Here is a 72089-nt window from a genome sequence, read left to right as displayed (position 1 = left end):
AAACTACTTTGCTCAAAATGTTAGAGAGGATTCATTCTTTTTTAAGTATCCATCCGATGTGCTGATTCCTCCAAAATGTCTGACCTATGACCAGAAAAAAATGTTACAAAGACCGTGAAAAAGGTGAAGGGAGAACCAATGTGCAAAAATGTGAGAGAAGATGGTGACTGATTTCATTTCTTTGTTAAGAAATAGTAGTTGTTTAGCTTAAATACGGAAGTTTTAAATAGAACAAATCACTTAGAGTTGTAAGGTTGTGGGATATAGTATGCTTTTTCTTAGCTTTACTTACTTAGCGAGGAGGTAGATTTGCTGAAGCCTGAGGCTGCAAGCCATAAATTCCCCCTTAGGTATATTTTTCCTTTTAGTAGCTGGTACAGTGTGCTGTGTTTGGGGTTTTTTTAGTGAGAGAATAATGTAGATAACACACTGAAGCTGTGGTTATGGCCAAGTGTTATGGCTAAGCATTTATCCCAAGTCTGGAACACTTCATCCTAAGCCTGGGACTTTTGTAGTTTCTGTATTCTGCTGAAAAAACACGGACTACAAGATATGGAGGCTTCAAGACTACAACCATCAACAGCAGGCGTAACGCCTCACGATAAGAACAATTGATGACCTGCGCAGAGGCAGAGAAAGAACCCAATGGGGTGTTAGAAGGCCCCAAACCAAAAATCATAATTGGACCAAAATTTGCATGAACAGCCTGTGAGGGGCAGGTGACTAGTCTGAAAGGCTATAATTGCCCTGGAATTTCTTAACTCAGGGTCCCTCTCTTGGAAGCACCCAGCTTGAGCTGACCTCGCTGCTGTACTGTTGAATAATTTTTTTTTTTTAAACTTTGATGTCTGAGACTCTGCTACGGGAGCCCTAGAGATAGGACTACAGAGATAACACTGGACACCCGGACAGTGTGGTCTTCCTTAACAAGGAGAACGAGAAGTGATGCATCATCGGTGCGCCCACCACAGATGATCCTAATAAAAACTCTTGACAGAGTAGACACACACAGATCTACTTTATGCATATGCATACAGTCTATCATGCATATCTCTTCCAGACAAAACCATGACTTATACAGAATGCAGTTCAGCGTGCCGAGCAGACATTATAAATGTCTAGTGACATCACTGTCAAGAAGAAGCATTTGATCTCAAAGTATCACTGAATTTTAAATATGGACTACAATCACATTACATATTCTCATTTATCTCCAGCAGTGTTTATGTCTTACCAGCTATAAATCCACTTAATTGAAAGAGATATGAATTGATTTCTTCAATTGTATTATTCATAGACAAATGTGTTATATTAACCAAATGGAAGGCTGTCAAAATATGGAAGACAGTCTTTCTGATAGTTAAAGCTTTTGACTTTGATCATATGGATATGCTTTTCAGTAGTCACTCCTACAACTTACCACATAGCATTTGTATACTTAACTGGAATGTTCTTGAAATCTTCTGAAGATACTTCCTTTTGTAGTGTTGATTTTGATGTTTGCAATGTTAACATAATTCACCAAGCTAAGGTAATAATATAAACTGTCTGCTTCGGGATTCTGCTTGTGCCATTGAACTAGGAAGAGACATAAGACTTGCCAAGTGCAGATTTAACATTGCAAGAGGAAAAAAAAATATTTAAGTTTTATTCTGTACATTCTGTACAAAAATGTCTAACTCTTTAACAGCAACCAACTGTCTACTAAGAATTGTTAGGATTTCAGTAAAGATTGCTTTAACACACACACTCCACTTGCAATTGCAATGTTCTTGAAGCATGTACACTCATATTTAAGATGAGATAGAATAAGCAACTCAATCTCAAGCAATTACTTAAAGACACTCTAAACTACTGCAGCTGTGAGAAGAAGTGTTATCAAAAAGGCAAACTGCTGTAAAGAGCACAAAATTTTATTTTCTTACATTTATTCAACTTGTTATTCTGTGCAATCATTTTAAGCTATTTCAAAGTCTGCCTAAAAATTCTCGGTTTATGATACCAACATTTTCAGTATTACTTCCCTCTCAGCATCTCCCTCAATGTTTCCTTATTATAAATTTAACTTTTCAGGACAGACATTGCTTAATTTTATATAGCAGTGCACACCCTTCCGGGGCTTAAATATAGACAGTTTAAGGTTCTACAATTTCATATTTTTTTGAAAAAAATTTCAAAAGACAAATCTGATTTTGACAAAACATACTAAAAATATTCTATAGTCAGGTCATTTAAAGTGCCCCAAATGAATTTTTATGCACTTGCCACCTACAAAAAAATCTGCTTTTAGGGAAAGCGCTATGTATCTGTTAAGGATTAATGTATGAATTAATGAACATGCCTCTGACTAATACCAAGCAAAGAGAAAACATGATTTTTTTTTCAGAAGCTTACTCATCATATATTATTTTTAATGAAACATTCAATAAATGACAGTTTCCAGATTCTTTGCAGTTCAAAGCTCTGTTTACTCAAATGCCTTTCCTATTTCGGTAACTTTAAAATTGGACAGACAAAGGACTAACTGACAGTTTATACCCTTTCCATTTGACTGTTCAAATGGAAGAAACAGGCCATCAACCTTTCCCCGTTCTTTACCCCTAGGTACAAGTGAAAGATTGAATCCCTATGGTCTCAGCACAAAGCTAATAATTTTGATATAAAACCCAGAAAGAAGTCTCTTCCTAGCACAAGGGGAAAAAAAACTAAACAAATCTGTAAAACCTGTTAAAAAAAAAAAGAAAAAAACCCTGCAAAAATAATCTTAATTATAGGATACATTTCCATAGAAGGGGGGAAAAGAAAACCCAAACCAAACTCTTGTGAAGAGTTACTAATGTCTTCTTCATAATCAAACCTACAAAATACAAATATTATTTACATGCCAATAATAGATGCCCTTGAGGAGAGCAGATGAAGTGTGATGGGATTTTCTTTACTCACCTCAACATACAGAATGAATTCCATCTTCTCATTCAGCCCGTATTCAGCCTGGATTTGGTGCAGCCACTCTAGTTTAACAATGTAACACTATTAATTGTTATTTTCATTCCATTTATAGCAAAAATTCCTAGTCATAAAGCAGAATCCCACTGTGCTTGGCACTAGACAAACATAAAATTAGAGCTGAGGTTTCTCTAGATTAAAATTCCAGGCTCCTTTATAGCAACAAAGAAGTACCATAAAAAATTTATTAGAGTAAATCTTCCATGCTGTTATCACCAGGTAGTCTGGCACTTGTAATGATCTTTTTTGATGTATAAACTATTTAAGGAACACAAGATACAAATTGGTCAAGTATATAGCCGGAGATGAAGTATTCTTTAATTCTTTTCCCATGAAAAACCTACATTTATATTGACTCGGTCTTGTTCTCCTTGCTTCTTCTAACATTGATTTTCCAGGCTAGAAAGTATTTCTTCACTCTAGAAGCAACAGAAATAATTATTTGTGCATGTAAATTTTACAGACTGCCACGCCTGCTGTCGCAACACCTTCTTAACAGCACTTACGCTGTTGGGAGAGAGATGCAGATCTGTTTAGCCAATTTCCAATTTATAAATCTACTCCCAAACATTGCCTCCATACCTCTTCGTCTATCTTGACAGATGTATGAAATGTATAGCTAAAGCAGAGCCCTGTTGCACCCACAATAACCAATGTACATTAGGCAAACATTAATGTTAGCTTATTTTGAACCCAAACATAAGCATACTTAATGTATCCTAATTGCAAAAGCATTTTTGTGCCCACTAAAAATAATATTGCCACTGCCAATAATAAACCAGAAGCTTTAAGCTAACGCTGCTGTATGTTATCTGCACCAAGCCTCAGTCCTGGCAGGTTAGGCTTGTTACCAACCTTGTTCTGAGAACTTCCTGTGCAAACTGGACCTTGGTACCAGACGTTTCTTGTTGGGATGTAGGTTAAGCATGGCATAACAGCAAAAGCTTTGAAAATATGGCCACAGGTTGAAAGCGAAGGGTCCCAGAACCCATAACTCACTGATGGTCAATTACTGGCCAGTGATAAAACACAAACCCCAAAGCTGGGCAAACATCGCTGTTGCTAGGAGAAGAGAAGCATCATCTAACTAAGGAAAAGCAATGAAAAAGCAAAAAACCCAGCCAAGCTACAGGATAAGGCACCTAAACATTAGCATAAAGTGTGTAGTTAAAGAATGTCAGTCTAGTAAAATTCTGTTTAAAAGTTTAAAAATGATTTATCTGTCTTCTAAACATTCCCACGACTGCAACTTTAATTCTCTAATTGACACATATACACACATATTCAGTAACGACAAATGTTATCAGAAATTTGTGGAGCAAGGTAATGAAATCAAATCATAATTACTTTGGTTAATATTCATATATTGAATGTGGCACTGGCAAGCATTGAATGCAATTTCAAAAACCTGAAATTTGTGGTGCCATCATGGTGATGACCGGTGCACACAAAAATCCAACATGAGATACACATCAGGTACCAAAACTGAATAACTTCCAGCAATATTCCATAGATGAAAACCAAAAATAAACAAGAACCAAGCATTGTGCACTAAAAAGTAATAAAAATAAAATATTGAAACAAATGTTAGGAGATGGATGTTTCATATTTGTCTAAGCAAGAGGTTAAAATTCAGCTATCACGTTTCTACTGATGTTTCCAAAGCAGCCGGAAGAATGTGACAATTTCACCACTAAATATTTTCTGTTTTACACTACATAACTTTCTTGAATGCATTCTATATAAGGTGAACAGTACTAGCTATTTCATACAGTCTATATATAACTTGAAAGAGAACAAATTGGTTAGTTTCAAATTTTTTTAATTTCCTTACCTGAAATTGTAAAAGAATTTCAAATCGAGTAACTTAAAAAACAGCTGTCTTTCATGCAGCCATCGTGGCACTGGTGTTATATCCACTTCTCCTGATTTATTGCCTGCAGAAAACTAAGGAAAAAATTAAGAAAAAAAATACAAGTTATTTTCAAAAAGAATTTGACAAGCATTACCAAATCTTCATTATCAAAGACAAAAATCTTGAATACTTATGACCTCAGTGGTGGCAAAATTCACATTTTTTTTTTGTCTACCAATCTAGTCTTTGTTTAATTTTGAATAAGCTTACAGTTACTACTTGTTTTTTATTATGTTAAATACTAAGATGTTTCTGTCATTCAAAATATGTCATTAAGGCACATACACAATATTGGAAACTTCTGGCAGATGTTCAAGTCTGTCCATAGTTAGGAAAGCCCCTCAGCACATTTTAAAATCCATTTATTTAGGTCCACTGAATACCTTTCTTGTTTAAAAGAAGTGCTTTATCTCACACAAATATTTAAGAAGGAGAAATCTCAATGTACTTATTCCCTGTTAGCAAGTAAAATTATGGAATATCAATTCTTTCCCATGACTACATGATACAATACTGAATAAGAGAAAAAGAGAATTAGTCTTGTGTAAAGATTTCCAGTACCATGTGGGCAGATATACCCACCCAGAGGGTGGTGACCGTAACACCTGCTGGCAGCAAACACAAAAAAACCTTTCCTTGAACCTCTGCCAGGTCTTTCAGGCAGGCAAACCCCTTATAACCAAATGAACAACAGGGTAAGCAAATAGATTTTCATCCTCCAAAGAGAACGTTCACATCTGTGTGAAAGGATAAAAAAAATTACTAATTGCAAATTAGCATAGTTCCTTTTAAAATTATGGACTAGAGTCTGACTGGGAAGAACACGTTAAAGTGGCAATGGGCAGATGGGCTTATGTAGAAATCTTCATTATTTTTCATAGGAATGTAAGAGATAGAAGACTGGCTACTAAGCACTAATTAATTGTTTTGCATGAATCATTCTGTGGTTTAGCCGAAGCAAGTAGGAGCTCTCTTACTACACATGTTTTGGAACAAATCACTTTGTATTTAAATCAAGGCTATACTTCAGATTTCTGTACTACAGCAAGCGTTCTGAAGGCAAAGGAGCAAGGTCACAGGTTTTTTTTCCCAGTCAGGCTCCCAACATTTTTTCTTCTCTTCCAATTTGGTTTTATAAAAGCTTAGTACCTCTGCTGGTAGAAAATACATTTTCCCCATTTCAACAACAGTAATTGCACCGGTTTCTAAGCTATATCTGTAATTTTCTGACATTCAAATAATGTATCTCATACATTCAACAAAAAGTTTAACTTTAGCATCCAGCAACAATCCAATTATGTAAATTATGCAATTATCACTTCTTCCCTGCAAGATTAGTGTCATACTACTTTTAAACTTCATGGATGCTAAAGAGAAAAAGGGCTTCAAAGTTGAGTTGTCTTCAAAGACATTTAAGAACTGGTGAAACATCGTGCAATGTGGTGCTCATATTCTTAAAAGGCACTATTTTTAGCACTTCTTTTAGGAATATCAGTACTTTGTGCGCTTGGTCAGATGGGTTGGCTCTCTGATCTGACTGAAAATTAACCTGGTAAGCAGATAAACACATATATAAAGTATTTTAATTAATTTTCAGCTAAATTAGTGAGATGATCCAACATAGTGGCCATGAAATCACTTGTGTCAATGCAATGGAGAGAGTGGCTTAGAGTCAGTCTCTCGTCAGCCTTATAGGCATAAACCAGTCGTGGAATTTCATTCTGAGTTAGAGAATAAACTTTGCTCTTTCATTTTTTTAAAAAGGAAGTGCTGTAAAGACCAAAAAAAGACTAATCAATAAGTCACTGAGGGCTTACCTATTTACAATGCAAAGAGTAAAAGAAGGGAAAAAGCAAAGGTAAGGCATGAATATTACCAATTTCTATATACAGCTCCCAGCAGAGGGTATGCCCTTGTCTGAGACCAGAACATGCAGGATGTCAGTATATTCCCTGTGTGCATTATTATGCCCAGCAACGCAGATAGTTAGTGGATTACTGGGTGTTAAATTACCCATCTTCTGATACACATAGTGTGCTAAGGTTCAAGCTGGATACCATGGTTCCAGATCTTAACACATGCCTGAGCAAAGGGATGATCTACATTAAGCTCAAAGCCAACAGAGGACTTGTCTTTAGGAGGGACCAGTACGCTCTCAAGTGAAGACAGTAGCGTAACTGCAATGGGAATGTGACCTGATAATAAACAGAAAGATAACTGTTCTTTTTGTGGAAATCTCTGGGTTCATGTTCTCTGTGTTGCACAACATGCTACCTTAGACACAAATGAAGCTGTAACAGTCCAATATTCTTTGCTTTGCATAGCTGCATTTGTAGAGACAGCCTGTAAATCGTATGGGTTGTATGGAGCTATAAAGTTGTTCCTGTTTCGTTGAAGACAATATATATATTCCCCACTATCTTCTAGCAATAACGGTCTCTGTCAAAAGAGGAAATTATTTACATGTACATATATAATTTATTTTTCATTATTACAAGTTATATATATATTTTACTACAAAAAGTTAAAAAGTACCCAAATGCTCTTGAAAGTTATTCCATTATCATCACATTTTTCTATTACTTCCCCTCTAAATAATTTTTTTTCAGTTCCACCAACAGCTAGTTAAATATTACTATTTCTTGTTGAGAAAATTCTCATATAACCCTATTAATGTTGCAACTTTTTTATCCAAACCTGAGCAAACCTCTTAGTTGTTTCTCCATCTATAAAAACTGGTAAGCACTGTTAAGATAAAAAAAACACTGCAAAGCTCTTTAATAGCAAACACTTATACAGCTAAAGATTGTATACATCAGTGATACCTAGTTGTTCTGAAATTGTATCACTATAGGAGGAAGAAATTTTAGTTTTGTGGATAACTGCAATGCTTCTTAAAAATTTTGCAGCCATATCTGAAATTGAAAGTTCCAAGGGACAAAATATAACCTAGATTTTATTTTTATTGTGTATACAAAATACTTCACAACATTGTGCACATTGAAATATACCTGATTTTTTTTTTTCTGTATTGGCTATTTTTTTCGGTTCACAAAAAAGTGTGTATGCAAAATTATAATTGAACTAGATACGTGTCTGTCATTGAATGCACCAAGCTAGTTAGAGAGCCGAGGCAGCATCCCATTTGGCTACATCAAGAGCAGACTGCCCAGTACCACTCACAACAAATGCTGGTGGCCTCATCCTTGGCATGTCTGATCAGGACAGACGTGATCACAATTCTACTTAGTGCTAGAATAGCTCAGCTATGGGGAGCACTGGCTAAATGCTGAGTTAAAGTGATTGCTATGCACATAGAGATGGAATAAGTAATTTTCCATACGACTATTCTCCCAGAATAATTTTAGGTACCATCTCTTCCCAGAACTCTGCTATGGCTCTGATTAGTGCAAAGTGTAATTTGGCTTCCACTTCCTATTTTTAAGAAATAGAATTCAATCCTGCTAATTAGAATTATAATAGTTTGTTCTCTTTAAACATTTTGTTGATTTCAAGAACAGATACATCCCTTTTCAGTAAATACGTATTTTAGATTTATAACCAACATCATTTATAAAACATGTAATTGCACAGGATGTGGAAAAGGGAAAGTAAAATTCACCGTAAGTGCGAACTTCTGAAGTCTGGCCACATCAGCCTCTCTAGCTAACCGTTCACATGATGGTAACTCCGTTTTCCAGCCTAATGTGCCTCGAAGCCTCAAAATATGCAGTGTAACATCATCATCAATTGGTTCTGGTACCAATCAATTGGTTTTTCGAGAAAAGAAATAAAAAGGTTTATTTATTTTCCCTGAAGCATAAAATCTTTAGATTCATTACACAAGCCAGCCAGCCATTCATTCTTTAGGTTCGCTGCATAAGCCTTAACAAGTGTGGAGGATTGGCCTAATGTTATTCATAATGAGTTGGAAGACACTGAAAACATGTCTCAGAAAGTCTTAAAAAAAAAAAAAAAGCCATCAGACATTCCGAAAGTATTTTCCTGCCATTGAAGAACAGTGGTTTGATTGACTTTGAAGTAATTTCAATTTCCAGTAATTTTACACTGATCTTTGGTGCAATTTACACAGCAAGATTCAAAGTACTCAGTAGAAAAAACATAATTTACACACCAAAGACATTCTCAAATACGATAAAGACTGAAAGAATGAGAAAAGGCTTCTGAAGGCAGCGCCAAATCTCAGCTAAACAAAACAAATGTTGAAAACAAAAGAATATAATAATAATTTTCTTTCTAATATTTAAAATAAATTCCTTTTTACATGGAAACATACTACTCTGTTAGAAATCTGACCTATCTAGTCCTATATAGGATGGGAACACTCTAGTTGAACAAAAGATTCTATAACATTATGGAAAACTGTTGGAGAAGTCCTGGAAAGCATTAAAAATATTTTTCCCATGGTTTTTAATTCCCCATTAAAATGTGTATAGGAAAAAAAGCTTGCAAAAAAAGAGAAAAATATTAGAATCTAGTTGTGGTAGCACTCCCTCACACTTTTCAGACTTAGTGACAGATATTATTAATGGAGAAATAATGAATAAAGTATATTTTTCCTGACATTAATCTGGGAAGATAAGTAGGAAAACATGACCACGCTTTACAAATCTTCTAACTAAAAGAAAACTTACTGTAGCTAACTATAAAAAACTATAAAATATAAACAACACTAGAATAAGAATTCAAATGCTGTCTGAAAGTGAATTTTGCTCTGAGATCAGGTATAAAAAAAAATCAGAAGGTGATATGGATAGTAAAGTTGTTAGCCTCTGAAATAAGGGTTAAAATCATAGAATCACAGAATGGTTTGGGTTGGAAGGGACCTTAAAGATCATCTAGTACCAACCCCCTGCCATGGTTGATTGAACACCTCCCACTAGCCCAGGCTGCTCAAAGCCTCATCCAGCCTGGCCTTGAACCCCTCCAGGGATGGGGCATCCACAGCTTCTCTGGGCAACCTGGGCCACTGCCTCACCACCCTCACAGGAAAAATTTCTTCCCAATATCTCATCTAAATCTGCCCTCTTTCAGCCTAAAACCATTATCCCTCATCCTATCTCTACACTCCCTGATAAAGAGTACGTCCCGCCCCCAAGGCTACAACTGATGTACCTGTTCTATCATAAGAATGAACTCTTGATCTCCCAGGCTTTTCATAAGCTCGTTCAACTTTTGGTTGCTCACAAGTCTTTTTATGGCAACTTGGTTCCAGAACAGCTGTTTGCACTTCAGTTCTTCTAATATCATCTGCAACTTTCATATTAAAAAAGAAAATATTAGTCATTTAAAGCAGATCACTATGCACAATATTTTTCTAATTTAAGTTAACCTTCCTACAAGTTTGTATTTCTCCAACTTTTACTTCCCACAATGTGAAAAACACCCCATATTCAAGACCCATTACACAGCTTTCTCACTTAAAAAAACTTTGACTAGCTAAATCTGCACGGGAAAGAAGTATGGATACCTGTAACTTCTTAAAACCACAAAAAACACATACTCTCGCACACTTTGTGGTTGGTATACTGAATTACTGTCAGTGTTACACCTCCGCTATTCCATTTTTTTCTTTTCTTTTTTTTTTTTTAAAGATGAGAAGTTCTACAGGAGTCTTTTTATGTATTCACCACCCACAAATAAATTGTTGTTTGCATCAAGCACTTCCTTCTAAAGGCTTCAGAGAGCAGGACAGAGTGTATGTTCATGCTCCAGCTGCCCACTGCAATACTATATCACACAAAATATTAGAAGCCCAGTAAGACTGCTATTTTCAGCAGAAAACCAGAAAACGGACTATCAGATCACGCTTGAAGTAAAAACTGGAATGCGTGTGACTTACAGGACTCTTTGTTAGAAATGCACTGGAGGACACTGTATGTTTACAACTATTTGGAAAATAATTATTACAATGATGAAGAAAGAAAGTCATATCCTTTAGTGCTCCACTTTCTGTCATTTTAGGTTCTTTACCATACACAGAAGACAAAGGTGGTGTGCCAAAACCATGCTCAACTCCTTTGCAAGCAGAAGCTGTGGGAAGTATCTTTTTCAAATTCTCATTCTTTGACATTAAGGACAATGGTTTTGTTACGCTCATTTTTAACTTCATTGTCTCATGCTCTGACATGCTAGTAGGTTGACAAACAGATTCTTCTCTGCCCTCCTGACGTATTCTTGAGAGTCTAAAATTGAACATAGTATTTTACGAAAAAAACTGAAGATACCGTCACACAGCCAAAATAGAACAATCAACTAAAATACAACTTGCATAATGGTTTCCATTTTTTATTCAGATACAGCTGTCCTATGGCACAAAATTAGAGCTTTATTAATGATTAATAAAATATACAGTGAGGGTGGGGAAATCGATAAAAAGAGAATTACAGCCCTACCTCATGTGGTCTGACTCCACAGGCATCAGAAGCAATATCACATAAAACCTGTTCATTATTTTGATTTGCCTCAAAGGTAAGAGAGCTTCAAGATTCAACTAACTTTAAGCTCTGGGAAACACAACTAAGAAAATAATACTTTAAAAAATCAATGCTTTAATTTGTTCTCTTTCTTAGTAATTCCAACAGCATAGTATCTACTATGAAAGCATAAAGAAGATAATAAGTTGCATTTTGTAAATTAAATTCTTTCCTTGAGAAAGCATAAAAATAAGAATCCTGTAATACAGGATTTGCATTATATTGGGATTTTTTTTTCAAGTTCATTCTTAGATTTGTAAACCAATCTGAAAATCTCTTACATTTTCATGCACATTGACCTTATTTAATTCAAGGTTTAGCTAGAGAGCTCTGAAAAGAAGACTTCAGAAGTTTGATTTTTTTTGCATTTTTATCGTTCCCTGGGTCAAGATGATGCAGCTGTCCTCTGCTAACTGTTATGAAGAAACACTTTTTTTCTTTTTGTAAATTAATCTCTTCTCTAGCTAGGACATGGTGCTGCCCTGTGCTGGTCTGCTGTCATCTTACCCAGACCAGTAGATGAGTAGAATCTTCCTCAGTAATGGCCCTGAATTCACTATGAATCACGTTTGCCACGTGATAACATGCAATCAAATATGAAACTTTATTCCAAAAGATAGGAGGTGCAAACAAGTTCCCTGGCTGCAAAGAAGTGTTACGGCGGTTAGTAAATACCCGTACTTGAGTGAATGAACGGAGACTTCACCTTCCTTGATTCAAAAATATAGAGACATCCTTTATTTATAGGACTAGGAGGTAACTGCTATAGAATCTTTTCTTCACAGTCTCACAGTTAGAGCAGGCAAGATTTCTTAAAGAAATTTGTCAGAAAAATCTGAAAAAGGAGTGGAGAACTAGACTGCACTGAACTGGATGGTATGGCCAGGGCAGGCATTTCTGTGCTAAGAGGAGTTTTGTCTTCTGAAAAGAGAAGTGTGAGAGCAAAAAAGTGAAACCTCAGGTAGCAAATGGCAACCCTGAATAAGATTGTTGAGTGAAGAATGATAAAAGTGCTGGCAAAGTCAAATCCAGTGTGTGAAAGATAAGACAGAAATCTGTGTTAGCAGCCCCTGAGACACCAGTAGCAGCATTTATGTGCTTTTCTGAAGACAAATGTACAAAGCCAATAATTTTATCTGGGCAAAATACACAAATACAAAATAAGTTGTACAGTGAGCATGGAAACTAATGAAGACTGGCAGTTGCCTAATCTGTGCTTCAATACTCCCTGATCACTTCCCAGAAATAGTTCAATCTTCAATTTCCATGCTTGGATTCCTCCTCTCAGTTTTCTCCCACATCACCAACTAATTAAACTAGGCAACTAGCAGCATGGATTGTGGCTGGTGACACAAGCCAGAATACAGATCCTGACTGGTCAGATATCTGTGATGGAGACCATTCTGCCTGGCTCAGGACTGATGAAATTTGAGGTTCCATTACACAAAACCAATTTTTCACAAACTGAGAAGTTCACATCTTCCTGATGGCTACATCTCCCATGTAAGTTTAGATGCAAGAGATCAATTAGTTCAAAATCCACTGAGAAGAAACTGATGGACAAACTTCATTTTTTTAAGAAAGGAATTTAGGATAAAATACCCCAAGTGTGGTTTTAATCCAATCCGCAAAATTCAGGAATGAGGTTTGCCTTTAAGAAACCATTCTTGTCTTTTCAGACTCAGAAAAAATCTTCTCCTTTGTTGCCTTCTGTCCAAAAGTGAAAGGAATCCAAAAGATGAACTGTGCAAACTTCTACAGCTTACTGCCACAGGTATGTGTGGAGGATGACAGTATGAGTAGGTTCAAAAAGGGAGAAGGCAAATTCATGGTCAACAGGCTTATTAACAGATATGTGGCAGAGCAGCAGCCCCAGACATTCATAATCAAACAGGAAGCCAGGGCAGTACAAGGGAAATGGACTGCAGAGGGCAGTTGGGTCTCACTAAATAGCCTCTATTCCTGCTAATGTTAGAGACAAAATCTCAGGCTTCACTGATCCCGCTGCAGCAATTTTTCTGAACCTTCAATTCTTGGCAAGTATACATCATCCCTTCAGCTTGTCATGCTGCTTCTAAGGTTTTTGATACAGCATTTCAGAGCTATATGAAGACTCCTTTAGTTTAACTTCAAGACAATAAGCATTAAAACATTGAATCAACTGAGTCATTGTATTCCATCATTAAATTTGAAAACTACTAATACCTGCCTTCTTTTATACAGATGAAAGCAACACAGTACATAGGAATATGTTTGCACAGGTCAATATACTATATAACTCCCCACTGCCTAGACTGTATTCCATTTGCAATGACTTTACTGGCACTTCTCCAGATTATCAGTGACATAAATGAGATCAGATTCTATTGCAATGGGCAAGAATTATAAAGTTTATGCTGGAGCGTCCATCCAGGCTTCGCTGAATTCACAGGGAAGCAGTCAAATAATTCAGAAGACATCCATTGCTGTTTACAACTTTAAGTAGCAGAGAACAAAATGTTATCATAAAGAAATATAATTATACGTACACATTTCCAAAACACACGCCTTCCTCTTTTGTTGCTGCTTTGTGTTTCCTTTCTGTGCTGCTTCTGTAAACTGCTGTGCGAAGAACAGGGTATTTCTTCTCTATGGAGGATGACTAGGAACAAAGGGCATACATTAATTTCAATAACTATCGAGTGGTCATATATTATAATCTAAAGAAAATCAAAGAAGGCATTTATTTAACAGCTATGGAAAACATTTTCAAACCCACTGATGGATTAAGTCAGCCGTCATTACAGAATTTTTCTGAGTTAAATATACAGCATCTTACATGCATTAAAATTTACTTATAAACAGAATCTTGAGGAATGACTTAAAAATAATAGTGCTCAGAGCACTAAAATGGATGTCTAGGATTTTCATGTGGAATATAAAATCACTTTCTCCTGTTTCTATCAACCTAAGTCTAGAATAGTTACAAACTTTCAGAGACTGAAATTCTAAATTTACAACAACAAATCATTGTTTTTCAGGACACTTAAGCCAAACATCAACTAAATGAAAATATGTCCATTAATCATGTAAATTAGATCACTTTACATGAATTTATAGGGAGAGCAAGGGATTCACATATATAAAATGTGGAGGTCTGATTTTAGTTATTCAAAATAGGATCATAAAAGAGAATTTTGGTACCTTATATGAATGACGAGAATAAACACTTTACACCAGATAAGAAAAAGCAAAGATAACGGAAAACAATTTAATGCCTCCGTTTCATATTTGAGAGCTACAGTGGACTGCTATGAGAAGATATTTTACATAATGAAGGCTAACATACTGTAGCATACTTGGTAAGAGCAATTAAGTAACGGGAGGCTCTCCATTGTACTCTGCTTTGGAGAGACAGAGGGTAGTGGGTTAGGAACAAATGAAGGAGATTCCACCAACAATGGCAGGACTGTAGCGGGGTTTTAAGCAAAACCACTTTTCTTCCAAATTCACATATTTTAATTGTTGCTCAGTATCAAATACTTCCACCAGGAAAATACCTGAAGATAAACGGCAGCCTCTGAAGTTTTCCTTACAAGGTTTCTAGGAGGAAGACTTTCACTCCCACAACTGCACAGGCATTAAATACGTAATCAACATGCATTATTATAAGCCAGATTTAAAAGAAAAAAAAAAGCTGTATATGAAAATACTGTGAATCTAGGATTATCCTATGTATATCAAGGTTGTCCATACAAAGGATGCCTGCCTACACATTAGGTTAACATCACTTTTTTCAGTCTAACAAAACATCCCAATATCCCCAAAGTGCATTGGCAAACAAAACCAGTTGTGCAAAAATTACTTTAATATTAACACCATTGCAAACTCCCAGAGAGTCTCTACAAGCCCTTATATTCTACTACAAGTCTGTTCATATTTTGGTTTTGGACCCGTTAAGACACCTCTTCCAGGGGTCCCAGCTGTCCAGGCCCAGAGTTTGGTCCAGAAGTACACATCCAACAGCCCTGGCTTTAATTTACGAGTCCACAAGCTAACCCTGAGTCCAGGATTAGCACCAACTGACCAGAATTTTTTGAAGATCTAATTTTGGGCTTTGGGGCACCCAGATTTAGAAAGGGTTCAGCAACATACATGCTTTTTTATTTAACTCTAGTTTAAGTCTATATAATTGTAATAGTTAACTCTGAGTCAGACTTTAATTACAATGGCACTACAGCTAGGAGAATGTTAGCTGCAATTAGAGTATTAACACATAGTCTAGTTTAAAAACATGCACATTCTCACCAGTTTGCTGTTGTCTTTTTCACCGCTGTCAGCTGGTTCACACACAATACCCCCGCTTTTTACCATAAGCAGTACCTCTGTCCTCTCTGGTTCAAACCGGAGACGAGATACTAATTCTTCTTTCAGTGTTTTGTTTTGCTTATCCATCTGGGGTAGGTATTCTTCATCCTAACAGTAAATAAAATAACTATTGAATTCAATTTGCAGCAATGACTGCCTCCCCATTATGCCCTCAGGGTGAACTTCACACTTGAGAAGCTCTGCATGACTTATTAGAAATCAGGTGGTGTGGGATATCTGCTTCTGCAGTGCTAGAACTGAAAGTTCACCCAGTTGACAAATTAAAACCAGTTAGTTGCACACTAAGTGGCAAATTAAGCATTTATTTGGTTTGAAAAATTAATAATGTAGAACTATAAAGGCAAACATGTTTACTGCATTAATCATAATTTAGATAAAAGAAGAACGTACATTTTTACAAGGCCCTCTACAAGAAAAAAAAAGGAATTTTTGAATTTTTTAAGAGTCTCATACTATATACAGTATATATGGAAAGTTTAAAAGATTCTGAGAAGATATTTGCAGGATTTTTTTAAAATGGTAAATCCAGCCAAAAATAGTAATCTAAAAAATCTAGTTCAAAAAGACTATTGTACTTTTTTACAAGGAAAATATTAATAAAAAGTAAAAAAAGCATTCAAAACCAGGACAGAGCAGAGGTCTTCATTCCTGACTTGCAAGTCTCACTCAGATATCACAGAAGCTTAGCTTCCCAGTTAGGTCCCCCTTCTCCATTCCCTCACGTGCTTCAGAATCACAGCATCACCAAAGCCCAGACATGATCATATGTAATGTATTAGAAACTCTGAGTGTTGTCTCGATCTCCAGCAGCTAATTTGCAACAGTTAATTATGAACTGCAAATATATCTATAAAATCAAATTTAGATTCAAATAGACTACTGCAGATCAACATCTGCGAAACTGCATAAAAGCAGCCTGCTGTGTATTCACCACTTGTAAATGCTGCTCTCTGCTGACATCTGCTCAAAAAGGCAAGGAAATGCAGCTTCCTCCTTTCACTGACTTGGCCTTTGTGATGGACAAGAGACAGATATAAAATAGGAGAAAGTAGTCCGACAGGACATGCAGTACCTTCATTATCTTCATTTCATCTGCTATTAGCTTATAGCCTCTATCTCCCAGAATGAAACACTCTCATCTTCCACCAAAAAAGTGACTGGTGTGCATTAACTTTTAGAGCACAGTGGTATGGAAGAGCTCAAAAGGAAGGAAAAATGAAGAAAACTGACGTCACCATTTGTGTTTCTTGAACAGACACAACATTAAAACGTGCCTTTTCTTTTGGCACAAGGATCAAAGTTTATTGGTTAAAGTATAACAAATAATAACTTATTAAGGACTTGACTGACCAACTAATATAAGGATGTGAAATCCAGCTGGTGGTTTACTGAAATACTTGATTTTTTTCAATTGCCAGCAAAAAATATTGAGAAACTAATAAAACATGTGTCTGCTTGAAAAGCATGATTTGTTCGAGTCTCTACCTGTATCGTAGATACCTTTGTATATGCATGTCAGAATTTAAGCAGAAGTGAAAACTTGCACGTTTGGTTCTGTAATGAAGAGGGACAGGACATCTAAGACATATCAGAGTTATCTTCTCCCTCAACAGCCGTAAGAAACTATTTAATGGCTTCTTACAGCTGATTTATGATATATTTTCAAGAGACAAAACACAAACCTTTCTCAGCTGCTTGGCTTTTTCTAACAAGGACTAGCGACACAAGCTCAAAGACAGGCCCACAAGTGTGAGGACACGCATACAGCAATGCTGCCAACAACCAGCCCTTGGTAATTTATTTTATTGCATGTAGTAGTATCACACAACCTTAAGACTCTCCAGTGCTGGTTTTGCTTTCTTACTATCCTAGAAGAGTTTAGCAGCTTTAACAGGCACAGCCAACTTGTTTCCACCCCCTCTCATTGTATTGGAGCCCCCTCTAAATGCAAGAAAGGTGGAAAGTTAACCTCAGCTAAGCCAAAGCTAAAGAGAAGACCTACTTTTTCACTACAGACAGCAGCTTTAATATATCTGTGTTTAGGGATCAAGCTTTCTTTCTGTGCTGAAAATGCATCCAGAGCCCCCCAGCTCCACTCACCATCTCCGTGGCTGCTGACCTGGCTGTTGTCTCCAACCAGAGACAGTGGGCAGTATGGGGCAGGGCCTTGGAGAGCCGTTGCTGGGTGCCGTTGGTAGGGACCATTGCGGGGGGACCGTTGCAGGGCACTGAGGGCCCTCCCCATCTGGGCTGTGTCGCCTGGCCTTTGTAGCACCGGCCTTGGTTCGTGATGTGCCGGCCTCTGACTGGAGGGTGGTCATCACAGCAATAAGCCCCTGAAACTGAGAGATGAAGGAACATTAATTTTTTGGTGAAAACCACTCAATTTGTGGTGAAAACCATTCTGTGGCAATGCTGAGTAAAACCAATAGCAAATGAATTCATTAACTTTCAACGATTTCTGTAGTGTGGCTCTGTGTCACGGCGAGATGTTTCAAGCTACGGGAAGTTCAAGAAATTAATAAAGCAAATACTTAAGTGAAATAATCAGATGTTACTATATCCTCACCAAAGTGGATTTTTTAAAGGTAAAACTATTTATTATTTCAGTATCTTGAAATCAAATTGCTTATAATTTTTCTTGAGCCCCCAGTGCATACAGATTATACATTTTGTTTCTCATCAATCATAACATTATTTCATGATTAAAAGAACAAAGTATGCTTTAAGAAATGTAATGATATTTGATCTGAACTCCCAGACTCAGAAATCTGAAAAGGAAAAGTCTGCTCAGGACTAGCTCATACATACTTGATTTGACCATACACGGCCTTCCCTAAAGAGGTAAATGGTGACTAATCCTTTAGTTGCCAATCTGAAATGCTTATACCCAAATAAAATATGATTTTTTCAAACACATTAATATGAATAAGTCTGGCATGATGAGTCAGTAACAAGTGCCATACAAAGGAAATGGAATGTCAAGAGAGATAAAATATAATTAAGTACTTGCAGGAGGCTCATCTGGTTTTCCACTTATGCACAGGACATCTACATGCAAAGCTCCCATTGATGCTACTTGTATTTAACACTGAGCAGTTATAAGAACATAGAAAACTGGAATGCTGAAGAAAAAACAGTGTAGTATTTTTCAGCCATTAAAATGCATGGCTTAATTTGCACTTGCAGATTTTTCTGTTTATTAATGTTTGGGGTTTATGAAAGATTTAGAAAGGATGACACCTGAGATTTTTTATATTATCCTATTATTCTAGGACAGGTTCAGCTGAAAAATGTTCATTCTTAATCCAAGAATAAAATATTATTTTCTAGGTGCTACTATGAATCTGGATTCAATTAATTTGAGAAGAAGTTCCAATTATGTTTGGCAGCTTAAATAATTGCATGAATCTGGTTAATACTTGTAACCAGAAACATTCTATACGGCCTTGAAATTAACTTCCGGTGTTTTACCTTTTTCTTCTTACATATGACTGCATCGATGCATTGTTTTGCAGATTTCTGTAGGGCGATTTCTCCTTGTGTGGGAATTTTGTGCTCAGATAAATAACATCACTGCAAGACTGATTGAAGGATAACATGCTCCTAACCAAATAAGGCAAACAAAATTAAAATGAACATATGCTGAAAAATTTACAGTTTGCTAAAGTAAGCACTGTACTTCGCTAGGGGATATGAAGCAACGTTTCTACAAGAATTTTGACCCTACACTGTAACAAAACTAATCCAAGGTCATTGAGGAATGGCTGAGGAATGTTAGGAGGAACCATGTTTTGCTAGTCTGATTCATAAGTTCAAATATATTTAAATAAAAATATTTACATTTTTAAATAGTGCTTTCACTGGATATAATAAAAAATGACTAGAACACACTAATCAGTAAAGCATCTAGATCCCCTAAATCCCACAAATTTTCATGGTACTGTAGTCATGTGAAGGACTTTTTGTAACAGATGAAGGTCCCACTGCGTCGGTAATCCCAAAATTGACACGGATAAACATGTATGTACTCAGAAGATTGAGAAGATATTTTATTCCTTTATTAATGCTTTAGTCAAATTTCACCATGTCAGTGTGAAATTCATTTATGGTTTCCTTCTTACTTTGCAGATACCAACAGCACAGAAAATACCTCAGAATTGGCCTTAATTGCCAACCTCACAGCCAGCTCAGCCAGCAGACCATTTCCTGCTGGGAGCTGGAACGCAGCCTAAACATTGTACAGAGGTCAGCAACAATCACCATTTAATATGGCAACTCTTATTAAAAAAAAAAAAAATTTAAAAAGCCATGTAAACTGGATCCTATGACTTTCAAATTAACATCACTTAGTGTTATATATTAAAATTTACCACCTTATGAGAGTTGAGCTTTTGCCCTGAAAGGCAGAAATTCTCAATTCTTTTAAAGTAAACTGACAAGGCTGCTCATGACCTTGCCTTCTGCAGGATTTATTTTGTCTTCTGAGTTTCATTTAAGATGTAACAACAAATGCTAACGTGTGTCAGCTCTGTAGACTTGACTGAGGCTGAATTTCTAGTGTTCTGCAGGGCTAGCCTAGAACCTAATAAGGGAAGTCAAAGAAAATCCTTCAAATGGTATTAATAAAGAAGAAAGATGAATTTTATCTTCTTTAAAAGCACGACTTTTACAGTAATCTGCTAGTCAAGCTACTCACTAAAATATTATATGTTCTAATCTTTGAAAAAGCCAGAAGGGAAAAGCACATGCTGGTAACAAATGTGTAGTCAGGTGTCTGGTCCAGCTCTTGTTATTTTTATATATATAAATTTTTTTAGAAAATGAATGTGTTCCATGTAATACCCTGAAATTCTTCACATAAAAGTATTTTGCCAATGTGTTAGCAAAATGCTGTTGGTCCACCATTTACAACGGCTGCCATTATCCCCTGCTACTGAAAAGTGTTAAAAGCAGAAAATTTGACTAACCAGCCTGAAAGTAGACAGTTTTCAACCCATAAAACTCCAAGAGATTCTGAAAGAACAAACTTAGAAAAAATATGATTAGGACAAAAGGAAAAATTAATAAGTTGTTAGCCAAAGATTTTCTTTTGAGAAGCCAGTATTGCCATTTTCCTATGGTTATGTAGCTATTTGCCTATATCCCTCAGCCCTTTGCCATCTGTCATTACAGGTTATTCACAAACTTGATGGAATGCTGAAGGAAGGGTTTGGGCAATCAGATGATTAAATATCTGGCGCCTTAAATAGAAATATTAAATAATAATTAAAACTGTCATCCATTAATGCCTAAATACAAACATGCACACAGAATTTTTTCTCAGTTCCATTACAAGATTGCTGAAAAAATAGTGAGCTGACAAAGATATATACCACTGATTGATTATTCATACCCATCAGTGTTCTCATTTCTCTGGGCTGGAAGATTCAAGCTGAAAGCGGTATTATGAATAACTTTTATATTCTTAGAGTAAACTGTGTATTCACAATACAGTTAAAACCTCACTGCTGTTGGCATAAATCATCCATAGGAAAAGGAAAGGATCTAAGGGAACATGAAATTGTTTGGTATTAATAATGATTATGATAGTGCAGGACTATAGCAACTGTAACAAACTGTTTAAAGAAAGACCTATTGTGCATCCAGTCAAAATAAAACTGATTAACTTGCGCACACAGTCCTGGTGGAGTGATTTTAACCCTGTATCAAAGGGAGCTTTTGAAAGTTCCAGTCTTCTCTGGAAATGTCACACTGGTTTGTACAAGCTAGCTATGAGGACTAATTCAGCCTTCCTGAAATGAAACTCCTCACTGAATCTTATGTAAACTCACTTTGTAAGCAGGGTAGCTTGTTCTTAAAAAAGAAAAACAGAACCTAAGCACTATGTTGTATTTCCATTAACTGTAATCATATCAGGACATTATCTGTATTCAGGCTGCAGAAGACCACTAGATCACACTTTTGAGCCCAACTCCCACTTTGCCTGAAGGAGGGAAGCAGAAATATATCAAGGACCGCATTGCAGCAGCGGAGCCACCACAAGCTATGCATTTTGCCTACCTTGCTGCTGGAACTGAGGAGATGCATCCTTTGTGTGATTGAAACAGCAGCTGAGCTCATGTTAGATACAGAGTGCCGAGTCAGAAATCTCTCTCTTGACACTCACTACAGTCCATTCTTACACAGGGTCAAAACATCAAACAACAGGATGTTATTCAAATAACAGCTAAACATATATAACAATATTTACAGATAAACAAGAGGAAAGATACAGAAAGGGTAACATTTTTTTACAAGAATGCTGAGATGGTCTAATTATGGCCCAGAACATAACTGAAGTTAAATAGAGACATAACTGAAGTTGTGGCTAATTTCGTTATTTAGAGTTATTAGTCTCTGAAAATGGTAGGTGTCCCATCCAAAATCTCATCCTATTTGAACACAGTTATTTAATAAACATATTTAAACCCCTCTGTTTTATAGTTTCATTCAACTTTTTAAAGAAAGACCTTCTTGCTCATAAGGAGGACAGTATACTACTACAACTATACAAGTAATCGTCATCAAATAAGGTTAAAGTGGTGCATTACCACACTTCTCTTTAAAACCTAAAAGCAAGATATAACAAAGGATTGTTTCAGGAAGACTAGGTATGCAAATACCACATTAATTAAAGTAATGTAGACTTTTGTACTAAAATCGCATATATAAATCGGTCTCAGTCAACTGAAATTGGTACCTCAGCGCAGTTCAGCACCAATTAAAATATGAACACGAACATGCAGAGCAGCAGCAGAAGCGTGTAATGCTCTTCGGAGCCACAGCACTGTCATGTATCAGTGAACGCTAAGACTAAAGGTCATTTTTGCTTAAAAGAGCCTTTGTAGTTAAGAGCAGAACATATCATACGAAGTCCATAAAATATGCTAGACCTCTGTGAAACCACTGTATTTCTCACAGACCATCATCACCACTTATCAGCTCTCTCTTCTCATTAATTGCCTTTGATAGCAAGCAGTACCAAATGCAGAGTAAGGAATTGCAGACCTGAACTCAATATTAGGAAATAGTTTTTACAGTAGATGACTGATACGTTAAATTAATTTTCAGTTTTAATGCTGATGCATCAGGATTTTTTTCTAGTAAAAGAAAATAGTGAGTTTTATCAAGCCATATAAACATCATAAATCGATTGTTTGCAATTTGTTTTGGAGATGAACACATCATCTGGAGGGATGCCCCATTCCTGGAGCTGTTCAAGGCCAGGCTGGATGAGGCTTTGAACAACCTGGTCTAGTGGAGGGTGTCCCTGCCCATGGCAGGGGGGTTGGAACTTGATCTTTAAGGTCCTTTCCAACCCAAACCATTCTATGATCCTATGATCAAAACAATAAGGAGAATAAAACAATTGCAATCAGTCCAAGCAAAGAGGAGATAATACACAAAAAGTATAGGAATTCTTTTGAAGAAAGAATGTTGTCTCAGCGCAACCACTGAGATGTAATTCAAGGTTTTTAACAAAAGGGAAACCTGGGATGTTAAGGATTCTACTCAACAAACTAAGAAATGGTAACATCAAATAAATACAGCTGCAAAGAAGTATGAAAATCCCAGAGACACGATCACTTCCACTGGTCAGTCCCTTTAACTCTCTAAGTAAAATTCAGGATATGTTGAAGTTAATAGCAAAAAAAAAAAAAAAAAGGAGGGGAAAAAAAAGCTAAAAACCAATATGTCCTCTGCAGATTAGTGGCAGAGCTGAGCCTCATTAGGTTCCCCAAACTGCTCTTTTGCCCAAAGTTTCCACCTACAGATTACCCCCTAGTAAGGAAAGAACATGTGAGATGGTTCTACACACACATTTTCCGTACAGCCCCTGAGCTGTTAAATCTGAAATCAGAAACACAGTCTCCAAAGGCTGGAAATCCTGTGAGATAATTTTTGTACTACTGCAGGTGTTCACAAGCTATGCAACAGTAGCCATCTGATTACCTCCGTTCATCAGACCCGTTACACTTAATAAAAACAAGTCAAAGTTTAAGCCACCGTGGAATATTCAGACCTTTGCTTCAATGAATGAATGACTTTGAAAGGAGCAGGCTGTTACAATAAAAACAACAGATTTAACTAGTAGCTGTTTTTCAGGGCAGAAAGCATAATTGAGCAGTGTGGGCTTAGAAACTTTGATGAATTAAAAGCTGAAAAGAAACCAAATGAAGAACAGCTCCAGATATTATCTTTAATGTCATGTAATGTGGAATTTATAGGCAAATTTAATTAAATAACAGATACAGAATGATGAGACTTCAGTCATGACAGCAACAAGCTCCCGTAGTGATTGTAATGATCATTTATTCCGTGCCATGAGACAGTTCTGAGCAGAAATTGAAAACAGCTACCTTGAGTTCAGGATTGTACTTGCCACGATTATTTCGCTCCTGTGCTCCGAGTAATTTGCAAACTTCCCAGTCTCCACACTTGGACTTGTGTTTTCCTGGAACTCAGATGACCAGTAAGAAACACATATGGAAAGACAGAACAAATTTATCATTTCATATTCCTCTTCCTACTCATCTGTTCTTTGTTAAGCAGATTTTTGCCTCTACTCCATCAATTAATTTAGCCTGATTACCTGTCTGCTTCTCTTGCCATCATTATTCTTTCCTCCTGATCGCAGAGCACAGACCCTGAGTTTATCCCTTTATCATCAGGTCCTTCTAGTCCAATGAGACACTGTGAAGACCCACCAAATATTTGTGAGTTATGCTCAGATACAGTAACACACAAGTAACGACAGCAACTCTTGGAACTAGTAACCGCTGACCCTTGCCAGGCAATCCTAAACTCCATCCTAGGCCATTTTACATGCCAAGAAATAAAGCACAGTCTGCTCCACGTGTTAGTTTGTGTACAGATTTTGCCGTTCACACAAGTGTTCTATCTATCGCCGTTTTATGCAATGATTAACTCACTCTCTGTATACGTCACATTTACAGAAACTGCACAGTTGCATTCAGACATACAGTTAATACAGACCATAAACTAAAATTACAATTCTTATGTGGTACTTCCCAATTAATAAAAAAAACCCCTAACGAACTCTTAAGTTTTGTTGAACATGTTTCCTCTGATTTGATTTACACTATAATAAAGCTGTCATGCTCATGCAGTGCTTAAAAGGTTTTCCAATCCTTCCTCCTCCTGGAAGTCTCATCACTCAGTCTGGAACAGGAAGCACAACATCTGCATTAGTATTCACTGCACTCACGGCAACATTGACCTAGTGTCTCAAGTGGCTTTAATATTTTAGAGACAGGCAGATTAAATTCCATGGGAACGTAGCATGTAATAGTGGCAGGGCAATAAGTGATGAAATTTTTAAAAAAATATTAAAATTTTAAAAAAATCACATTCTATGTGATCACACGTACATAAAAAATAACTTCACTGTAAAAACAAGCAGTTAACTATGCAACAAGTAATTAGACAAAGAGTGTCATTATTCTTTAAGTATCTCAGAGGATGTTTGCTATGGTTAGGGGACAGCTGACAGTGATAGTGATAGCTTAGGGGACAGCTGATAACTTTGTTTAGTTCCTCAATTACCTGTTGTTTAATCCACAGAATGTCAAATGTCATCAATCCATGGGATGAATGACCTGAAACACAAGAAGCCACAGTTCTTGAGCGGACAGCAAATATCTACTCAGTAAGATGGAATTTTTAAAGTAGTTGTAGAGAGCTATTTTGAAGTTCTGACTGTTTGCCCTTCACCTCTCTGTCTTCTTGAATCCCCAGCTGTGCAACAAGGATGAGAGATGATGGAATATAGCTGCTGGAGTAAGCTACAGGGATGCGGCTGTTTGCTTGGCTAACTCATCCAATGTGGCAGAGCCCTGCACTACTCCTGGGTGTCACATCTTTGTTATAACACTAATAGAACTTGAAAGTCCCCCAGATTCTTAGAAGTAATGTCTAGCAAATGAGCAAAATGTTATTAGCAAAGGTTGACTATGTTAGAGAAATAATTGTTCTATGCTATGAAAATAATAAAGTAGCTGCAGTATAGAGAAATGGGTATAAAATAGTCTTCCAAACTGATGGATGTTTCAGAAAACGGACTGAATTGTCTCTTCAGACAAAATTCTTGCCTCTTTAGCTTTCTTGCATTTTTAGCATTTTTTATTAGTTTTTAGCAATTTTGTAGTTTTACGATTTTTGTACTTTTTTTTCCCCAGTTTTAGCATTTTTGTGGTTTTTATGCCTTTTGCTGGTTTGGTGTTTTTTGCATGATTTTCATGGTTTATGTGGCTTAGCATGTTGTAGCTTATTACAGTGTTTTCTGCAATTTTTTAGCTTTTTTTTTTGTGGCTTTATTGTGTTTCTGGGTTTTCTGTGCTTTAGCATGTTTTAGCACTTCAACTGATTTTTGCATGTTTTAGTGTGTTTTAGCATGGTTTACTGGGTTTAGCAGGTTTTACTTTTTTTTGTGCCTATAGCTTTTTTTTTGCTATTTTTGTGGGGTTTTTGGATTTTTTTCATTTTTAGCAGTTTTAGTGGTTTTAGCAGTAGACCATATCCATTTTGCCTTTTCCCAAGCCACTGGGTACTTCTTTGCAGCAATAAAAACAGCAGGGTCTGTCCCCTGGCTACATCAGCCCAATTATCAATTAACTAATTTCTGAAGATGAACCAGCAGATTTTCCCCAAGATACTACCAAAGCACCTGAGAAAGAGAATACATTTTCAAGAGCAGCACATTTTTAAAATTTATAAACAGAAATGAACATTTTTTTCTTATTTTCCACTCCTTTGTCTCTACTGAATATTTATAAGCTTTTCCCTCTTCAAATGACTGGAAGAAATTTGGAAACCAGAAGAGCAAATTAGGTTTTAGGCACAATATTCTCAAATTACAAATAATCCAGTGAAGAGTTTGGCCTCATTGTGAAACCAAAATTGTCTTCTGAGAACATATAGAAATAAATACACATAAACATAAACACAAGATTGAGTTGTTTGATCTGTATCACATCTTAGGCTCAGACAGTAAATTTAATATATAAAATTAGCAGGAATTCTACTCTTACTATAGTGTTAGATCACCAAACAAGTTATGTTAAAAGTTTGTAGCAGTGGCTTTTAATATGTTTTCTGGTATGGAGATAGGAAGGGACTGGGAATTCCTACAATAAATTAAATGCTTTTACAACAGTCAGACCCAGCCCAAACCAGACAAGTTGTTTATGTTCTTTACCCCAGGATTTAAAAGAGCCCTACAAACTCTGGCTTTAGCAGACCACTGGTGTGACCGACCCAGTCTCACCTTGGGAACTACCATTCAGAACTTGGAGAACAGAACCACAACATCTCCTTAAGGACTTGCCGAGATTTTAGCCAAACTTTCTGATAGCATAATAAATAGCTACCATCTACTGTTTTTTGCTTTTAACCGCCATTTTTTGAGCTGGAAATGTAACGGAATTGCTATACCACTGTGCAACCCCAACTTGGCAAATAGATCAAATACTCCAAGTGGAAATGAACGCATTTTTGATCCACTATAAGAAATTGTTTCTATAAGTCAGAACTCAACCTTCTGTGCTGCTGAGAGCAAAAATTGTTCTTTGGTAATTGAAATGAGTGATCACTTGTCAGGAACCAACATTAGCTATGTGAGTTTTCATTCTCAAACAAGATTCTCCAGTGAATTAACTTCACTGACCTGAATCGGAGGATTACAGGAGCACTGTTTTATAGACTGCTTTAACCATTATCTCCTTCACCTGCTGAATGTGAATAAAACTCAATAATCCTGACAACTGCCAGGCAACTGGTATATTCCTGACAGCTATCATGCAATCAGACCTGAAAAACTTCCATGCCATGCGTCACAATCCACAGGTTTATGAACTCCTCAGAGTGCTAACAAAATGCATTTGATTTCTTAAAAGCAGGAGCAGAGCTGATGAACTTGTTGGGGTATTATGCAAATGAGGACTTCCAATTTTTAAAAACAAAGTAATTCAACAATGTCATTTTAAAGGCTTCTGCTGCCAAGGCAACTTCTGTAATAGGACATGTAATTTGTTAACCATTCAAAATCCCTCAATTTCAAGGTACACAGCATTTGTGAGCTGTGATGTTGATAATGTTCTTTCCTCTCTGATACTTTCCATGTGGCAATTTCCTTATTCATTACAAAATTGGATATTTCAACACTCACCTAATTTTAGAGAGAGGTGGAAAAAATCTATGTTCTTGAACATGAAGTGATGCCTCATTGACAATAAGTCATTAGGATAATTAGAAATAAACCTACACTTCCCTGCAATGTATTTAAAATATTAAAATATGCTGCCTCTCTTCATTAGAAAAAGATTTATTTTCACAGAATCACAGAATGTTAGAGATTGGAAGGGACCTCGAAAGATCATCTAGTCCAATCGTTTTGTTAGTGAAATGTGTCACACTCAAAGTATTCAAATTCTTTTTCAATCTATAGATAAACCTTACAATGCAGTGTCGAGACACAGTATCTTAATCTCCATTGTAAGGGTGAAATAACAGAAGTGCAGAAATGGCATTTGATCATGATCACATAGTGAACCTGTGTCAGAGTACAACAGTTCACCTGATTCTCAAGTTTTCAGCAATGACACAGAAAATCTACCTCAAAAGGTCTGGTGGGCCTGTTCAGATGACCACCTACCCATACCGTCAATCATTAAAATAAACCAGCCTCCTCCGGTCAGAGAAAAACAATTGGCTATTTGGAAAAAACAGATTCTTGCTTTTTTCTGAGTTTTCTCTTCCAGTCCTAGCAACAAGAGAATAGATGATCCAAATTCTCTTAGTCTCCAAAAAGATTCAGTCCAGATTTTAATGCCAGGGTAGTTTTGACTTTATCTGAATGTCTCTTCTCATGTCCACCTAGTACATTGTCCTGGGTCCAGCTGGGATAGGGTTAATTCTTCGCAGAAGCTGGGAGTTGGGCATAGCCGGATATTCGATACCATGCTGACGTCATGCCCGGGATATAAGGGGAAGCTAGCCGGGAGAGGGGTGCCTTTTGTGAAGCTCGTGGTGGTGAGATTTTCATTATATCAGTGTTTCCATTGTACTGTATATCTTGTCTTATTGTTATATTCTCCTTTCTTTGGTTTTCCTCGTGTGGTATTATTAAAAATCTGTCGTTATCTCAACTCACGAAGTTCCACTTTTTTTTTTCTTATCCCTCCCCATTTTACCGTGAGGGGAGTGGGAGGGGGGAGGCGGTGTTGCGACCACGTGGTGGTGGTGGTCCTGACACCAAGACATACATAATGCCCTGAATGCCAGAAAAACAAGTCATTGCTTTCCATGTAGGGTCTTTAATGTCTCCAGTGGGAGCTCCAGCGGCTTTACCTGGCACAGTTTCACATGTCACTGTTTGTGACCACCCATCCTGCCCCACACCAGAGGTAGCAGAGGCAGATGTGTGCAGGCTCACCAGACAATATGGTCTTCATGGTAACCTCTTTCACCCACTATTGATGAGGAACCTTTCCTGATAAATTCACCTCTGCACATGTAGCCTGCAAATTAAGTCATCAGTGACTGCAACTGAAATTTTCATAGTTGGGTAGAACTGAAAAATATCTGTCTATCTTGAGAGGATATAAGGAGCCTGTAGACTCACCACCAATCAGCAGAAGACCATTAAACAACTTATATATTTTTTTTGCTCCAATCCTCCAGGGTTACTGTATCACTTTAATGTACTGCTGAACTGAAGCACTGGAGAAAGAAAGCTAAAACTGGCAAAGCAGCCCATCATTTAACATAATAAGGAAGCTGATCTCAGCATGGGCCAGCTAATAGCAGTTCCCAAGGAGCCACTCTGGCAGTCAGAACCAGCAAGAGAGGACAGTCCTACCAAGAGCACATCGCTCCTGGTCATTGGCAAGGACATGGCAAAGCAGCTCTGCTCCATTTGGGCTTTGCAAGGTGTCAAGAATCTTTTGTTGACCAGTTGCAGTGTCTTTATGAAAGCCTTGAAACAAGGCAGTAATGCAGGGATGTCTTAATCCAGGCAAGAAACTATATCCAGATTTTCTGCAACTCAAAGTTCCAGGGCATACTTTTAAAAGGGCAGGTTAGTTTTGTAGCCAACAATACTTCTGACTGCAAAGGTTGTGCCAACAGTAAACAAATTTCCAGGTCTTTGAGCTCTCACTGTTGCACGCAGTAGTTCAGACTCTAGCCTCTAGCAGGGTGAGGCACAAAAACAAGATGACAAAAAAACGAAAAAAGTAATGTCTTCATTTAAGAAAACACTACTTGCCTCTGACAAAATTTGCACCAAGCTCTCGGAACACAATAGCTGCTGAAGTGTGTTTCATGGATGTTAAAACATGTTGTAGAGAGAAAACAGAGCCCTATGACTGCATGAAAAAATATCACCAATTCATACTTACTGCTAGTGCACCAGGATAAGAGATTGTCTTTGATATGGTCAATGGATTCATTACACTTACAACAACTATATATATATATATAAAAAAAATCTTTAAAAGGATCCCTGTAGTCTGGCAACTTTTATAGGGATTTCTCTGGAAAATATCCTTCTAATGTTTGCTACATAGGTTTTCATTTACACTAGAAACAGAAAAACAAAACTTCCTAATCCAGGGATGTATCAGTGCTCAGCAATGAGCTGAGTACTCACAGAGAAAAAAAAGTAGATAAAGTAATAACAAATTGTTTCTGAACTCCTTTGAAGCTTATAAAACTGACATTATAATCTGAAAGAAGCTTGACAAAGTTCATCAAAGATTCATTGCTTGTTGCTGTAGACTCCAAATGATGAATGAGAGAAGCTACATTAAAATTCTGCTGCTGCCACAACCACTTCAGGAAGCTTTAGGAGGATAAACACTGCTTCTACTTAAGGGCAAAAGGTTTTGAAAGAATGATTCACATTTTCCAATACAACTTAACAATCTTATTTAACAATTAACTTAAAGGGACACTGCCTACTCTCATAAGGTAAGCCCATGACAGAAAATACCTGGTCTAGTGGAAGGTGTCCCCGCCCATGGCAGGGGGTTGGAACCAGATGATCTTTGAGATCCCTTCCAACCCAAACCAGTCTGTGATTCTATGACTCTAAAATACAACAGAATTCTTCACAGATATTCAAAGCCAGGGCACTGTCTGCTGCTGTAAGAATGAGAATGCTCTGGATGATAGGCAGGACTTACTAGCTTTAATTTTTCTCCCACAGACCTTAGGTTTTCAAGGCCAAAGAGTCAAAAAATGAGTACATTCAGGGAATGCCTTCAACATCCCTTGAAAAAAGGCTCTCAAACGACCTGAGGTGGTGTGGCTTACAATGACCACACAGCAGCTCCTCTGAACCCGCCAGCAGCACTTGTCAAAAATGAATTTCAAATGAACCTGTTAGAAAAGCCACTGCAGTCCAGAAATACAGCTTCCTCTTCTCCCTCAGTATAATCCCATAAGTAGTATTACTGTTTGGACCCACTGTAAGTGGTAGATACACAGAGAAAACAGAAGAGCCCTTCTCTTTGTTCATTATATTAACAGACAAGAAGTTAATTAGTTTCTAGATAGCCTGTGTGTGCATTTGGGTATCTAGGATCATGAAGTTACATACCAAAGTATTTAAAGGTTTATAAATGGACAATAAAAGGGATGTAGAAAAAAAAATAGATTCCTTTACAGTTCATCTCAAGCAATCTCTTAGAAAATATATAAGTATGTATAAAAAAAGCGCAGTCTGCTCGAGTGTACCTAAAACTGAAATACTTAAGTGGCCAAATTCAAGGGCGATATCAACTGTGATGGAAGAAACAAGGGTCAAACATGTATCCACTTTGCAGAAGTTTGGCACTGTTTAACACACTAACTTGCCAGGTGGTTTTACTTCCCATCAAACACTGGTCCCATATTGGAGTTAACCTGTGAACATTCCTCAGCCACTGCAGTGCAGAATCAAGTGCAATGGCTCAAAGGCCAGATGCCCACCAGTAACCTGCATGACTCTGCACCAGGAAAGGTCAGAGAGTGCTTACACAGGTGCTTGTAACTGGGGCACGTTCCTGCCTGCAAACACAGCTTTGCTGTTTCACAGATGGGTTATACCTATAAAAATGTATCATCCTTTGCCAAATGAAGACAACTTCTAGGTTTCAGATCCAGTCTAATAACAAATTCACGCTCATGCAGATAAATACATTTAAATACCACATTCTTATATACATGTGGCTTTATTTGTACTTCAGAATAAAAAGGATTTCTATCAAATTAGCTGATTTCCATTTGTACCTGGTTAAACCAAAACAGGATAATTTTACACTCAAATAAATGTCCACAAGCAGACAAATGATCAAGCTTAGAACCAGTGCCACCACTTTAGTCTTAGCTTGTACTTGATTTGATTTCAATGCAACACTGAAAGAAAAGTAAAACTGGATGTCATTGTGTGATAAAGGAAGAGGATGAAAGGTTAGAGCCAAGAGCTACTAGAAGGGTGCAAAATACTGAAATGGGGAGCTTTTCAGATTTTCTTATTTTTTACATTTTAGTGCTTTGTGGCAGCACCAAATTACAGCATTACACGCACTCAAAGGCTAAAGCACAGTTAAGTTTGTCAGTAGACCCTAAGGCACAGCAACATAACAGGTCAGGTACCGATATTGGCGACACTGGAACAAATACATTTTGAATAATTCTACTGAATTCAGTTGCTTCCTCCCATGAGAGAAAGTATTAACTGTTTATAATTATGATACCATCTAGACACGTAATTCCGAATTTCAGCTATGCAGTGCCAGGCACTACTCAGACAAAGAAACAGCTTCATCTCACAAGAGTTCCTAATCTAAACTGGCAAGACAGACAAAATTGGGGAGAAAGGAAGTGCTATCACTTCTAGTTAGGAGATGGTGAGATGAAAGATTAAGTGCCTGCCCAAAGTGACACAGGTAGGCCGTGTAACGGGCAAGAACTAAACTCTCATTTTCTCCATTCTGATAACTCAACCATGAGACCTTCATTTCTTAAAGAGGGATTAACTGGCTTTGCCTTATTTTTGCACCCTTTCTGGTTAGCTGATTAGAGGATGTAGCCTGTAGTCAATAGGGGGGAGCAGACTGCACTCAAATAACATTTTAAAGTGCCTAAAGTATTTAGGAGTCTAAGGGTTCACTTTTTAAGTGAATCAAAAGAGAAAAAAGGACTGAAGAACACATAAGCTATTCTGCATTAACTTCCTCTGTGGGCACTTTCAGTGCAAACTGCCTGTGAAACTGCAGACTTCGCTTTACCAGGCTGTAATGCATAGAGTGCAAATACAAGGACCTGGGGAGGCACAGCCACCACATGGCAAATTCTTACTGCTTTCTCCTGCGTACTGAAGTCTTGGTATGTGGACAAGTGTCTCATTTCATTTTCAAGAGGTTTTTAGAATCCTTAGCTATGCAAATATTTTGTGAAAATTAGTCTTGTACTCTGAAGTAATTTAGGAGCTTTTGAAAGTTTTATCCTCAATGTAGAGAAGTTAATAGTTTGAAATAGTTTCTAATTCAGTGGATGTTCTGGATTTATGGTCATCTGAGAACAGAATCTGAGTTCTTGAATGAACACAGCAATGGTCCATCTGGCCTCAGCTGCTGATAGCAGCCACCCCCAGATATTTCAGAACAAAGTGAAAAATACTTTGTAATAGATATGCTGGTCATAGCGTAACTGGTGTGCTGAACTCAAACTACTGTTTCCTGAAGATGTGAGTTTCTAACTCTCCTATAGTTTTATTCTTTCAAATGTTGACTATTGAAGCATTTGTTAACTAAGAGTACAGTGTCACATGGAAAAAACAGTGAATATTTGGTGTCCTGATACTTGTATCTTTTGTGACAATGTGTTCATTGATTAAAATTAATCAAATTAAAATTTCTTTTCATGTTTCATATCTTTGCCTCTCATTTTTCCTTCAGTGATCACATTGTTTTTATGTTAAAAGATAGACAAGAGCCCTCCTCCACAGGCTATTTTGTACAACTTTATAATTCATTAATGTACCTCTTTACGGCTGGATGACTACTGTACTCAAAGAGCAGGAGTGCTGAAAATCAGACCTGAAGAGAAAGACAGTTCAAATAAATGGATTTAGTACACTTTGATATGTATTAAAATGCACCCAACAAAAGGATAGGTGGGAGGAAGGCTTCCAAAACCAATGTAGTGATCCTGGTCATTAGGCATAGGAAATAAGTCTTCCCTTCAGACACACACACAAAAAAAGAACAGGACAGTGAAAATTGTTCTTGCCTGATGGTATTTTTCAACCTGGTGACCACTGTGTGCTTGTAAAGACAACATCAGTCAACACCATTGGCTGCAAATGGCTAACAGTTTTGGACTGTTGGGCTCTTGCCTTCTGAAAAGGTAAGTGATTCAAACTGGCAAAATGGACGTGACCTGCTCTGGAGTAAATGTGGCTACATGACAAGATGTTTCTGGGCAGCTGGGTAGACAAAACCAAGCTTGTATTTGCTCATATTCTTGCAGAACTGTTGATGTTGACAATGGCAGCATTCAAGTGGGCTTCAACAGTCCAGAGACCCATAATAAATTACATCGAACCTAGAAATTACCTTTGAGCTCTCTAGAAATTTGCTAAAGAATCTGCTATATTTGCTATATTTCGTATCTGCATTTAATTTGGGGTTTTTTGGTAATACATTTAAGTTTTCTGTATCTTGAGAGTCAGGTAAGGTCTGAAAATGTGATAAACATGTTTTAGAAAGAAACATGGATTCTTATTCCAAAAGAAGAAAACATATGTGTTGCTAAAGCTGCTATTAACATCACAATTTGCATCTCCAATAACTCTGAGCTGTCAATAACTGTCAGAAACAGTAACTATTTGAAACGTTTAGAAATAACTATGGTCAAACTTTGCACTCCCATTTACTGCCGCAGCCTGATTATCTTCTGTCTTATAATTTATATTGGTTTTTACACCAAGCAAAATACTGCATTACAAAAAATATTACAGATAGAGCAGAAATTCTGGCTTACTTGTACTATATGACTTGTACTATTATTTCTTTGGTAATCTTTATTACTATGCACAGGTGAGAGCTCTTCCATAAGACTGGATCTCTGCTGTGTTAAGACATTTCCATAACTCTTGGTGTGGTTTGGAGGAGCTATGCTTTCCAGTTAATTCTAAAAAGTTAAAAAGTGCTTTATATCCCCCAGAGATTTACTGAGAGTTTGACTACCTAGAAAGTTATGGAATTGGACAACAGAAGTATATTTTCTCTTATATAAGAAGTTGGCCAGCAATTTAAAGTTAAGAAAATAACTATTTCAATTCTGTAAACACTTAAAAATATTTCTAGAACTGTGATTTATTAAATTGCAGCAGAATATTATCTGCAGCAAACAGCTTCATTCTTAGGTTGAGGTGTACCCCTGAAATACATCATTAGAATTTTGTTACAGTATCTTCGTAGGTTATCTGGGAGAAAAAAAGGGGAATGCTGTATTTTAGAGCAGAATTTTCCCTCCTGCCCACCTACAACTGCATTACTGTGCAAAACAAAAATAAATCAGAACAATGCGTTTATGAGCAATAAATGATCAAAATACTCACCAGAGCAAGAATACAGACTGAGATCACTGATGCAAAGTTCAGTGCAGCATGGATGGTGGCTTAATATTTGTTGCTTCCTAAATTAAAAAAATCTTGCTTTATTTCAACCTTTTGATCTCCTGTTCTATTTGTAGCAGCCCGAGCTTTATCTAACATTCAATAATATTTTTTATTTACTAAACTTATGAGGTTTGGGTTTTTTCTATTTTTAATTTCCATTGACCTCTTGATGGGAACTGCACAATGCTAAGTGGGGCTCACATGAAATAAGAAGTAAGATTTCCATTAATTTGGAATCATAGAATGGTTTGGGTTGGAAGTGACCTTAAAGATCATCTAGTTCCAACCCCCCTGCCATGGGCAGGGAGAAGCTTCCATGAAACCAGATTTTTACCAAGTTGGTATAACTTTGTGACAGTTTGGCATGAGCATTGAAATGTTACACTTATCCCTCTGAAAAGCACATGCCTCTTGCACTAACATAATTCAGTCAAATGGATGTAATATCAACATCTAAAGGATGGAATCCCTACTGGCAAAACTCTAGGGACCTTCCAGTGTGAAAGTCCATTTCTCATGTAGCTGTGCAGTAATGGACATTAAGTATATTGGAAACAAAGGAAAATATCCAGCAAATTCAAGGATTTTGGATCATGCCCTGTAAAAAAATGTTTTTACAAGGATATCTAGTGTGGAGATAGAATGGAAAAAGGGAAAGCAACAGATTGCTAATAACCATACTAATGTATGAGTAATCACAACCCCAACAGCAGTGCCAGATCATAACAAACTCAGTGTGGTTTCTATAAGAAGGTGTAGGTTGAAGAACTTTTTCTTCCACTTTCAGTGGCTCACTGCAAAAAGAAGAGTATGGCCCAAGGAAACAGATGGAAAAACATTTCTGACAGCTTAAGCACAGTTAATTATTTGTAGGCGAAGCATTCTGCTATCAGCATTGATTTGCTGTATTTGAAACTGAAACAGTCATAGCAGCAGCAATTTTCTTCAATTACCTGACTATAAATAGGATGCGCAGAACCACAGAGCAACACCTTACCGACAGGGCTGCCTTTTCATTCCTTCCAGGATGGTACAGGCCAGCACATTGTGCAGTCACCCCTTTGGTAAGCAGCTCATTCAGGTCTCATCCTCTCACCTTTTCTTACATCTCCTACCTTTTTCCTTTAAGCAGATTCCACAGTTACAGGAAAAAAAAAAAAGTATTATACGTATGGAGGGATTTCACAAGCTAGGTATCACCAATCTCACTTTACAGATGGTGCAAATGAGGAATGAATACTCATTTAAGTGTGTGCTCATTGCACACCTGTTTGAAGGAGCAAAGGGAGATGATGTGTTCTCTTATGACTTTTGTCAGATTTATCTGTATCACCAGAGCACGTGAGACAAAAAAACTGCTGCTATTCTAAGTAATAACATTCACCCTTACAGGAAAAGAGCCAGGAAGGAAGCAGGCTTGGGAAGAAAATCTCTAGCCTCCACCAAACAACAAGGAGGAACTGGAGACAAAAGGGATAGCATAGATTATTTCTCCCTTAAAAGTGTGACATGAGGAAGACACTGCTTTGTGATGAAAGATCACAGCATTTTTTCTGTTCTTCATCAACAGCTATGCAGATCTTTACTTTCCTTGCTTTGGTCAAAGCATGCTTAGCTTGTGTTTAGTCAGATACAGGATCAAGGATTAAGAGGGCAACAGATGTCTTGTACCCCTCATTCCTCTATTTGTGTTTCTTCTCTTATAATATGGCTGGCAAGTCTAACAGTAAAGATTTTGCCCTAACAGAATGGAGGCTGAAAAGGACTGCTCTCTATATATCACTCTTAAGCAGCACGAGAAAAGGTGTATTTAGGCTAATCTTGGCTTTAAAGCAAGTGGAATAAATTACCCAAGAATAAATTTACTCTGGAAATGGGGAAAAATTTTCTAGTACCCAGACAGTGAGATCCTGGAAACACATGCTTATAATAAGCAGCAGTAGCATCAAACTCTGCTCTGCTTTCAAGTGGAGTTTGATAAGTATATTGATGAAGTTGCCTGAAATAGAGAACCTGTTTTAAATGACCTGGCATGTCCATTCAAGCATTATGTCCTTGAAGCTACATTCAGAAGACCTAAGTATGTAAGTGCTTCCTGGGCCAAGTCAAGAATTAGATGACAATGCCAGGTACAAAAACTCAGAGCTTCTACCCAGCCCTGTACGCAAGCAAGTGACCTGCCAGCAGTCTAGCTCATGCCTAAATCTCAGGATTTGAAAATTGTGTATTTTCAGGCAAGATATGATCATACTTTCACCTATCCAACCTCACAAAAAAAAAAAATTCCAGGTCTTTCCATTAAACTGACTTTAAAGCACGTATCTAGAACACAGGACACCTAAATTAATTTCTTTCCACCTCCTATGCATCCTGGGAGATGCATGGAAAGATTCAGTCACCTACTCAGAGTTGAGTGTTTTAAGAGGTAATAATATATGTAGAAGTTATTCACTGTGATTTATTCTTGTGAATCTAGGTCCTATACTTCCATAGAACCAGATGCTTTAGTTAGGATGTGGAGAACGAATTCAGTTACAGACAATCATCAGCTTTTTTATGGGTTGTGCATTAATTATACCACGGCAGCGGAGCTTTACCAGTTAGCTTTGTAATGACCCAGAGAGGTTTCCTAGCTCAAGCACACTCCAAGCAATTACATCTGTATTGCTTGCAGAGTCAGCATGATTTCAAGAGCCATTTAGCCACTTCTGTAGTGTGTGCAATCCAAACTACCAAATTATCAGAGGCCAAATTAGCTTCCCAAGTAACCTGATTTGGCAGCCTTGTTGTGTGCTTCCAGAACTAAGAATGCTATGCTGTAAGAAGTTAAACTACATCCAGTAAGAGCTGCTGGCTACATCTGTATTTGTAAATTAAAGAATGTCAGCACTTAGGACAACTTGATCATCTAAATATTGTTAGAATGATCCCCGGTATAATTTTTGTGGAGGCCAGCTAGTGCTCTTCCAAGCAATGCCCAGGCATGACCTGGGAGTTGGTATGGTCCAGGAAAAGACAGTTTGCATGCAGCAATTGTGCTTTGCAGGATAACAGGATTTAATTTTGTTACCGTAGCCAGATCAAACCAGAAGGAGCCTTGGTACTGTACACGTGCAGTAACTCCAGCTCAGCTTGGACCTTGCCAGACATGAGATGACATTGCTTCTGTATCATGCTCTGAAGCAGGCTACGTTAGCACAGAAGCTGTGCTGAATCTGCTGAAATCCTGTGCCCAGGCTAAAAAGGCCTCAGAGTTTGGTACAGGAACAATCTGCTGGCTCTCAATAGCCAGACTAAATTTGGCAGGGTCAAGAATGAGCTGGTTCTAACAAGACCAGCTGTAACCAAGCTGGGGTAGGGGCCTCTCTGCACTTTCTCTGCAGCATCTCTGATAGCAACATACCTGATTAGCTCATTCACAATGCAAGATCCAGGTGATCTCTGTGCATTCACTAGTGTTAGTCTTGATCTTGCAGGCTTGCCTACTACCCAGAGCACCAGGGGCTGCATTGAAATACCTTAGTGACTGTGAGGGAACCAGCCCTGGTCCACTAGGTTCAGTGCTGGAATATATTTAGCAGCAGTTCTGGACACTTGATGCCTTTCACATGTCAATCAAACATTAACCTAAGATATAAACAGATTGTATTATGTAGATGTGTATTTGTATATACATATATACATAAAGATATACAGCCCATATACATAAATTTAAATGAGAATTATGATAAAATTTAAAAATGTTTAAATTACAAAAAACTGAACATCTTTCAAAACAAACCTCATACAAGACAAAGACATTTTATATATTGTTTCAGCTTAGATTTGACAGCAGAAATAAAGCTGCAAAACAGAACTGCAGATCATGATTAGCTGGTCCAGTATTTTGTTATCCAGCATCATGATGAATATAATACCTATGTTATAATACTCCCTAATATATGTAGGTTTTGCCTTTTTTTTTTTTTCCAAAGGAACACTATTCTGATAAGTGCTTGGCATGAATGGGTCAAACCCAATGCATGTATACATATCACTGTATGTTACTGGTATATCACAAATGAAGTGCAGAAATATACTGGATGGTCACCTACAGGAAGAGCATATCATTAGAAAATAGAACACTGAAACTGCAAATTTTTTTTGTTATTGTTGGTATGGGTGGAAAAAAAAAAAACAACCACCACCACTGAAGCAATTCCACAAGATCCAACACCCCTGCTTGATTAGTGTCATGTGAACATCCCTGCAGAACAGTCACACGTCTTATCTGAACTCCAGCCGGTGCTCATTTTCAGAATGTGCTATATAGCTGTTCTTCCTGTGTAAGATGATCTTGCCCTCTGATTCCTCAGTCCAGAACAGTCACTAAGAAAATAAACTTTGCTCCCTGGAAGACAGTAGGGACTATAGTTTATAATGAATCCACCAAATCAAAAGCAGCATTATCCCTGGAGAGGTGAATAGTTGTGTAACTTGGCCCACCTTGTTGCATTTTTTGTTCATTTTGTTTGGGTTGTGAAAGTCATTTACTGCAACACATTGAGAAACAGGAGATAAACACAGTTAACTCAGCCATTCTCGCATGGTATTCTGCTTCCTCTTGCTGTGTCTCTCTTTCATGTACTCTATTTACTTCTTGGGTTCAAAGTTTTCCTCTCTTTGCTCTTTTTTTTTAATCATGCATCACTTGGCTCACTGGTCCTTGCACCTCCAGCCTTTGTTGTTTTCAGTCTTTAAAGATGATCTTTCAGTTAAGAGCTCACCAAAGTGTAGATCATGCTGAATGTAAAAGAAAGACACAATATGAAAGTATCCTTTTGAAGCATACAGAGCACTTTGATTTTTATAACCCTTTACTGTCTGTTCCTCAGTTCTGACTGTAATGGCTTGTCCTTTCCTCTGCATTCTTTCCATCTCTCTAAAGCATCTTAATTACGGCGTATTCAAGATGGGTATCAAAAAGCACTCAAGAAATAACAAATTCATTATCGACATCCTACTGCACCACAAGCTGTGTTTGAGCTTATTAAAGTGCAGCTTGATGTCTGAATTTGAACAGTGAAGAAACAAAACCATTTTGCTTTAGCGTGTTTGATCTCTAAAACTTCAACCAGCAACTCCCATCAGGGCAGGCAAGGTTTCCCATGAAACTGCATTATTTTGTTTCCTTTGGAAAAAACACCATGCAGTAGAGGAAACATAAAATGCAGACACCAGCTGTGATGAATCCATACATATTAAATGCAACTCTGAAAAGCAAAGAAATCGCAGTATATTGCCATGGCTCCATTTTACTGCAATTCTAATTCTGACAATACCCAGGAAAGCACAGCAAATTTGAATGTAATTAATACTATTTTATTCAGCACCAGGCAGTGGATTTTGGATTATGACCACATTTTAGAATGAAGGAAGTAGGGCTCAGAGGAAGCTGCACAACAGTAAGAGTCCCAGCAGAAATACTAGACCATACTACATAGCTGACTTTGACAGGGTCTTTTAACCAACACAGAAATGTAGGCTTAAAAATGCTTCTTTCTCCAGCCATGCCTTGCCATCTCTCCTTGCACTGTCAAAAGAGCTTGTCTAGCATAACTGCCATGATTTCCACTCTCAGCGCTGTGAAGAGGACTGTCGGGCAAAGGCACTCAGCCCAAACCCACCAAGATACTGGATGCTAAAGTCCTGCTCAGACTCTCATGCCCCATCCATCTTAGTCTGTCAGGCACCTACCAGCTTCTGTCAGTCTGGGCCTTTCTACGTTCTTTCTCTCTCTCACGTATGCAGACCCAGGCACGTGTGCACAGAAAACTTTTTTCTCAATAGTATTTAAAAGTAATATTGAGAAACAACCACCTGCAGCAATGACTCCTCGAGATACGGGGAACAACAGAACAGATAACAGATCAGTAATCAAAGGAGAAACAACATTTCTCTTCTTCCACCGTCATAGAAACCTGCCTTACAGAGGGATTACTGCACACAAGACTGGCTTGAAGAGGCACTCTATACAAACACATTATGGAAGATGGAGTAGAAGAAAGGTATCATAAAATAACATCTCCTTTTAAAGCGTGTTAACCTTTGTTGTCAATTAGTTCAATGGTGTGACTACAGGGGTGACTACAAGCACAGGGATTCTGCCAAGGCCTTACCTTAAATATGATCCTCACATATTCTTGCAGTGGGCATTTGCAACTGTGCACTAAGGACATTCGACAGCTGAAGGGGGCAGGGAGGACAACGCACAACTGGGGTGCATATGTTCAAGTATGTGCTTAAAGCAGGGGTTTAGACCACACGCAAGCTTACCCTGTCACGAAAGGGAGGTTGTAGGAATGACTACAGGCATGGTGCACCCCATGTTCCTACCCACCATCTATCTCACCATTTACTTACCATCTTGAGCATCCCTACACTGGCAGCTGTAGTATTTTCCTTATCATTCTCTTGGTATGACATTTAATACAATTTGATCCTAAACCTGTACATTATAATTTTAATTTAATGTCATTATCATAACGTTTGCTATTTCACCCATCCTAAGAGACTATGCAGAGGAGCAAACATTTTGTGCTTGGGTTGGCCCTGGGGCCTGGCGCAGGCCTTAGATAAACACTTAATATTCTGTACTGTGGTGTCAGCAGATAGAAGCACATGCTGCTCTAAGTGGGTATGCTTCCCTGAAACACGATCAGAAGCACGTTTTGTAAGACTAAGGAAACAGGCCAACTGGTTCCAGTCATTCCTAAATACAACTTCACATGTCAAATGAAAAGCAGCTACTATTTCCTTAGTGAAATGACCAGACTTACCAGTACAGATAGTAGAAGAAGGAAAGGAGGTAGAAAGCTAGCTTACACCAGGCCTCTTTTTGACAGTAACTCAAGGTATCTGCATTCATGACTGCAGGTGGATCATATGCTAGCTCTGAACTATCTGCTGGGCAACGAAAATACCTGGAAGAGCAGGAGAAGACACCTGGAATGAATGTAACATTCTGTATTACATATGTGCAGATATACACCCTCCTGATCACCAGCTCAGGAAAAAAGCATCTTGCATTATACAGGAGGAATTTTCCTCTCTTTTTTAAGCCTCTTTTTCCAGACATTGTTAAAATCAGGATGCTAGTCTAAGCAGATCATTCTTAGAGAACCAAGCAATTCATGACGATGGAGTTTCTGTGTTCTATTAATTCTTTAGATTGAAACATTCTCACTTCCTATACAGTTATTCCTGGCTTACTCACTAATAACTTACATATTGTGAGTGACAATACATGGCAGCTTGTGATCACAGCATGGAGGAAGGATTACTGGGCTTTAACTGCACCTACACTAATGATTTCAGACATGATGAAAGGTGACAGTCTCAAACAACTGATAGATCCGTTCCTCCAACTCTGAAAAGGAAAAAAGTCAATATGGAGTAATATAAGACCTGGCTGACTAATGTTTTCTATGTGTTGTACTCCTCAAAAATTTACCATCCAAATAATTTTAATTAGCAAATTATTTTCTTCTTACATAGGAGAAATTTCTAATTATTTTCAGCAATGACTGGATGTTTGAGAAAATCCTGATGAATTTTTTTTGGCAAAGGAGCTTTTGTCTCAGTTACTTTGCAGTAAAAAGCAAAAGCAAACCAAAAGAGAAGTCCTCAAAGTTAATGAACAAGATCAGCACAAATCAGATGAAATAGTTATTTCTGTTGCTTTGAAATGTAACCACTGAAGATGCTGGGATTGCTTACAAATAGATAGACAGACAGATAGATATAAAACCCCCCAAAAAGTGACCAGCAGCAAACTTTGAAAGTAAATGTTCTCATAATAACTTTGCCTTCCTCCCTTCCAATATTAGTCACATCCACTTACCACCTCTAATAACATTACAAATTCTTTACAGAGACCACAGGTGAAACCTTGCTTAATTATCTTCATTGGGATGAAGATATTACACAGCATCTTCCCATGGTTTCATGCAGAACATTACACAATGAACCCAAACTTGTCTGTAGTTAAACCAACAGAAATTATGGAGCGATTTTAGCAAAACATATGGAGAACCATGGAAACAGACAGTCAAAAGATCTCTCCAAAGGTTGATAACATTATTTAGAGACTGACCATTTTCGTCTTGGACACAAAATAAAATTTTCAAATTATTTTAAAAAACTTTTAAAACCAGTATTATTGTCACACTTTGGTTGTTAATCCTTAGCAAAACAGCATCAGAAAATATTATTTTTATTACATCCAACAGGGAGAAAAGCACTGAGAGTTTCACTCCATTTAGCTTTCCGAGAACTATACTGGCACTCTAACTTCTGAATAATACACTTTATCATACGACACTGTATTACTACCAAACTTTTGCAGAAAATAGTGCAAAAAAAGCCACTGCTTTTTAGTTCCTGCTTGAGATAATGGTTTTACCTTCTTTACAGAATTATTCTTCAAGCCACTTCACAGCAGGAGCTATCTGCTGCCATATGTATCTTTGTACACAAAGAGACCCAGACAGACAAAATTCATGTGTGCTTTTACAAATTGTGGAAATGCAAAACTAGTTAAGACTCCAGACTGACAACCACAAAAACTGGAGTCTCTTGATTATCTTCAGAGCCAACAGAAGGCAACTAGAATGCAGAGGAAGATGCAGCAGTAGAAGTTGCACCAGCTGTCCAGAAAAAAACAGAGCAGCTCAACAGCAGCCCTTACATGATCAACTCTGAAAGCCCCTCAGTGAATATAAACACAAAGTAGAGATCCAGAGTGGAAACACTCCCTGCTTTTTTATGTGGACAAGGTGAAGACAATAGCTCTTCGTTTATTGCAATTCCTACTCCAGAAGTCTAAGAGAGACTTGTCCTGCAGAACAGAAATTCTCCACTGTACAGCAAGAAACAACTTATTTAATACTGTAAAAAAAAAAAAAGTATAAAGCTGACAAATAAGATGAGAAGCAAAATTCTGTCTGTCCAACCTCTATTCCACAATTCCAATGGAAAGGTGTCCTTCCTAGGGCTGAATGAATAGGTCCAAAATCTTTCAGATATGAACTGCCTTACAACTCCCTATCTGTGAAGTATTTAGAACCTCTCCAATTTCCACTTTCAGATTCCAGCCTATTTAATTTCCAAGTTTTCATTCAGTTGTGGTGAGTGCATCTTGGCACCCTTCAGAATATTTATCTAAGTTAGTAACTGAAAGCCACATTTCTATTATTATGTGTTTTCTTTACCCATCCTAAGTGTTCACGAAAAATACACACTTTTTCTTTGGAAACATAAGTTTCAACTGCTTCTAGGCAAAAGTTTCTATGCAAAAGATATTCAGCCATATTCCTATCACTGCACTTTATGGCTCATACAATCTGCATGTGTGCTGAGTTGGCAAATAAGGCTAAGAAGCAGTCAGCATATAAAAGATAGGCTTACCTCCAGAAATGATAAAAAAGCAGAGGAACATTTAACCCCAGTGTGAGCCACTCCTGTGCACACAAAAACATTATGCAGAAAAGACTATGGATACAGTACTCCGGCAACACCAGCTAAAAAGAAAGGAACAGAAATAACAGATGTCAGTAAAACACCTCTTTGATTTTCAACACCCAAGCAGTTTTTCAGAAAACAAACCAATTCTGCAAGTCCCCTGTGTTTCTGTGTCTGTCCCTAGGCACCCCTCAGTTGACAGACATTTAGCTATGAGCAGTGAGCACAAGACGAAGTGCCAGGTTTGTTCGGGTTCTAACCATGGCTGTGCTCCAGGGGCTTGTTGAGAAGCATGGGACAAACCACTTACTGCCTTAGTTGGTGCTCCAGATTTCTGTCTACCAAATGTAGATTATATTATTGCTTCCCTCACAGACGCATTGCAAGAGTAAATGAACGTCTGTGAAAGAGTTCTTAAAGCACTACGTTTCATTACTGATACATTCAGAAAGGAAATAATAAAGCTATTACTGAAGGATCACTTCTATATTGGAGGAGCATCCTTGGCAAAAAGAAAATGCTGCTTCTACCATTTTGATTTGTTATATACATTCTAAAGAGATCAAATCCATGACTAAGTCAGTGTTGCAAGCTAAAATCCACTGAGACAGGAAACTCTCTTCCTTAGTAAATCCATGGCCCCCCACACTACTTGTTTCAGACCCAAGATGATTCTTTCTATTAAAAGAGAAAGTGAGTGGGCAGCTGGCAGAAGCAGAACTTTATGTGATGTTGATTCAGAGCAGTTATTTCTAAAGGCACTTTGCTTTTTTCACTGCTTTCTCATTTCTTAGCTGGCTTTCTTCTCTTGTTTTTTTTCAACGTCCTTTCTCAGAAATCTCTATTTCTTTTCATCAAGTCATAGAAGAGATTAATTTCCAGAAGTACATATTTTTCAAAGCTAGACAATCCCATGCACAGTTCATCTGCATCCCTTGCTGCATCTTGGAGCTACATCAACCAAAGTTAAATCACAAAAAAGCATTTGAGAGGTTTCTTTTGATGTAAATTCATTTTCAACTGTCAAATAATTAAAGGAAGCCCTATTTTTTCAAACAAACAATGTAAAACCTACTATATAGCTACTCCCAATGCCCACCTACTCCCATACAGCTGTGCTGCAATTAATTTCATCTTCTTGGTTCTAGGAGTCCTTCCACCTCACATTGAATAAGTTTATAACTTTTACTTAACTTTGCTACTTGAAATAGTTCACTCATTTGGATATCTCTGCATCTATGCCTTCAACTTAAACATTCTCAAAATCTTATCTTATGTGGATGATGAATCATAATACAATTACATAGTTCAGATTCCAGATGGCAGTTATTTATCACTGCTGGATTTTTTTTTTCATTTTTAGAATTCGATTTACAACGTGACTATAACCTTTCCCCAAAGAATGATTCATCTTCATCACAAATTGCAGACAAGAAAGGTCTTCGTGCTGTACGTCTACCCACTAAACATCACAACACTTAAAAGCATATTACATTCATTATCACATATTTGATTTCTGATTCCAACACAATCCACAAACTTAGCAAGAACACAGCCCTGGTGCCTGATCAGTGGGCTGACTAGTAATAACAGGGAAGGAAACCCATGGTGAAAATTTATACAGAGCTTAAAAAACAAAACAAGACCAAAAAAAAAAAAATCTGCTGTGAAGCTAGAAAGAAAAGAAAGGAAGCAGTGGACTCTCAGAAGCAGGCTCACTTTCCAGTCACAGTTTCTGGTGTAAATTAAATCTACCTATACTTTTGATAGAACAATCAATGGGTCATTTACATCTCTTCACCCTTTTCATGGAGTGCTATTTCCTGTGGACATAAATCAAGGACCAGTGCTGATCACAGTCTCTGAAGAGAATTCAGGCAAAGAAGCAAAGCCCAGTCTGCAAAGCCAATTACAGTTTATATTCAGGTGATTTACCTAAGAGACCAAATCTAAAAGGAGGTGAGAGAATTGAAAACAAAAGTGTAGAAAGGCACTAACAGCAAGGATAGCAAGGAAAAGTACCCAACAAATAAATAACTAAAAAAATAACACTGCCTCAGTTCTTGGCTGTAAAAATCATCCTGCAGTTTGACACAATGTCCTCTGAAACCAATGGAAACTTTCAATCAACTTTAGCAAACACAGGATTCAGCTCCTGGAGAGAAGAAAGCTGGCTGAGAAATAAGCAACAGTCAGTCCTTGTTGTTCCTGATGAGGTAGTCAACTGCAATTGTAACTTCTATGGTGCAGATAGCTGTGCAATAGCAATTAAACTAACCTCTTTAATTCATTCCTGGGAGAGCATATGAAACTGTCAGATTATAAACATGTTAGGATATAAACAGTATACTTCTATTTTGAACCAGGAACACCCTGATTCAGATAATGACCTCCGCTTTCTGACACAGCTCAAGATGAAGCCTTGAGATGGTTACGGAAAAGGGAGTTGAAGAAGAAACTGGCAAAGCATCACAATTCTTGAGGACTGCAACTTGGTGACTGAGTCCCAAGCTAATGAATGGCATTACAAATTTATCACCAGAAATTCTGCTGGCTGATGTTTACCTGTGGGAAACCACAGGAAAGCCTGAGAAGGAAGTCATCTTCTAGACCAAAATGCTGCTAATCAGAAACACCTTTTGCTATAACATAGGCAAGGGAAATAAACTACTTTACCTTTCGAAGTTTTGCTCTGATATGTATATTTAAATAAATATACATATCTGTAAATATTCAAAATTCTTATTCACAATCCATCATTTGTATTTAAAATGTAAAATCTTAGGTAGATATCATACTCATAGTATTACCATCACACCATAAATATTCAATACATCCTCATACAAAGTAGTGCACCCATACATGCACATGTAGATGGATTCTTCCCCTCTAATTCCAGAAAAAATAAGGCAGGCTTTGCTGTGTACAGACATCTAGGTTTGGCCGAACAAGCACGGGAAAACAAGCACTGAAGCTAAGCACCTGTCAGCAGCTTCTTTGCGTTTATAGCAATAAAAAGACCTCTGCACATTGCAACTGCAGAAGGGCATCTCTTGGGAAGCTCAGTCCCAAATAATTTTATCCAGTTTCCAATTTTCTAAATATATTCTGTTGTTCTTATACAAAAGATAAACCCATCTTTTCCTATTAGTACTTTTTCTCCTTATTCTTTTTATTACATATGGATACCTCCTTCTCAAATGTAATTTTGCTTCTACAGAATATTGTATCATTTTTACATGGAATGACTCTTACAGCTTGTCTCGGCAGTGAACAGGGTACATAAAATACCTCACAGAAGCCAAAACTGGGACGAAACTATAGCAGGAATAGTAATCTCCCTTTATTAGTGTAGTTACATTCTCATGTTTAGAAAATCAACTACAATAAGTGAATCAAGCTGTTTTCCCAGTCACTGAAATGTCAAGACCTCACGTTTCTTTCCAGCATTATGCTTAGGACCAGTACTCCTGAGTGCTACACAATAATAGTAATTCTCACAGAAATGCTGTTCCTTGCCTCAAAAAATTCGGAGTCTATATTAGTCTCCAACTGTGCACACCAGCCTCCATACTGTAACCACAGATTCTACACCGTACCCAGAAATTGCCAGGCATTAGACATTCTACCTTTCCCAGGGCTTCTGAGAGTCTTCATTATGCTGTCAGAGGCTGAGACAACTTGCCTTCTTAATACCTGCTTTCTCCTCCTGCAGATGGCAGGAAAAAAACTGAAGAGAAGTGGACGTTGAATCTCCTTCACATAACATAAGAGCTCTGGTGATTACCCAAGTGGAAACAAGTCATTCACCTTACAAACACACAAGCCCTTTTCCATCCACCTAAAAGCAACAAGAAACTGAGAACACCATGGATGCATGGAATCACTCCAGGGCCCCAAATGAGGCCTGAGCCAAGCGTATGGGGCTTTATGGCAGTGGGTAATGCTACTGCACCTACTTCCAGCTAAAGGACAGCTGCAGCATGTCACTACGGTGCTCACTTCCCTGCTTTTTTCTGCAATATTCCTTGCTAGAGCTGACATGGATAATTGGTCCTCATCACTAGCAGGGAACGAGGGGATGGAGATGTACCCAAGGTTTTGAGAAGACAAGAGTTATTTTAATTACACTTTAAAGCCCACCCTAAGAGAGCCTGCCAGAGCTAACCTGGGTTACTGGGGAGTATCAGCTGCTGAATTAAAGCCATTGTGAGACCAAAGGGAGACATAATTTAATGACTCTGAAATTCTCTTATTTGAACACGACAGAACACAAAAGTCAGAAGTGTAGTGCAGGCAAGTGAAAAAAAGAAAGCAGAAACATACAGAAAAATAGCAGTAGCATGTGCATTAGCCCACACTGTGCACGTATGTGGAACACACATAAACGGAAACAAATATCTGTTTGCTCCTGCTGTTGCACAAACCAAAGAAGTAGGATCAACCATGTATAATTTAAATACACAGACCATGCATCTCAGTATTTGCAACAGTTTAAAACATACTGCTGGCATTGATCAAACACATGAAACACATTAACTTTACTGTTAAAATACAGAAAGGCTTCCCACTTACATTTTCTAGTGTATCTTTCTAATCTACTTTAAATTATTCGAGTTACTTGACTTCCAAAACCTCCTCTGAAAGGCTGCCCTAGAGCCCAACACAACGCTGTCATAGTAAATATATTATGGTTTTCAGTCCAACTTTTCAGGTTCAATTTCTTTCATTTCTTCTCTTAAAATCCACACTTGGCTTGTGTCTCTACAAGCTCTGTCCTCCAATTGATTATAGCAATCACTTAGAAATTTCGTTGTATAGTTAAAATTGGTATAACACAAACCTATAAACAAAGCATTTCAAGTCATTCAAAGCCATGTCATGTGAACCTCTTTAAGCATTTAGCAGTTTGCTATATAGACAAATGCAACTAGCTGAAAAGAAAATATCTAGAAAATGGATTCCAGATCATCAAAAAACAACCTGCAGCTGAACATACTAAGTTCACACATACAGCTTGTCATTTTATCTGCGGAAGGGCAATGGCGCAAGACTCAATGTTATGGACCAAATTCTGAGCAGAAATAAAAGAAAGGATATAACATCTGTGTTTTCACCCCTCCCACCTTTCTGGATCAGCACAAAGCCAATGCTTTGTAAAGGAAATTTCATTATTCTAATACACTACTGGAATTTCTTTAAACAGTATTAAGTGGATGCGAACATAAGTCACTCCACACCACAAATACCAGACAATGAAATGAATAACACAAAGAACCTAATTATCATTCGCACAAAGCATTCCGTATCCATCTGTAACACAATACCAGATCTAATATTAAAATACAGGATTTCTGGATGCTCTTTCCATCACAGTTATTAAACATATCTATATTTAGCCCTATCACTTCACTTCTCATTTTCGCCTTCTGTAACATGGGGATAATTATATTTCAAATCTATAGATTCCACTGGAGCTAGTTTATGACCAGAATACTTAAGCTTTGTCATAATACAAATAATAATTTTAACAAGAGTGACAGAGGAAGATCACATCTTTATGGGACATTCATCAAGAATATGTACAAATATTTCTGTATTGCAGAGCCTGTGGGAGCTCATAACAGCCAACAGGTAAAAAGGTCATGAAACGGATTTTTAAAAAGACTTCTCCACTATAAGGCCTGCAGGGCACCAGCACAATTCAAAAAATGCCTCATCCTTGGAAGGTACGTCATTAAGGCAGATGTGCTGCGATCTTACAAGTGTTATCTTCTCTGTTAACTGTTCTTTTCCACTCAGTAGGGATCAGGAAACATCTTCACAATCTTTCTTTTTTTAATGTTAATTCAGAACCAGGAATAGAAGCTGGGTTAGCAATCCTGGAGTGTGAGCTTCTCTAATTTTCACAACACTTGACATGAAATAGGGTAACAAATGCTTTCTTGCCCTATCTCACTATTGTGTTTCAGACACAACCAGCCAGGACACCCCACAGCTGGGTTATTCCAAGAGCTCATGCTGTCTTTGTCTGCTCTGCCAAAGCTGATGAGAATGACAATTAGTACCACAGCTGTTCGTTAGGATCTAGAAAACCAACCCCTCATTTCGCAGGGAGGTCTACGAATGCAAAAAACCTCAGTGATCATTAACATGAAATTCAGCCATCTGCACAGCACAGGAAGGGCCCTCAGGCCTTCTCCCGGGGGTCTGCCTAAGACTGACAGCTTCATAAATGCTGAAAACTAAGTGTTCACTAAAGGGCTGTTTCTGTATCTGGCGTGTAAAGACTGTCAGTCTGAGGAAGCAGATTTGGTACAGTGCAGACATGGTAAAGACAATCCCTGCCCTGCTAGTCTACTGGCTTTACTGAAAACATCAGCATCTAAATGCAAGGTAGGACATCTAACTCCCAGCAGAAACAATTTTCATCTATATAACAGGAATGATGTAAAATCATTGCACTCTATTTTTAGGTGTTATATTGCTTTTTGTAATTGCATAAAGGCTTTACAGGGTCTGATCCTGACTTAAATACACAATGAACATTCTCCTAAACATAACAGTGACATTTGATTTAACACAAATTTATTTAGTTTTATTAAAAGGCAAATATTTACCTTATTGCATATCAAATTTGAGCAAATATAGTCTATTAGCAAGTCAAATTTTGCCAATATCTTCAACATAGCTCTCAGGAACATGCATAAACTACATTACCCCAAGCAGCTGGGAAGTACACTGCTCTCAGGAGTACATTACAGGCAACACTCATATACATTTTTGCTGCATCTTCAGCCTTATTCTGATAACTGTAAGGACATATGCTTACCTATCCTCCAGAACAGTACTGGAAGAAGCTGAACTGTAAGGCAAGAGGTTGTCTATTACAGGGTGATATTTTGTTTGCCACTTTGACTATTGAATAAACATTTAAAAGATTAAATTAACAGCAAAACAGTGTTGGTTAACCTGAAATAGTTTTATACATAAATATTTTAATGAGTAATAATATTATGAATAAACATTTGTATCTCCCTTCAAAAGATATTTCCATTTCCATCAGGCATCACGCTGGCAAATCCTACTTCCTCCCTGGAGTAAAAGGGACTGAGTCACAAGTGTGAACTCTTCACTCTCAGGCTTACAATAGTTCTATAACTTTTCCCCTTACGATCTACCTCTGCTTTGAACACCTGAGCAGGCACAGCAGGATATCTCTTTTCATTATCCTTAGGTAAGCACACAGATATCCTTAGGCAACAATTGCTAAAAATAACAGTTGTTATTTTCTAACTTTTGAAAAAGTGCTGAATTCAGGAACTTGGAATTTTGACTAAAAATAGCGCAGGCACAATGCGCATAATAAATGAGCGTCAGTAGTGAATGAATTGCCTGCCAGATATACTATACTTCCTATAAATTCTGAAGTCCTATCTTAAGGACCTTTTTTCCAGATAGGGTACTGTATACAAGGAAAGAACAAAAGGGATCATGTTCAGTGGTTTTTTTGCAATAGTAATACCTTTTTAGTAAATATGAACCTGATACATTTACAATAAAATAAAAAGCATGAACAAGAGATGCACTATCTCTTGTCAAGCAACATTTACGGGATTATTTGTGCATAAATACTGCCAGCTCTTTGAACCCAACTCTACTGTCAGTTCTGCAAAACAGCTACCTTGCCTTGCCTTCCTCAGTTCTGCAAAATAGTTACCTTGCCTTGTCTTCCAATCTTTCTAATGAAATTAAAACTACGTGAGTGCCCAAGAGACTGAGTGGATACGGCACACTCCCATTTTATCCCATTCCACATTTCATAGATAATAAATGTAACAAAAGAGTATGGTGGAAAAGACTTGAGAGGGAAGGAAAGAAGCTTTTAGATCAACTGTAGCAAGCTTCCTATCAGAGTGCAAAAGAGGAAAAGGCGGCTCAGCAAGACAGGTACTGAAGGCCTAACTTTTGTCTATACTGCAAATTTATTGCAGGATCTGGGGAAAATAATTACATCCCTTATGTTTCTGGACGCAAATACGATCTCTGTCAGGTGTGAATCACTATGTTAACTCCATCCCCTTTCAGGCAAGCTGCAGAAAACAACTAAACCAACACAGGTCTAGTGAAAGTGTATACTTCAGTTAAAAATATTGTACTTGCTTTTCCTGTATCCCCACTTCCCCTGTCAAACTACATTCTTCTTTCACTTGTACAACCTAAGGACAGCCCCACTGTTTACACAAACAGCAGATTCAAAATTTATCTCAGGCTTCTTTTGACTAATAAGAGATGCTGTACCAAAATTTTCTAAAAACAACTCATCCATAAGTCATGATTTCCATAAAAGTAAAAGTTGTATACTAATACATTTTTAGCTAACTTCAAATTTTATCCTTACGAGTGTAAAAAGTTACTCATTCCTAATATAAAAATACCTTGTCAGAGTCACTCTGAAGGCCAGAAGAAAGTTGGCTTTGTCATCTAACAGCAGTTTAGCCGTATATTTCAAATATGTACTGAATACTGAAATACACACCAGTTTTATGTCTCTCATATGTGCTTAGTGTTTAACGAACTTTAAAAAGTCCAAGTTCACTTCAAACAAAAGAGAACTTAAATTCATTTAGTTTTATGAAAGATGTCGTATTGACAGTCCAAGTCCTAACTGACAGAATCCATACAGGGTGGCAAGCTTACATCCTACAAAATCTGCAGATCTAATTAATGCTTTAGAAACAGCAATATCCTTTATTCCAGTGCCTGCATGCAAACTCTAGAATTTCTTCTGAGGTATCTTAGGAGCTAACTATGTGTACATAAGTACAGCAGGGAGGTGTTGCTCATACTCACCATGACGCCGACATATTGACAATCTCATCATACTGTCTACGTTTATTAGTGTTTCTGTAGAGCAAGCATCACGAGTTTCTATGCATACAACACAAGATCGTTTTACTCTCAATGGTCATCAATTGGACTACATAAGCTTGAGTCTGGCTCCAGTCTGGGCTGGATTTGAACAGCTGCTGTAGAGATTAAAGGCTACGTGTAATTATTAACTCAGTGAACCATCAGACGCCTCCAAAATAGCAAACAAATTTTTAGCTTCAATTAAAAAGAAAAGATTCAAACTACGCCTGCTAACAAGAAAACTAAGTAGCTCTCTGACAACAAAATTTCTATCATCAGATCAGCTGAGCAGCCTTTGCTTTCTTGTTGTGTACATGTTTTGTGAATGTAAACAAATGCTCTTCCTATTTACTACCATGTTGTTTTTGTAGCACCTAGCACAAAAAGGCTTTTTTCTTTACCTGAGTTTGGAAGCATTGCTGTAACACAAACACTAACGAAAACATAATAGAAAAGACCCAAGTTTTGCTGAAAGGAATCTTTGGCTGAAGAACAATAGGGCCTTTAAAAGATCAAAGTATCCAACAAAGGAAATAAAAAAGAATGCAAAATTCAAACAGTGGCAAAACATAAAACAGCACAATATTCATGCAATCACAAAAGCAGATTTGGTTCTGTATTACATTTTCTTCCAGAAAGGAGACAAATAGAACATCCTAAACCAACCATTTTGAGTTTACTGAAACATCCTTAAAATGTCAAGAGTTTTCATATAATAATGTTAATTCAGAATATCACTGTAGTACCAATACCAGATCATATATCTAAACCTCTAAAAAAATGATTTCTGAACAACTGTTTCATATTTACATTGTTTATCAAGACAGTTAATAGAAAGTTCAGACCTTCACAACAATAGAGATGAAACTCCAATCCAATCAAAAGGCACCACAACTTCTTGGAAATACGTACCAGCCACGTTACTTCATGACAGAGTCCTCTCCCAGTAATGCCCAGACCCAAACGGAAGAAAATTATGATTTTCCAAGGACTAAAGCATTACCAGCTCAAGTGAAGTGCTACGAAGGCATGTTCTGAATTGTCTAATCAAAAACTTGTACTTCTTCCCCTCATTCTACTCAGAGATTGACCACTGTGGTTTCTCCTGAGTTTCACTGGGAATTTCTACACAAATTCAGACATATTTGGTCACAACCATCAACAACACACTACATAGTTTTTATCTAAACTGTGTCTAAATTATAAGAGCTTCAAATACATAGCTTGGTCCAGGCCTATTTCATACGGGTTTATGCTTGAATATCAATGTGTTTCTCATGTCAGAGTAATAAACAGAGATTCCTCTGAGCTGCCAATGTCAAGGAGGGACCACAAGTGCTCACAGAGGGCTATCACAGCCGCTTTTGTTGTTTGATCTTAGAGATTAACAATAAGCCTGAATGTCAAACTTGAAGGTGAACCCTCCCTAAATCCAGGGATGTTCAGAAAGCTTTTTGACATAAACCAACTCTTGTTTGAACCACTTGATTGCAGTGCAAAGACTGGGGGGGTGGGGAGGGGAGGGGGAAGGCATTTGAGATGATAAAAATTTTAGCTTTTTGACATAAACCAACTCTTGTTTGAACCACTTGATTGCAGTGCAAAGACTGGGGGGGTGGGGGGAAGGCATTTGAGATGATAAAAAATTTTAAAAATATACAGTATTTACTGAAATCACTTTATACACAGCAATGCCTGCTGGGGTAAAAGCTTCTGTATTGCACTGAGTCACAGGGAGACAAGTATTGAATAACTACCTGTGTACACACCTGCAGCATGTTTTCTATATACAAAATTCTATATTCATTCTTCAGAAGTTATCCATATTGTCTCTTGATTAGGGTTTACGCTCCCAGTCACTCAGTAGCAAGGGTCTCCTGACAGTCTTCCTTCTGCCCAGATGATTAGTCAAAACTCAGCAGTTTCATCACATCGATGAGGTATGAAAAGAGAACACTAGATACATCAAGAAATACCACATGCACTGAGAAACCAGTAACAATTATGAACTCTTTGGTCTCTAATGAGAGCGGACAAAGTTCATGTGCTCCATCATTGTAACAATCGCTGTTAACAGGAAAAATGTCACATGGTGCCATTTTTTGTTCCTTTTGTGATCTTTGTTATAGTAGCAGTTTATCAGAACTCTGGAAACATCAGTCTTTATCCTGCAAGACAGAAAGCCACTGCTATTTCCACAGTCCAAAACCACCTTGTGACTAGACTAAAAATTCTGGCTTCCCCTCAGGTAACACGAGAACCTAAACTTCAAAGATGAAATGCTAACTACCAGTTAGGAGGTGCTGAAGAGAATGCATACCACAAACCCGGTATGTATTTACCCTTGCAGGCTTACCCCTCTATGGTAGCTATGCAGCAACATTTTCTTTTTCTGTCAAGTATAACTAAATGAGGAATTAAAAAATCTTTACTGAGGTTGTAAAAAATTTATAGCACTACAAAAAGTAAAAATATTGCTGCTATTCCCAGTTGCACAACAAACCAATTATCTTATTGTTGTAGTTTCTGCCTGTGAGATTTTTCAACCGCAGGAAGAAAATATTTTTTTCTTATGTATGGATGGATACACACCACTTTAAAAATTCCTTGTGATTATACATCACATTTGCTAAATTTACTTATATAACCTTATATTAAGCACTTTAATGAACCATGCTACAGGCTTACGGAAGTACTCTGTTAATGACTGTCAGCCTGCAGACTGGCTAAAAGAATGTCACACATATATAAATCCCTAAATCCACAATGAAGCCATCAACTGACATTCAGACACACACACTTAAAATCCATCATATTATCTCAGACTTCCCAGTGACTATGAGACAGAAAGAAGGAAGGAGTGACCATCGTAATAACCAGCAATTTTATCAAGAAGAAAAGAATATGATCAGTCAATTGAAATCAGCTGCTGTGACACCTGGCACTCTCTAAAGAGTGTCCACCATAGCTGCTGCATGCAGAGAACAGTAGGAGCTACTGGTAGGTGAAGGTCTGGAACACGACAAGGACCAAGTACAAAAATTACTTCATATGGCAAATACTCTAGAGCACACTGGTCAGTCTCCTTCATACAAATTATGCAGGAAATAAAATGTCAGTTGAATAATGATAAACAATGAAAGATGGAGCTACTTTTTAAAAATGCTGATTTCCTGTAATGTTTATCTACATGTAAAGTATAAGAACCTCCCTATTCAGAAAATACTGTTTTAATTTGTTATTAAGGAAATGATAAAAAGCTAACTTTTTCCCTGTTAGTTGATCCAGCGAGCTCAGTAATGTTTCACTGAACACATCATGGGGTTCTTTTTCAAGCTTTGAGTATGTGCATTCAACACTGACAAACAGGCATGGCACAGGATCAAGCCTTATCTTCTTCCTTGGAATGCTCCGTCCACAGTTGAACCTGGGATGTTAACCCACAGCCCTCCAAGCTTCTGATTACTCGTGCCTCTGAACTACTGTTGCTTTCATACATGTAAGTAATTTTGACTTGATTTTTTTTACAGAATATGTAAATATGGAAACATACCAAACCAAAATTGTACACAAACCCTCAGGTGTCTGGAATTACATATTATGGTCACTACGTTTTACTTTTTATTTACAGTATCTCAGTCTGAATGGAATGTCTTCTACAATCGCTCTTTAAAGTAACTTTGGTTTTGGTTATTTACCAAAACCTGAAAATACAGTACAACATAACTGTAATGTGTATTAGGGTATATACTACGGAATATAAAAGACAGATTTATTTTATTTTTGAAGATCAGTAAAAACTATAATTAAATTTGGTAAACACCAGAACTCTTGGGTACAGAATACATTTCCACCACTACTACTGCAGATCCAGCTCCACTGGAAACCACAGTGATAGAAGTACTAGAACAGACCAAGCATTGGCAATCCCCAATCTCCTAACTAGAACATTAAAACTGGCTTAAAAAAAAAAATTAAAGTGTACAGGTTTCAGGGATTTTTTGGGATTTTTTTTTAATTCCCCAGCTCCTGATTAACCATTTACTGTTGCTACTGCTACCAACAGTTGGACTGCTGAACTGGCTAAGTTTGGTTATTCAGAAGTTGTCCCTGCAGGGTTTTTTGTCTGCATATTTGTTCATATTTTTCAAGACAGTTCAAGTTCATCTGGAACATCTTTGAGATTAATGTCACCTTGCCGGTGGTTAGATTTCTTGCTGAATTTGCTCTCTTCCAATTATCCCTTCAGGACTTACAAAAAGAAACCCAAACAAAACCAAATAAAACCAAGAAAAAGAATTGAACTCTGGCACAGTATTTTCTTACACTTGCAGTTTTTTGAATTTTATGCCTAACTTAACTAAAATGCTCCACCACTGTAGGACAGTGAGTAAAGGTCTGTCTTTTATCCACCTCAATTCTCTCCCAGGTAAGTTCCAGTTCCAGTTTTGCTGTTCATAAATCACTCTTACTTTAGCTTTATAAGGTTTGAAAACAAATATTTGCTGATAATTTGAGAAAGGTCACTTACATTGTTCAGCAGTGTTTGGCATGAGCAAACTGAAGCCTGAAATACATTCACTGAGCAGGAAGGAAGTTCGATCAGCTCTCCTCCTTAGATTTATCAGATTAATACAAAAATTATGATGCATAACCCCATCACAACTTAACTCAAATTTCCTCAAAGGTAAAGTAATAGTATTACAGTGGTTGATTAATTACATAGACCATGTTTTAATCCAGGAAACTGCAAATTGTCCTTAGTGCTAAAACAACTATATCAAACAGGAATCAATCAGGTAGGTAGATTTCTTGAAATACAACTGCAATACATAATATTGCTGTCATAACTAACCAATTATATTTTAATAGCCCCACCAAAATATTTAATCGCAAAGCTCATGGTAGACCTATATGGCACTCCTCACCTATCCCACTCCTCAGCAGGGCTAATGAGCCCAAGAAGCCTGCGCTGCTGTATGCTGTACTCCTTCCACCAGCTCCAGACAGCTCAGTGACAACTAGTTTGTGTTTCTCTGTGCAGCACTGTATGGTGTCACATGATCATATCCTCAAGAGAAACAAAGGGAATTTAGCAAAAGAGAGCACAGATACAGACTCCACAGCGTTCGCCAACACCAGGGTATGTCCTGCGTGAATCACATAGCACATGTATGACACACTAATGCCCACAAAATGGAATAGTCACCAGTTCAGAGCATGCACATGTACACATATATATATACACTATAAAGCCCTCAAAACACACCACCGAACAAAATGAGATATCTCTATCCTGAGAGAACCTGACTTTCTGATGGCTTCAGAAAATATGTCCTTCCTGTAATTTACTTCAGGATACAAGAGATTTGATCACAGTTACACAAAGTTTGTAGCTTCTTTATACATAATCATTCTCCAATAACCAGAAAACTTAGGCTAACCTAATTCTAATTCTATACCAACATAGAAACATGGACCCATGTGTACAGGCATGTACACACGCCATCACCATATATACCTGGTTCATAAGATTCCTACTTGTTTTAATCATATAGAAACATCATCCCCAAACCAAACATCAGGAAGTGCCTGGATGCAGAAGGATTACATCCTCCATGCTATTTTGAAAATGTAAATAAGTTACGTAATACCTGGTGACATATCACATACCTGGTCACAGTTTGTTAATAATCTTCTCCAAGTATTTTGGAGATAAAACAGAAAATCCATCCTTAAGAAACATTTTGCCCACTGGCATCAGATTTACATGGCATATTGCACGCACATTTAATAATTCTTAAGAACCTTTTCTAAAACCAGTCTATAATGAAACCAAATATATTTTTATAGCCCACCTATAATGACTTTAAAAAGCAGATTTACAGCAGATCTTAAGCATTAAGTTCTAATGTCATAAATAGCATAATAAATATCACTGTTTTCAAAGCCCTTTACAAGAATTATCTGACTTCAAGACGTGAAAATGGATTGCTGCTGTTTCGTAGAAAGAGAAACAGACCTAAAGCCTCACAATGGTATAATGAGGGATATATTTAGCACTTGCTGAATGCATCCTAACTGCTATTTTCCAGTATCTGTATAGCTGGCACTCAACTCTTCACTGTTTTGCCAGAATTTTGGCCAACAGCGAACCATTTATACTATATAAACTGAAGCTATTTTTAGTGATTGTCAGATTTGAAGACTAAAGATCTCTGTAGTTATTCCACCTTCCCCTTCTTGCACATAATTAATTAAAACAAATGTTTCCCTAAAGAACTTTGAAGAAGAGGCTGAATTAACAAACTGTTTAAGTGAACCAGAAGCAAGCCAATCCCATATGAATACAGTCTGTAATTAGCCAAAATGCTCTATTTCGCTGTTCACAGTGAGGCTGAGGCTCAATAAAAATTAAACACTGATGCAGGCAAGGCATTCCCATGGGGCTCACATATATTAATACTTTACCACTCACTAGTTGCTCTATGTCAAAGAAACTGGGACACAGCTTGAAAATAGCTTTCCATTTTATTAAATAGGCAGACAGCCATTTGTGATAGCTATTTTCTCTTGTTTCACATCTCTAGTGTCAGAAACAGGCTAAGTAAGTACCAAAATGCAGCTCCTAACACACACATGTTCATAGTGGTGCCAAGCAGATACGACTCAGGTTCTCACTGGTCCAAGAATGACATTTCATAGACTCTGCATGTGGTCACAGTTATGCATTTGGATAATCCCAAACCGCTAATCCCTAGCACTGGCTTTCCCAAAACCTCTAAGTATGAGGTCATCAGTTTCTTAAAAACAGATCTGAATTTAGTTCTTGGCTTGATTAGGATGCAGCCAGCAGTCCACACTTCAGTTTTAACCTTTTTAAGCAAAAATGCAGCATAATTTAGGCAGGTCCATTACTACTCTGCTGAAGGCAATTTATAGGAACTTGACTACATAGAGTAAAATAGTTTGGAACTATGATTATTTTTACTTCAATGAGACAGAATCTAGAGAACAATGAGTGTTTATGAAAACCCTCTTTCCATCTACAGATTTTCAATCTCAACCTTACATTTTATCAGCTCCTTCAAAACCCTCAGAAACTGAGGCACTCAGCATCTCTTTTGGGTCAAGTTAAAATAAATGCTATATCAACTTCTCTATTCAGCCAATTAAAAAACTTAAACATTAAATATGTAGCTAATACAATGTTTAGTTTATCAAATAGTAAGCCACCGTTCAAAAAAAAGAGTATTTATGAAGGCTGTACTACGATATCATCAGTTGATAGAGCTGTAAGCACCTCAAGCTGCAACTGCAAAATGATTCACTGCCTTCAAAAAGCATGTTCCAAAATGAACGGGCAGATGTTCTGAAGTTTCAGTTCTTATCCAGAAATCCTGTATTATGTTAAGCTTTTATAATTTGTTTTTCTCTGTCCTTACAAGGCCATCATGACTTCCACTTCTGCAGCAGAACTCAGCCTCTCATCAATGGAACGTGAGGATCATTCAAAGAGAAAATGAATGCAGATCACCACTTTATGGCTTTAATTCTCATAAACTTCAAATCCTAGGCTATACTCACCTTTCTCAGGAGGAAGCAAATACGCTCAATATTTCTCAGTCGTTCTCTCTGTCAAGAAGTAGTTGGAAAAAGGTAGGAGATTAGCTGGTGTTGTAAACGAAACACAATATGTTACAATTACAATGGGTCAAGATCATAAGTAATGGATGCAGGAAAGCAACACACTTTACTAATCTGCAATTATAGTATTCACTTCTCTCTTACTGCTTGCAAGCCAAATGATTTACCCATTTCAAAGTCCAAATAAGTTATTTTTTCATTGTACTGGGTTTAACAACATAAATATGGGATTCAAGTCTGTGTTAGCCTTGAGCCAGAAGCTGCAACATCTTTTTAAGTCAGCATTTGTGTTTCTATCTAATTGTGCCAACTTATACCACAGTGATTTGGTTTTGCATTTTTAGGTACCCAACCTCTGGTTGTAAGGTAATTCTGAATGGGAAAAACAACTGCAAACTTGGTATGGCAGCACTTCCTCTGCCACTAAGATGGTGCCTAAGCAACATGTGGTATTTGAATTTAACCCATTAGTGAAGAATATCTGAAATATCCTAGAAATGCCACTCTAAACAACAGATGCATTTATAAATACTGAAAGTCCCTGCAATCAAGCAATGATGACTCAAAAGATGCTCTTAAGGTCAATTCACATCAAGAAGATAAGTCAAAGACAGGTTTGCTTTTAAATGGCTTATAATGAGAAATTCACTAGCAAAATCAGACTTCACTCTGCATAGACCCATCACTGGACTTACTGTGAAAGATTCTACTGTTGGTTACACTGCAGAAGGCAGAGTGGTTTTGTTGTCATCAGAAGACTATCTGGTAATACTTTCAATTACACATGGGAAAAAATATTCTGAACAATAACCTTTTTTAAACAGGTAATGTAATATACCATTGTGAGAAGCTAACTCTCCCTTAGCTTTTTGCTTTTCAAATGTTTTAAATTTGCTCCGAGTTTTATTTCTATTCTCCAAATAAATGTCTCTTTTCCTTTCCTGTCCCCAAGTTTAATCCATTTGAAAAAAAACCAAAACATTTCGGAAATACAGGGAGACACTGGCAGCTTGATAAGCACCAGACAAATACTGTGCTTCTCTCTGGTGTCTAAATTCAGAGATTTCAGACTCACAGTTGCAAACATGAGAATGGACGTGTGTGGATGTGCCTGTGAAGCTGCAGAAAGCTTTCTTGCCTTTAGCAGGAGGTAAGTGGAGAGGGAAAGATAATCCTCTCAGTTCCCTTTAGAAGACAGATGCTTAACTGCAGCTGGCCTTGGAGAAGTAGGAAGTCTATCTTTGAACTGTAAGTAATAGAGTGTTAACAAGGAAACTTGAATTAATTTCTCAGTACTGGCATTGGTTTTGCTCCTGATTTCTCCCTAATTCAGTGTTCTTTTGCCAAAAAGGCTCTACCCTCTGTCATGAAAACATTGTGAAAAATACATGAGTAAACATCAGACATTCTTATAGTGCAATGAAGAAAACTACCCCACCAAATAAGTACAATATGGGCATGAGCAATAATGCATAGGGAAAAAGGAAAATACACTTGACCAAAGATACAAGAAATAAGAAATACCTGCTAAAAATCTTCCTTTTATATCAATATAAAAGGCATCAACATGTGTACCATGCAGAAGAAAGCAATTTGAGATTATTACTTGAGTTATTACAGAAAGTTTCATAAAAGAGAGTCAAATATGTCAAGTGATCACAGAGTGCTTTGCTGTGTTTTACTGGAAACTCTACAATTACCTTTCTGATTACACTACTAATATGACTGAAACAGGTACTTATTAACTTTTTTTTATCCTGGAGACCAATTAAGTTACCATTTTAAAATAAAAGGAAATTATCCCCATGGAGCATCTTAGAAGTTCTAGGAAGAGAAGTAACTACTGGAATTTCTTTCATATAAATATACATTTCTTGTGTGGAGTTCTCAAGCTGGGAAGTAAAAACAGACAAAGTGAATTCAAAATCCGATTACTTCCAGTAAATTCAAAACCAGATTACTTCCACTGAAGTCCTCTATAGGATTTCTTCACATAATTTATTTCTTCTGTTCTCATTCTTTGCTTATGTGTTAGTGAACAGTAAATAAGTCTTCTTATTCAAAGATTCATTTAAAGATTATGCTTAAAATCATCAGTGGTCTAAGGAGTACCACAAATCCTCTTCTGAGTTATGAAACAAGGTTAAATGGCAAAGTACTAGCTACTGAATCTCATTATCATTTGTAGGCAATTCAACAACTTGATACTATGTAGAGATCAAATTCAGCAGCTGTCATAATCATTGTAATTCCCACTGAGATGACAGGGAGCCAAGTTCTTCTCTCAGTTCTGGTGGTACAAATCTGATGCATCTTTAACTGTAGTCAGCTAAATCACTCTAGATTACAGGAATTTTCATGTGTTTAAAAATAGGTTGCATTTGGGTTCATTAGGTAAAACTGAGTTTACAGTCCCAGGGTGATATTTAACCTTTTCCACAGCAGATGCAGGAGCAAAATGTGTTATTTACTCCTAAAGCACAGGAGAATTTAAAGCCCTGCCATAGGACAAAGAGGTCTACGAATGCACCTCTTATCAAATCCCTTCAAGTTTTTCACACATTGATAGAGATAGTATGGGGGCAGGTGGTCACCCCATGCTTGAACACAGAGAAAGCAAACTATTTCAAAGAGGAAAACGTGCACAGAATGAAGATATAAAAAGAAAGCATTAGCATCACATCACACAACCTTCAGGTTTTGAAATACCCAATTATTTTTCTGCCTTCTTCAGCAAAAAGGAAAGCTATTAGCATAAAGAGTCACCATCTGGCTTCCTAAGACCGGCCCCATAAATCAATTTTCCGAACTACAGTTTACTTCACAACAGACTCTACATTCATTTCCACACTCATACTTTGACTGACAGCTCAGTGTATCTCCCTTTCTTTAGTAGCTGTTGCTTAGCAAGCCACTGGTTGTACTTACTGCGTGGGCTGGGTTGCACTGATCTATTGGGCTTTTGAAGTCTGTCCGAAGTTCATCAAAGGCAATTATCTGAAAAACAATTTTTCAAATATTGTAATGAATGCTCAAACATTTACTTTTCCTTTAATAAGATGCATTGGCTCCCTTCCTCAATTTCCAGAGAAAATACGGGAAACTAGCTTTCCTGAGACGCTCCTTTAAAAGCTAGCTAGTTACAACAAAACCTGGGATGCTCCTACATATGACACCTAGAACCCACTAATTTGTCTCTCTGTAAAATCATATCAATAGTCTTTTCAGGATTGTTGTTCTCCAGATTTCTTCCTTCATATCAGCTTGAATTTTTTTCTCAAACTTCCAAATGACATAAAACTATTTCACAAATGGATACATCTCCAGACTTGATGGAAAAAGTCACCAACTGCCCAAAACAGAGACATGCATTGGATATGCTATTCCAGGTTTAATACATACACAACAGCCCCTTTTTATTAGTTGTTAAACCTACTTCAGATAGTAATTCTGAATTAGTATCAGCTTAATTATTATTAAGCCACAATTCATTATTAAGCAAACTCCTCAACATGTAAACTACTCCAGAGCAAAACATGCCCTTCCCAACCTTTACCTCAGACCTCATTAATGGAGACATGCTTTTTGCTTGTGTCCTTTCGTTTCCTCCATTAACTGATGGATTCAGACACACTGGTAATTATTGCCTGCTTTTAAAGTACAGCAGATAAAAGCGCCCATAAAAATAATAAGAAAAACAGCTTAATAGCCCCTCTGTATACTTCTTTCAAAGATCTCAAAGCACATTCTTTATTTTATGTTTGTATTCTAGTAATACCTTTTCTTCTGCTTGGTTCATCCAAGGAATGAAAGCTCACTATGACAGGCACCACATAAATACATGTTAAAAAAATGATTCCTCTTTAGACAATTTACAACCCCAGAAAGTATTTGTTCTCATTAAAAAATGATGGAAGTACAAGGTAGCAGTTAGGTAATTAGTGCATAAGTGGAACAACCATTCTATGACATGTTACAGCATGCCTGCTGTTCAAAAAAAATAAGCAAGTGTCAGCACACACCTTCTGTATAGGTAAAATACATTCATTTTACAAATATGGAATGCAAGAGCAGAAATCCTGAAAATTACCAATCCATGATTCATATAATAATCTGGTGAGAGGCTTGAGAATAAAACCTAGAGTTACAATCCACAAACCTAAGCATTACTCCACATCCCACTCTAATGCTGCATTCATCACATTAAAGCACATTTAAAATCAGAAGTGTGGCATTTTACAAGAGCACTCTACGGAATTCAATTTATTCAACTATGACAAGTCAAAGCACCAGAATAAACCACAAAGGGAACCATAAAATGTGATTATAAGTGAAGCACTTCTCCCAATGGATGCAGTATCTCTACCAGTTAGGAATTAGATCTGCAATGTATGTTTATATTAAGGTAAAAGAGCAACTAACAGAACCTCTGAGAGGGTTGGAGTACAAGCAGAATGAGGCTCATGATACCTCTATATTTAATACTTCTTGAACAGGTTTTCACATTTTATTTTCATATATCTTATAAACTTTTCAATATCTTTTAGTTTTCCCACCTAATTTGATCCAGGGTAGTCATTAATGCTATTAAACATACATACACATGGACACCAGTGACCTCATCTCTCCGAAGGCCACACCATAAACAGAGCATTCTGAAGAAAAATTACTAGCTTCTAGTCACAAAGTGAAACAGATAGCTAAGTGGATAGCATTTTGGAAACACTTCCAGGGACTGATCTTACATAGAGAAGAAATTTATTTCTATTAGAAAATATTAATGTTGTACACAGCTTCAAAGAAAGATAATAAGGATCATTTGATATTTGTTTAGGAACTCCAATAAAACAAAACAAGTTATCTGTTTATCTGCAAAGTTATATCAGAAAAAAAAAAAGCATCATGCTTAGCAATAATTTTTATCATTACTACATAAAGGGTCCAGGGATGGAAAGGCCAATGGACATCAAACTGCCTTCTAACTTGGGGAATTTTCCCTCTGATTCCACACTGCAAGTCCAGAGGAGGCCATGAAGATGGTCAGAGGGCTGGAGCACATTCCATATGAGGACAGGCTGAGAGAGTTGGGGTTGTTCAGCCTGGAGAAGAGAAGGCTCCAGGGAGACCTTAGAGCTACAGGAGAGATGGGGAGGCACTCTTGATGAGGGAGTGGAGTGATAGGACGAGGGGTAACTGTTTTAAGCTGAAAGAGGGGAGATTTAGATTAGATATTGGGAAGAATTTTTTTCCTGTGAGGGTGGTGAGGCAGTGGCCCAGGTTGCCCAGAGAAGCTGTGGATGCCCCATCCCTGGAGGTGTTCAAGGCCAGGCTGGATGAGGCTTTGAGCAACCTGGGCTAGTGGAGGGTGTCCCTGCCCATGGCAGGGGGGTGGAACTTGATGATCTTTACGGTCCCTTCCAACCCAAACCATTCTGTGATTCTATGATTGCAAAACATTGCAGGAAGTTTGTTCTGCCACTGCTCTAGCCATGCTTTTTTCTGTTGATAGAAGTGTACTCGTGGGTGTTATCCACCTAAAAAATCTAAAGGTTTATAAAAATACTGGTTGCAGTCTCTGGTGATTCACACCATCTGCAAATCTTGTAACTCTCAAGTGTAAGTCAGCAAGGAGTTTGCCCCAGTTTAAACATGTACTGAGTGGATGAGGTTGTGATGATAGCGTATGTTTCAGTACAGCTACAATTGCAATTATATTTATAAAATTTGTTTTCATTACCCACACTCTCTGTGCTCATCTCTCCAGACAATAACAGCTTTGCATAATGAAGTATTCACATAAGATTAAACCTGAATTTTGTTTTCTTCCTCTGCTTATGCACTCATCAAACTGAAAACTTCAGCTATTAATGGTAGGAATTAATTAAGATCTCTCATTTTTAGGGAAGATACCTTTTTGTTAATCACTGAGCTCTTACAAAAATATATTTTAATTGAGAATGTGATATTTTAGAGTGGCAGTGGAGTTGGTGTGGGCGTGAATGCAGTGAGAGCAAAGAAGTTGGATATTATTGCTTATTGGCATCTTAGAAAACTTAAGATAAAACAGAACTTGATGACAACCCCACTAACCACAGAACAGAGCACTAACACTTAACATATGTTTCCTTGCCACCACCCTGTCGGTGCATCACAATCCATCTTGAAGAAACTGTCTTTAATTTCATTTAAACAATTTGTCTACCCCTCCACTCTTATTCACAGCTTTCACAGCACAAATACCAGCAGTTCATAGGCTGTTTGCAAGTCAGCACATAGACAGAAGGTGGACAGGTTTAAGAGCATGCTGCGCTCCTAAACTTCCTGCCTGCTCATCGGCTGCTGTACAGACATACTGACTGCGTTTGGGAAATAGTGAATGTGTGAAAGACAGTCAGGTAAGAATGCAAAAGGACCTGAAATGGAAGCCAAGTCACTGCCTTGACACGATGGAGTAAGGGGAGCCCACAGACAGATGCAGAGAACAGTGATATTGACAAGGTGACAGACTGAGAGAACAATTTTTGCTACCCAATTCTTATAATGATATGAAATGAATCTGAACAAGAAATTTAGCTATATGGTTGGTGAACGTGGGTTCAAGACGGTTGTTTCTCTTCCCTCTTTCTCTTCTGGTTGAATAAACCTCTTTCATGCTACCAATCAACATATACACAGCAAGGAACACCCCCCACACTACTGCAAAATATCCACAAGTTTAAACGTACATGCCCTGAAAAAGTACTAGATAAAGTCAGAAAGACAAAAATGATCATTCAACTTAAACATTACTAATGTTGTAATTTTACATGGTTACATTAACCTAATAGGTGAAATATGCAACTCCATGCATAAACCCTTAATCCTTGCTTATCCTTGACAATGTTCCTTCCCTCGTCCCTTTCTTAGACTGTTTTTAACTGCTTATCTCTGAAACCCAGCAAGTGCTCTGCTATTTGGAACAGCAATTTTCATTAGCCAGATGGGAGTATCAGTCAATGTCTCAATGTTATCTCATATGACTTAGTTCCCTGCCCTTCTCCATATGATCTCAGCTACAAACCATCCTCATATTTCAAGTTGCCATCTTAGGGCATATTTGCATCCTAATTATATTTAAATCCCTCTAGAAGTTGCAGTTACCTGATCAGTGAAGCAAGGACAGGACATAAAGCAAAATAATTTGAAGTGATCTTTGCACTGTCAAGTATAATTCTAGTGGAAATCACCCCTCCTGACTGTTAGTAAGAAGAGCTCTTCTCTATTACAGAGTGACAGACAGTAGTTGCTTAGAAAGATTATTCAAAATTACATGAATGGATGGGCAACCTGTCTCAAAAGCAAAAGAATGTTATCCTTTTTGTCATATTTTATTCCTATGTCTATAACCTTTTGTTAAACATCTATTAATAAAGAAAAAAAAAGGCTCAAATCTCATTTTTCATCATACCTGCTCCTCAGGTATGATGTAACTCAGTAGCTTCCCAGATGAGCATATCTGAAATGCTGGTTTTGATGAGAACATTAACACTACAGCCAAATAAAGTGCCAAGAGGAAAGTGAAATGAAAGGTATTCCTTTCTTCTCTTATCTCTCCCAAATGTATTTACTTTTCTGAATATTACACTTATTAATTCACCACACATTAATAAAAGCAAACAATAACAACTAACAATGCCTTGCAGTTATAAATCTCCCTTCCAGGCAATGAAGGCCTTAACAAATGCAAGGAAAAGACAATTTCCATTTTTTATGCAAGGGGAAAAATGAAGCTCAGAGAAATTAAATGATTTCCACAATCAGGGCAGAAGAACCAAAGCCTCCGGATTGCCGCATCATATAAAATGTTAGAGGAAACAAAGAACACTGTCAGTAGACTAATAACATATGAGAAGTGAAACTACCCATTTCTGTCTGATTATTGTACTGTTGTTCATCTCCAGAGCAGAGCATTGCTTTAAGCAGTGCCTTTTTGGATTAAGATTGCAAATGGTTTCAAATCACTCAAGGGCAGAAAATTGTTCTATTTGTCAGATTTCACACTAACAATTGTATGGCATTTCCTTGCTCTACTTAACTTGAATTTCATATGCTGCTACTATTAAACAACTCTCCACACAGAAATCCAAACACATTGCTAATGCAAACAAAGCACTTGTGTCTCCATCCAAGGCTGCGCATACACCTGAGCACCTAGTCTTCATCCTTTTATTGAAGTTTCTTTGTCTGTAAAAGTATGTAACATATAGGCCAATGTGATTTGAACTTTTTAGGCTCTAACTGGAAGCTTAAATTAACTTAAGCTTCATCTTAACAGTCATGACAATCTTACCGTAATCTCTCAAGTATTTAAGCCAGATCCTAAGTCTTTTCCAATAGAAACTCCAATATGAAATTAAAACCACATAATCTCCATTCTGCAAACATGATTCAAAAGGCCTTCTATCTACCTATGGAAATTTAGATGTATAATTATATTACTCTAACTAAATATTAACAAAAAAACATGAAGGAAGGCTCTCTTGCTGAGACCACACATGCACCAACACACCAGTTTGCATTGGTATAGTTACACCACTGTATTACGGTGCATAAATAAAAACTATACAAATGAAAAAAAAAACAAAACAAACCACTATACAGATGGTCAAAATCAGTATTATTGCTTCAGCTACACCAAATCAGATTTCCAAGTCTGCAGAGAGATGCAGGACAAACCACTAAGAAGTCCCTGAAACAGTCCACCTATTAGTACAAGAATCCATCCACGTTGTGAAAAAACCAGAAATTTATCTTCAGGAATACAACCATACTGTACGGAGATTTGAGTGCTTTGAACGGAAAGCTACTATCTCCATGAGTTACTGGTTATTATTGCAGCATTGCAGACAACTATTTTAAAAAAGCAACCTGATTTCTGAATGTAAGCAATTCACTTGTTGTTATTAGTTTTGACAAAATCACTAAAACACCTCAGCAATTGCAAAATTCTGTTGCAAACACAATGTTCCCAGAAGGATGATTTGACAAGCATCTACTGACAGATTTCTACAATGCTATAAAATGGACTTTTTAAAATTATTTCATCCAACTGCAAACAGAAATAGTTTTACCGGCTAACAACAGGATTCTGGACACAGATTTCACTGTGATTTCACCACAGATACTAAAATATATTCCCCAGTTATCCTGAAACTGAAAGATGTCAACCGTGTCCTTCAGGAGAGTGACAAACATCCCACTTATTCTCCAAATACAGAATTCAGAGATTACCCGTGCTTGTACCACAACTTTATACCCACTCACTTTCTTCCAGTCCAGACCAGCTGAAATCTAGCCAGGCAAAAATCAGCTATGCACATATAAACTGCAGTTCATTAAGAGAAGGAACACAAGCACGCAAGCTGTGCAGGAGGGATCATGCTAATACAGCCGTATAGAGCCTGTTTCTAAATTAGCTAATAGTTTTGCTCCCTGCAGCTGGAACACATTTCAAAACAGACCTCAAGCGGAGGAGGAATTTTTAAGGTAAGTCCAGACTGCCATGCTTCCTTCCCACCCCAAAGGATTCCATAATTTTGTTGTCACAATTTTTTTTTTTTGAACCTTACATTACTGCATTCACTACAGAGAAACAGTTCAGAAAGTAGCAGTATTTTGCAAAGCAAACACATCCCTCAAGTTTTGGGGTTTTTTTTGTTGTTTTTTTTTTTTTAAAGGTGCACAAACAGTTGTTAACGGCATTAAGAAAAAAAAAAACACATTTCAGTTAGCAACAAAACTGGTGAATACACCACATTGTACCGAACACAAAAAGCTTGCGTGTACATGGGGATGCATTACTGAATTACATTCAGTGTGGTAGAAACAATTCTTCTGCCTCAGTTGACTGAAAAATCATGTCTTCTATCTCTCACAAGAGAACATGAATCATCAGGCTACTCCTGTTTTTGAAACATGCACAACAGTCTCAGTTCCACTGCTGGTATCATGCTACAGCACATAAATATACATTTCACTGAAGGGATTACAGAGGCAAGAGATCTACTCTCATTTTTCTATATAAGAATTCTGTACAATGTGAGACCATTCCACCTAGCAGGTTACCTGTGTTGGGAGACTCTATGGGTCTGAGGGGAAGCTAATATCAGGGTCTGAATCAAAGGCAGAAGTTAACTTGGCACTCCCAAGCAGTTGCACGGTCTTCTCCTTCTACCAACAAAATCTTACAGGGGATTTGATAATGTTTCCCACCAGCCCAAAAGGCCCAAAATCTACGCATCTTTGTAGGCTATTGGAAATACAGGTTGAAATACTCTGCAGCAATAGGGAACTGAGTATAAATCTCCCACACTCCTTGTACTTTTGACACAAGCATGCCGCCAATATTCTGCCCTGCATATGGTCCCCTCCTCCAACATGCAATGGAGTATTTTATGTGAATTCTTCCTCAAAAAAACCCTTGTTTTTCCATTTAGATAACATGATCAAAACCTTTTAAACATTTCAGTCT

At 37.4% G+C, this 72089-nt stretch overlaps 1 protein-coding gene across 1 annotated transcript; it reads right to left on the bottom strand.

Annotated features, from left to right (window-relative positions):
• Positions 1-40272: 40272 nt before the first annotated feature.
• LOC104465921 (protein cornichon homolog 3) lies at positions 40273-64576 on the bottom strand (the record flags this gene model as incomplete). Its single annotated transcript, XM_010079162.1, has 5 exons — positions 40273-40300; positions 42337-42480; positions 44966-45078; positions 61520-61567; positions 64508-64576. Coding segments are annotated over 5 exons (402 nt in total), but the record flags the coding sequence as incomplete, so codon positions are not given.
• Positions 64577-72089: the final 7513 nt, after the last annotated feature.

The sequence above is a fragment of the Pterocles gutturalis genome, unplaced genomic scaffold, assembly GCF_000699245.1.
Source record: "Pterocles gutturalis isolate BGI_N339 unplaced genomic scaffold, ASM69924v1 scaffold35413, whole genome shotgun sequence".
Taxonomy (NCBI): Eukaryota; Metazoa; Chordata; class Aves; order Pterocliformes; family Pteroclidae; genus Pterocles; species Pterocles gutturalis.
The sequence above is the reverse complement of the archived record's forward strand: the minus strand, read 5'-3'. Positions and strand labels throughout refer to the sequence as shown.